We start from the raw sequence: 72,089 nt of genomic DNA, 5'->3' as shown, positions 1-72,089 counted from the left end.
GGTTAGGGTGCTGCTCTCTTCTTTCTAGATGAGATCAGGTTTTTTGTTTTTTCTCTCCAGGAAGCCTCCAAAGAGGCAACTCTTTCAAATGCCACACACACAGAATTAGAATTCTCAGAACAGTGCTCAGCACAGACAAGCAAAGTCATGTCTCACTGGCTTCCCCATCACTGGCTAGCTCATCTTTTATTCTTTTCAAATAAAACATGGGCAGGATCCAGAGGAATGAGGAGTAAAGGGAATTTAAACTAAGGCTGTTTCCAGAAATCCTCTTCTCTCCAAAGGATTAGTTATCAAACTTAAAAATATTTTCATATTTTGAATATAAAGATAAATATTTTTAAATACTCAGTTCTCCTTCAGCTTAACGGGGTTGATTCCTAATGGTTCACTTCCTTCCACTCCCATACATAGGACAAAAACAACATTTGCAGTTTCCATGCCCAATATCACTTGTAATTTCGCACTCCCTTCTCCTACCAATATTCAAAAATCTTTACTTAAAAGTTATAATGTCAAGTGGATTCAATTAATTCTCTCTCAACTTTGGAGTACTATGTATTTAAATTTTATTATGTTCCCTTGAGGTTTGCATAGTAAAGGTATGGCTACTAAACATAGTGAGCTCATTAATAAAGACACATTATTTGAAATCTATTGCAAACCATTCTGACATGATTGACTATGGGTTGTTCAGCTTTCCATACTGTACATGTCAGATAGCTTCTTAAATCATCTCAAGAGCTGGCTATGATTCCTTAATGAGTAAGAGCCTGATCTTCTGGGGCCAGGAATAATTGCTGCTTTACCTCTCAAATCTCCATGCTACAACAGGAGATTAAATTGAACTTTTGGGATAAGTGGTCCATAAAATGACTTAGCAGCAGCTTGAGCTTGATTTCTGGCTTTTTTCCCCTATACAACACAAGCTCATAGTTCTTATGTTAGTATGGCAATACATGATTAACAGTGTGAGTTGGCTACTAATCTAGTGTTTCTAATCTTTTTTCTCTCCTGGAAAGATTGCCTTAGCTATTGTACCCTTTTTTTTTGGCTTAGGTACTGAAGTTTGAGGAGTCACAATGGTAGAAAACATTCTTAAATGCTGTAAAATGCCAGAACCCATCCATGATATAATTGTAAACATTCATGGAGAATAGAGATAAGTGAGAGAGAACATCATCCTGCTATTCTATGCCTCATGATAGATTCACCATCTGCAAATAGACCCACAAAACATTCTAATTAACAACTTAAAGCACTTTACATTCACTCATTATTTAATCCAATCACCCCCCATGGAGAAGATTTAATAACATATGACCATAACATAAGAAGATTGTTCTGTTGAGCCCACCACACCTGCCTCCCCCAGTGTGTGCCATGAGCTGTTTGGCTAATAGCAGGGAGAGAGCTGATCGTCTCTTTCTCACCGTGGTCCCCTGTAACCAACACAAGCATCATCACTGGTTGATGAGAGAAAGGACCACAGACGGACAGCCTTAGGAAGGGAGACAATGCTATCAGTTTCATTAGCACTGGCTTAACTAATACCACAGAAGACAAGTGTGGATGTTTTTTGTAATAAGTAAAGCTATAAAATTAGCATCATACATTTAAAGGTCTGGTAAATAGTCATATGTCAGCAAATCTTAGCATCTCAAACTTTTCTAGCACTGATGCATGTGAAAAATTGTAACTGGCATAGAAGAAATCAATCCTTTGGCATCAGACTAAAGTTCACAGAGACTGGTTATATGGGTAGGTACATGCAGATGAGAGTGTAAAGGGAAGAAAGTCCCTCATGACAAGTAAAGGAGGGAGCAGTAGGAAAAAAACTCAAAGAAAGGGGTCAAAACTGCAAGAGTGGTAAGTGGTATATTGGTGGATTCAGTTAAATAAGAGGTAGGAGAAAATTATTTTAAGCTAGATATTATAAAAAATGGCTTAAACCTACAAAACCTTTCTATTGGTAGGATTTTCATATCACCTAAACTTTGAAAGTGAAAGGAGATGCTATCAATTATTAGGATACAACAAGCATTGCCAAATCTAATACCCTAACCAACCTGGACAAGTGGCTACACTTAAGGAGGCCTGAGCTGCTCTTGTGTGCTGGCAGAGGAGGAAGTTTGACACGGATTGGAGGGACACCTGGAACTCCTCATCTTCCTCCATCTGCCTGGCAGTAACTAGATGTTGACAGTGCTCAGTGCTCAAGAGTCTGGAAGATACTGGATCTGAGTGCACATTCAGGTGCTGCATCTTCCTCACCATGTGATAAGAGTAAGTGTTTTTTAATTCCTCAACTCCAATAAGCAAAATAGATATGATACTATTAGTTATTATTTTCTTGATAACTATAGGAATTACATTTAATGGTTCTTTTGAGGAAAGTATTGCCTGCTCTCTTTAAAAAGGCCAGCATCACTTACAGCAGTATATAAGATTCTACAAAGATTCCATGCACTAGGGTAACTTTCAGGTAAGTCTTGAAATCTAGAGGGCCCAGCCTCTCCTGGACATCTACTAGTTCCATTTCCCTACACTACATTATTGACAGCCCTTTCCAACATGAAAAATTTAGAATGGGCATAGCCCAAATAGCCCTAATGAGTTGGTTATAAGGTCAAAGATGATGGTGGAGTTATACGGAGAAGGTAGGGTTTAACAAATGAGTACGACTGCTTAATCATTATACTGATATTTCCTTGTCTCTAGTATCTTAGAGCTGCTAGAAGTAAACACCTAAAATTGTGGAACTGTAACCCACACCAAACTCTGAAATCTGTTCTACAACTAATTGTTGCCATGTGCTTTGAGAATTCATTGATTTTTTTGCATATATGTTATTTTTCACACCCACACAAAAAAAGTTCATTATGATGATAAAAAGGCCATTATCTCTGGATGAATGAGGGATAATGAAAGTTACAGAGCCCTTAGGAGTGCTTTAGTTTTCTACTAATTCTATTATAATAAAGAAGATAAAAGTATTGGTGTATATGGGTGTGTGAGAGAGGGTTGGATACAAAAGAGAAAATGACACTGAACACTATTGAGAGAGGAATAAGAATTTCACCTATTACTAATTTAAGTGATTTTCCCTGAAGCCAGTCCTCTTTCCCAAAACACTCTGTGGGCATCAAACACTGACTCACTGAGTTGAGTAAATGCCTCTTGCTAGAGTTAAGGGCAATGTTTCTTACCAAGGAACAAATAATCTTAATGGTGAACAGCTGATCCTTGGTGTTGGTGACTGGGATTCATTTACAAAGTTCTCCAACTGAGATGACCTCTCACTTTAATGAGCTAGTCAGTCCTCATCAAAAGGATGGAGCTATACTTTCTTCTCTAGGCCTGGAATTCAGTATTGTTTCAGGACATCCTTCCTTCTAGAGAACATTTTGATATTGATTATCATTGTATTTTATCATGTACCAGAAAGGAAGACAACCTTAAAATCAATTTGCACTATTTAGTTCTTAATAAAGATTTTTATTTACAGTAATATCTTTCAGATTTTTGGCACCCACACCCCTTTATTGAAAGGCGACTCTGAATCTATCATTTTATGACATAAGTGGTTTCATTTCCCTGAAGTGGAATGCTGCCTGCTTAAATGTAGGGTTGAACATACAAAATACTTAGAAAATTTAATTTAAAAGCCTTACATAAATGGTCTCTGTAATGAGCTATTTGTATACTGAACTGTCATTAAAGACAACCTGTCATAAGTTCATCCCATATTTCATTTTATATCATAAGTTACATTAAATTTTCATAAGAAAATGATAGACATTGCTAATGTCACTTCCTTTTAAACATGTACTTCAGCCACAAGAAAAGTTCTCGTCTGGAGAAGACTTGCTCCATGGCAGATTTCTGTAAGTGTCTATCATGGAGACAAGGCCTGTTTGTGAACCTAAATGCAATAACAGAAGAGTTATCCTACCAGGTAAAGACTTTGGTCCATCCCATTTAATATTCAGTCCCTACTATTGGAGCCGCCTTCCAGGTCATTCAGAAAGGTCAGGCCTGGCTGCCCTAAAAACACTCACAAGAGATATAAATTCAATGGGTTGCTCCCTGGGTCAATTTTTTACTTCCTTTTATTAGTCTTATACTCTGTTATCAGAGCTTCCAGGACTGCCTACAGTGCCAGCATGTAATTTAGCAAATGTGTCTATATTCCCCTCATTCAATTCCTTAATCATCCATGCCTATCATGGTTATATTTTAAAGTGAAATATTAAAAAATAAACTATTGATTTAAATTGAGCATTACTTGTACAACAAGCTCTTATGCTAATTATCATTTTAAAGAATATAAGGAAAATAATCCAAAGAAGGTATCACCTCTACCTTCCTATATCTGCTAACTTGAGATAAAAAATATAAATGGAGAAAAGCCATATAAACTTCCTCTAAAACCTGAGAGACTACAGTGTAGCCAATATCCCTAGTAATGATCTGCATATTGGAGGAAATCAAATCTGGGCATTTGATTCGGTTCCAAGAGAACTGCGAGCTACCTGTGGTTAAACAGAGAAGCAACTTCTCTAGCCACAGTTTGGCAAAAGGACCCAAGGCAGGGGGACTCACTGTTCATGCTCAAGAGGAAAGCATTTGAACTTTATGAAGACTAATTTCCGGGAAAATCTAAATCTTTAAGCAGTCTACCTACTTGGGAATTGGACCGTGCATTCTTTGCACTATCATAACTTTCTTAAAATTCTGAGTTGGGACATTTTCAAGATCTATCATGGGGGAAGGCTCTGCTTGGACAAGACATAAATGTTCCCAGGTGCATAAGAAGCCTAAGCTGGGCTTTTTATGGTAGCTACATATTTAAGAGAATATAGTAAAATAAAAGTATTTTTTGCCAAAAATATTAACGGGATAGAAATCATTTCATTTTCTTCAACCAATTTTTATTTTATTTTAAAATTTCTTACCTGGAAGTTTAAGTTAGAGGATGTGCTGGTTTAAAAGGATGTATATACCCTAGAAAAGCATGTTTTAATCAAAATCCCATTTTGTAGAGGCAGAATACTCCCTATTCAATACTGTATGTAATTAGATCATCTCCCTGGAGATATAACCTAATCAAGAGTGGTTGTTAAGGTGGATTAGGGGAGATGTGTCTCCACCCATTTGGGTGGGTCTTGATTGGTTTACTGGACTCCTATAAAAGAGGAAACATTTTGGACAATGAGAGATTCAGAGAGAATGCTGCAGCACCACGAAGCAGAGAGTCCACGAGCAAGCGACCTTTGGAGATGAAGAAGGAAAACACCTCCTGGGGAGTTTCATGAAACTGGAAGCCAGGAGAGAAAGCTAGCAGATGATGCAGCATTCTCCATGTGACCCTCCAGCTGAGAAAGAAGCCCTGACTGTGTTCGCCATGTGCCTTCTCACTTGAGAGAGAAACCCTGAACTTCATTGGCCTTCTTGAATCAAGGTATCTGTCCCTGGATGCCTTTGATTGGACATTCCTATAAACTTGTTTTAATTGGGACATTTTTCTCAGCCTTAGAACTGTAAACTAGTGTGGTGGTTTGAAAGAATGTATGTCCTCTAGAAAACCCATGTTTTGATCAAAATTTGAAATTGTAGTCAGATCATCTCCCTGGAGATATGATTTAATCAAGAGTGGTTGTTAAACTGGATTAGGTGACTACATGTCCCTACCCATTTGAATGGGTCCTTATAAATTTCTGGAGTCCTATAAAAGAGGAAACATTTTGGAGAATGAAAAAGAGATTCAGAGAGAGCAGAGAATGCTGCAGCACCATGAAGCAGAGAGTCCATCAGCCAGTGCTTTGGAGATGAAGAAGGAAAATGCCTCCTGGGGAATTTCATGAAACAGGAAGCCGGGAGAGAAAGCTATCACATGACGCTGTGCTCACCCTTCTAGCTGAGGGAGAAACCATGACTGTATTCACCATGTGCCTTCTCAGATGAGAGAGAAACCCTGAACTTCATCGGCCTTCTTGAACCAAGGTATCTTTCCCTGGATGCCTTTGATTGGACTTTTCTGTAGACTTCTTTCAATTGGGACATTTTCTCAGTCTTAGAACTGTAAACTAGCAACTCATTAAATTCCTCTTTTTTAAAAGCCATTCTGTTTCTGGTATATTGCATTCCTGCAGCTAGTAAACGAGAACAGAGGAGTTAAAGGAAGAGGGGGATATTAGAAAATGAGAAAAAGAAGGAATGAAATAAATGAGAAGCTTTGAAAAGAAAGGATAAAATCAAAGAAAGATAAAAGCAGTATGTCAGAACATTTACCACAGAAAACAGGAAATATCCTGTTTTCTTTCAAGAGACCTTGTTCTACTTCCAGATTGGAAATAATAGTAGTTAAGTGACAAAAATGACTTTCATTATTGTCAATTACAAAATGTAGAATTTGAATGAAATCTACTTCTAGAATGCCTCCACTTCAAATAATTGCTATGATTCTAAAGGTGAGAATATATTTATGTGTGTATGCATGTATCCATATAAAATTTATATATTATTTTTTAAAATTACTACGGTTAGACCCTTCATACTTGGAAACTTCAAAAATTTAACATAAAATCATAAAGAAAGGGAACATATAAGACATAAAGACTCCCAAAGGAAACAGGAATTGTATGATTTCAGTGACCACCAATTCCTCAACATCAACATTCAGGTGATTAATTTAAATACGAAAGAGATCTTAAAATGTGCTTACATATTACATAGAACATAATATTTCTGAGTTTTACTTGCCACCAGTTTGGATATAGAGTATACCTTTTCAAAGCATTTACATTTGTTTTCTCATTTTTCTTTTCAACTTTCTTTTCATCATTTTGGAAGATGAGGGAAAAAATTGTCTTATTTTATAAATGGGGAACTAAGACAGAAATTGATGTGATTTATCCAATCACAGTCAAAAAGCACAAGATAACAGACTTGTCTCCTAATTTATAGCTCAGTGCTCTGTTTTACAGATGGTAATAAAATTCTCTATGGATTATCATGCAGTTAAGTACATGTGATTCTTACAGCATAAGTTGAAATGTTTATTTGAAGTCTCTTGAGTAAGTTCACAAAACTCTTAAGAAGAAAAGACAGAATCTAAACCTAGATTTCATTCTGAGACTACTGTTCAACTATTCTAGGAAGTATTTTATCTCCATGGTTGAATTAGGCCTATTTCTCTTAGCTATTTTAAAAATACATCTCTCAGATTTTCTCACATGAGCTCACTATTGTACAACTAGAGATAGAATATGGCATAGTAGTTAAAAATGTGGACTCTGCAACCAGATGATGTCATTATCAGCACATGCCCTTTGTCTAATAACTTTATATATTTGTGCCTCAATTTTCTCATTTATAAAATGAGGATTATTGTAGTCGTAGTGTGACTAATAAAAATACAGTGTTTTATAATGGTTTCTGGCACCTATAAAATTATTGATAAATTGGTCACATCACGCCAATTTCTGTAGATAACACCAACAGTATACATGTCACATTCATTCAACCATTGCTTCCTGAGCACCTATTTTTTAGGTCCTGTGGTGGATGTGAGGTAACTATAGACTCTGCTTTCAAGAAGCAGTTCCTATCTTCCTTTCTTGCTATTTAATGAAGTCATCAACAGTTCAGCTTTCAGAGAAAAGTCTCAACACTTCCTGAAAATAAACTATATGCATAGCAACTAGAAGAATGTAGAAAATTCAGAAGTATACTGCATCCACATTTCTTCCAGGTCACAGAGTTTTGAAAACTTATGAGGAGTTATTGGTGATTCATTACTTAGGGCAATCAATTTGTATTCTGCCCTCTGTGATGGGTTGGTTAAGTTCAGAAGTGGCATCAAACAGCAAAAGCCTGCCCATCTGTTGAATGGCTTTGTGCTTTTTTTCCTCATAATCACACGTTATTCAGGAAATAAGAATGTTTAAGAAGAGCTATGTTGATGATAGCAAAGGACGAATTAATCAAATACTGAATTGATTCAGTAGTATTAAAGTCGTATGTGTGTTAGACCTTCATTACTGAAATAAATTGTTGCAAATCTTAAACTCTAGTTCATAACTGTAAGCCTCCTATTCCTTTGTCCCTTATGATTTCAATTATGAAATTTAATTTCACAAGTTTTCCTAAAACCATAATTATCAGGTTGTAGCAGAACAGCATGTATAGGATTAAAATGTAAGAGAGAGATGATAGATGCTTTGAAGGCATGAGAAAAACAGATGGACAAGTGGCCAGATTATTCTTGTCACATCTTAACTTTTTGTTAGGAAGGATGGAAGGAACGGAGGGAGGAGGAAATACAAGAGCTCCTCTCTTATTTTCTAATGCTAGTATACTTAATATTTAGCTTTTAATATTTCTACTTATTTGAAATACAGATAATAGAGTTGTGGTTGAAATAAATTATAGCAACACCATTAAGTAGAGTACTAGGCTTCATTAATATAATGGTTTTGGACTATATTTAAACTGTGGTCTAAAGTAATATTTTGTGTTATAGGAAAATACTCATGATAATGTTAAATGTAAAACAACATTTAAACCTATGTAGAGAGAGGATATAAGTTTTATGTAGCATATTGTTTCTTAAAAATATCCTACATATGCAGAGACAAGATAAGAAATAAATACGACAAAATTTTAACCTTGATTATCCCTAGGTGATGCTGTGATAGATTGTTTATTTGCTACTCATAATTTTCTAAAATAAATATCTTACTTTAATGAGAAAAAAATTTAATTATTAATTTTTAAAAAACATGTAGCAGGATCTACTAAATCAAAATGATTAGAAAAGTTTCCTGTACACGTAAAGGAAAAACATTATTTTTAAATTCCATTCTCCTTGAAAAAGGATGAACATATAAATAAAAACAACTAACCTTTCAATATGTTATTCTCATAAAAAAATTAATGCTCATACAATAAGCTTTGTTGTTTTAAATCATCAATAAGGTGATATTTAACAGAGTCCTTGCTATCGAGAGAGCAAAACCTAAGCAATTCAAGCATTTAAACCCTTGGTAAAAACGTCATTTTTATCGAGGTCTCCAAAATTTGTTCCAACGGCTTTATTTTCTTTTCCTTAAATTTGAAATTGTCAACACTTAAGAAATGTGATATGGGTTTATATATATATCACTCATATATATATGCATACACACAAAACACATTTTATGAATAAATATGTCACATTTATTCATATATACATATATGTACATATATACATATATGTGTGTGTGTGTGTGTGTGTATGTGTGTAAGAGTTTTATGGCGAGAGAACATGTAAAGAGAACCTGGTTGAGACTCACTCATACTGGTCCATGCCAACAGGGGCAAAATGAAAGGCTGCCATTGCACTGAAGTTAAATGCAAACCCCTGAGAAATGGAAATGTGCTCAACGCTAGTACTTCTACCCAGCATTGACTCTCTAACTTAAAGCAAACCACCATGACTATGAAATCTACTTTGCAGGGGACAGAAAAAACAAAAGATGTGGAATTTCAGGTATTCTATACTCTATGTTACAGAAATGCAAAGACTGTAATTCCTAGGGGATGGATGTATTTGGGAGTTCTGTTGGGTTTGCATGTTATTCTTAACTTGGGTTGCTCCCTTTTTATCTGCAATCCCTCACTCCCCACCACCAGGAGGTTTAATTTTTCAATTTCAGGCACTATTGATATAAAGCATGCCTCATTAGTTTGTGGGAGGTAGATAGTCTTCATTAATTTAGTTCTCACTTCATTTGCTTTGCACACAATCATAATTAGCTTCCAAATATCTTAGGTAACTTCAATAGATTTATGGTTACAATTTTACTCTATGTTTGCTTTTTTTAAACTCCATTTCTTCCTTTTCTGATATTCTATAGTAGTTAAAATTTAAAAGGACAAAACTACATTGGGGAAAAATTTGATGATAACATTTTTGACATTCAGATGACTTATATGATTAATGCATAGCAATTTTGGCATTTTACTAATTTTCTTACCTTAGAGACTGATAAAAAAGATAATTGATTTTTTAAAACCTGTTGAAAAATATTTTAAACTATAAAAAATTCAAAAAGAACATCCAACCCTCATGCCTTTTAGCATACTGTGGTTATTGCTTCAGCCCATATAGAAAGTGTTAATATATTTTTTAAATACTGCTTTCATTTTGTAGGAATTATACTACATCAACAAAAAGAAATCAAGGCTGTGAGTTAATATTGCTGTTGTGATAGAGTAAAAAAAATCACAATAGTTTTCAGCATGTAGCATGTAAATTTAGATCTCTTTCTCTATCTTCTGAATCTGGGCTTTCCCATGTGACTTCTTTGACCAAGGGTGACCATAAGAAATGTGACCCAAGTAGACACTTGAAGAATGGAACCTTATGAAGAAGTCTCGGCTAATTTGCTAGATTCCAGTGATATGCGACCCAATCATTACATCACTCAAGCCAACTGCCTAATTAGTAGGTGAAACTATCTGAGACCAACCAGCTCCCAACTGACCTGCCAGCTGACTGTAGCCACATAAGTGAGCTCAGATGAGACCATCAGAAAAACTGCCAACCAAAACTTAACTCAAATTGCCTAGTCAAAGAATCATGAGCTAATGGTCTTTGTTTTAAGTCACTAAGTTTCGAGATTCTTTGTAACACAACACGTTTTTGAAATATGGCATTTTTTAAAGCATCAAAATAAATCTGAAGTCCTCCCCTTAATAATAACTATATTAATTTTAGTGTCCAAGCAATCAGTAGAAACCTACTAAAATAACCAAAGGAGAATGTGGACACAGTCCTGTGAATATAATTTGAATGTTTTCAAATAAAGCTATTTAGATATATCTGTTAGACACCCACTAATGTTCAACATTATAGTAAATATAGTAAGAAATAGAGGATAAACAGCCAAATATGGTTGTGACCCTTGAAAAGTTTACACTGCAAAACCTCCTTTCCCCGGAGAGCAACCATCAAGAAATCTCACCTTGCTGCATCCGTAAAAAAAAAAATTAAGAAATAAGTTTGATAGCTTGCAGTTCAAACAATAAAGCTTCTACTCTTTACCCAAAGATGAATCCCTTAGGCCTTCACCAGAGCTCATTTACTCTAACCTTCTGCACAACTCTAACAAATTGGATTGTGATTTCCGAGTAAAAATTAGATGAAGTTAGAAAGAAGAAAATTACTTACAGACAATAGATTGATTCCAAATTGAAGAGAATGCTATAAACATAGGAAGTGGCAGGAATCATAAACAGTACACACACCAACTCAAGAAGCAAGGTATCTGAACCATGCCCCAATCAAGCTGGCAGAGTGAGATGCTGTCAGGCTCCATTCACAATAGAAGATTTAACAAAAAAATGAGAACTGGCAGAACCATCTTTCTCAGGCTCTGGACAATTAAAGTGTTACAGTAACAGGGAGGGCACTGAGTCAAAATAAAATCAACTTTAAAATGATAGGATCTGGTAGCTCCCTTGCCAGCCCCTCCTCCATCACCTCATTGGCTTGGTGCAGAGCCAGCCTACTCCCATTAAAGGACCTGATCCTGGTTCTGAGGAGAGCAGTGCAACCCTTCTGCACATACTAGAATGCATGCATGTCTGTGCAATCAGTCTGGTGGCAGCTTGAAAGACCGAATCAAGAAATATGTTGTAGGTCTGCCATCCCAGAACTTGCCTGAGGTATAGAAGTGGCTCACAGATTTCTATTAGAGAATGCTGTAGGAGAACAGCCAAATCATAGCTACCTGGGGCAAAGGATTGCCAGCTGTGTGACATACAGTACAGCACCCAAGACCTTAAGAAACTTCTGCTCCTTGTGGAGAGAAGATATTCAGATCCATGTAGATGGAGGAGTTTCCATGGCCAGGAGAAGACACCTGTACAGAAATACCAGGGACAATCCTACACCTTTGCCTCACACTGTTCCTTAAACACATTATTAGGGCAGCTAAGTTCTGGAGGAGACAACTCACAGAGGTTGACCTTCAAAAACTGGGAGGTGTTTTCTTTGTTGTTGTTGGTCATCATTGTTAGCTCCTGTCATTCAAGGAAATCTCTGTCATGATTAGCTAGATACAAGCTTAAGAGTCATATGGAAATTCTGTACTTTCTGCAAGATTTTTCTGTAAACCGTAACTCCTCTAATTTTTTTAAAAATGAAAAAAAAGGAGAAATAGAATATTGCACCAGACCAACAATAAGTAAAGAGATTGAATCTGTAATCAAAAGCCTCCCAAGAAGCTACAAGTCCAGGACAAGATGGCTTCACTGGTGAATTTTACCAACCATTCAAAGAATGAACACTCTTCATTCTTCAGCCCTTCCAAAAAATTGAAGAGGAGGTGAGAATTCTTAACTCACTCTATGAAGCTAGCACCAGATAGAAATATCAGAAGAAAAGAAAATTACAGCCCAACATCCCTTATGAATATAGATGCAAAAATCCTCAACAGAATACAGAACACTGAGTCCACATTAAAAAAAATTTATAAAAATTATAGGCATATAAGAAAGCCCACAGCTAATGTCATATTAAATAGTGAAAGACTGAACGTTTTCCCCCTAAAATCAGGAGCAAGACAAGGATGTTCACTATCACCATTGCTATTCAACACTGTACTGAAAGTTCTGACCACAGCAATTAGGTAAGAAAAAGAAATAATAGGTATGCAAACTGGAAAAGAAGAAATAAAACTACCCCTATTCACAGATGACATGATCCTATATATTAAAAATGCAGAAGAATCTACAAAATGCTACAAGAGCTAATAAATGTTTTAGCAAGATGGCAGGTTAGAAGAGCAATATTAAAAAGTCAGTAGTGTTTCTATACACCAGCAATGAACAATCCAAAAAGGAAATTGAAAAAATATTCCATTTACAATAGCAACTAAAATAATCAAATATGTGGGAATAAATTTAACCAAGGTTGTAAAGGACTTATATGTAAATGATTTCTGAAAGAAATTGAATAAGATCTGAATAAATGGAAACATATTCCTTGTTCACAGATTGGAAGCTTAATATCATTGGGATGTCAATACCATCCAAAGTGATTTACAGATTTAATGGAATCCCAGTCAAAATGCCAACAGCTTTCTTCACAGAAATGGAAAAGTTAATCATCAAAATTATACAGAAGAGCAAATAACCCATAATTTAAAAATCATCTTGAAAAAGAAGAACAAAGTTGGAGGACATACACTTCCCAACATCCAAAGTTATTACAAAGCCAAAAGAATCAAAGCAGTGTGGTACTGGCACAAAGGCAGACATATAGCTCAATGGAATAGAATGGAGAACTCAGAAATAAACACAGACATCAATGGCCAATTGATTTTTGACAAGGAAGCCAAGTCCACTAAATGGGGAAGGAATAATCTCAATAAATGATTCTAGGAAAACTGGATATCCATAAATAAAAGAATGAAAGTGGACCCTTTGGACCCCTACCTCAGGCTATATACACATATTAACTCATAGACACAAAGTGGATCAACAACCTAAATACAAGAGCAGAAACTATAAAACTCTTAGAAGAAAACATAGGGAAATATCTTTAGGATCTTGTAATAGACAATGGATTCTCAGACTTTATACCAAGAGCACAAACAAGAACACAATCAACAACAACAAAATAAATTGGACTTCATCAAAATTAGAAACTTTTTTTTAAAGGACATTATCAAGAAGGAGAAAAGACAACCACAGAATGGGAAAAAGTACTTGGAAACTATATACCTGATAAGGGTTTTATATCCAGAATATATAAAATGTTCCTACTACATAATAACAAAAAGCCAAACAACCCAATTTAAAAATGGGTCAAAGGACTTGATCAGACATTTCTACAATGAAGACAGATGAAGAAGGTACACAAAGAAATATAGAAAATCAATAAACACATAAAAAGATGCTCAACATCATTAGCCATTAGGGAAATGCAAATCAAAACCTCAATGAGATACCACCTAATACCCACTAGAATGGCTATTTAAAAAAACATAAAATAAGTGCTGGCAAAGGTATGGAAAAATGAGAAATTTAGTACATTGCTGGTGGGAATGTAAAATGATGCAGCTGCTATGGAAGTTTGGTGGTTCATGAAAAAGTCAAACAAATTACTACCATATGACCCAGCAATTCCACTTCTAGATATATACCCAAAATAAGTGAAAGCAGGGACTAGAACAGATAGTTCATAACAGCATTATTCACAATAGCCAAAATGTGGAAGCAACCCAAATGTCTAACAGCAGAAGAATGGATAAACAAAGTATGGTATATATTCAATGGAATATTCCTAAACTTTAAAAAGGAAAAAGTCCTGGTTCATGATGCAACATAGATAAAACTTGAATGAAATAAGTGAAACAAAGGGACATATATTGTATGATTTCACTTATATGAAAGAACTGGAATATGCAAATTCATAGAGACTCAATATTACTATTGAGTCACCACACCATAGTAGACCAATAATAGTGTTCCCCAATCTGAAGCATTTTTGTAGTTCTTGAGTGAAATAACATGGCTCCTGGTATACTGAAAATCAGCCTTCTTTGGCTAATGCATCTCCAACTTTCAGGAGAGCATACTAAAACAAAATATACTTTAGTTTAACACTGTGATCTACTATTAAGCAAATATAAATAGATTTGCAATCCTAGTTTTATTAGCAAAATTAATTACCAGATAGTTTAATAAGTCATTCATAAGTCTGAAACTGAGAATATAATCTTTCTGAATAAATACAGACATAATTTATAGGCTAAGTGTTATAAAAAGGTTGAGCAAGTGCTTCTGAACTACATTCTCCATTCATTCCGAGTCTATTACTAAACGCGTTAATATGCACAAAAGACAACTCAGAGTTGTATAATAAATCCAGACTGGAAACAATACTTTATCTTTATTAGTAAACATCATTCAGGAGTTTTGCTAATTTGATGTACCTTACTTTTAAAAAGTAAAATCACACTGATTTTTAAATTCTACAGGTAAAGATAACGTAGATTTCTTCAGACCTCACCATACTGTGGAAGAAAATAAGCTGCATTAAGAGCAGATATCCAAAATCCACTGTCCACTGTCCCTATCGACTCAGGACTCCAGTCCCCTGCCTGCCTATTTCAGGAATCCCTCAAATCTGCTATTTTACCCACATCTAACTTCTCCCTTCAGGGCATTGCCACCCTACAGGAAAAGCTAGTCACTGACACAGCTTTCTGTGCCCTTGTCAATGCCATGCCCATGTCATGGGGCTGCCTCTGTGTTCCCAAAGTGGCCAGACTTTGAGGAGTCCGAGTTATGCAGATTCCAGGCTGAGATTAGAAGGAACTCCCTCTCACTCACTCCATACCATGTTCTGTCACTGTCTTTGGAGCAGCCAGCTTGTGTCTGAAGTATCAGGGCATCTCACCTGAAAGCTGAGCCTCCAGCTTTTCCCTCTACCTCGTTCTATCAGGGCTCAAAAACCCAGAAGCTGGATAGCATTTTGCTCCCTCTCTTGTTCAGACGGCCCCACCTCACCCACAGGTGCTCCTGCTTAAGAACAACAAACCCAAGTCCTGCTTTAGCCTAAAACCAAAGCTCAGTGCATGCTAATAGATGCCCTTTTAGGTCATCGACACACTGGCTCAGCAAACAGCCCAGAGGCTTGCTCCCAATTTGAGCGCAGCTGGGATCCACTTTAAATGGTCATAGACTGAAATCATTTTTTATAATTTAAATGCAACAAAACAAACACATGAGCCATAAATAGAAACATAGTTATATAACATGCCGTTTACATGCCAGCATCAAGCGATTAAATATTAGCCAGAAATACTTCTATTTATCCATTCCTCTTACCTGGGAGAAAACTGCCCAGTGCCTGCAATCACCTGAAGGAGGGCCATTGGCTATTTCAAAAGCATAGTCTGTAAATTGATGAGCTAACATATTTTACTAAATCTTTTTTATTCTCTGAATTTGGAATTTACTCCCTGCTTGGTTATACAAATCCTCTTTTCTTTGGATTCATTTTCTGAGCAAATGCCTGCTACTTTGTTTGCAAAATCCTAAGGCTTTGGATGTGCTTTGGGCATAAAATATTAAAAAGTCATTATTTCCCCTATATCCTTTTTTAAAAGACCAAGGTAATTTGTTTTAACTAGAAAGAGGTATTTTTCTATGAGATAAATTGCCAAATTGCTGAGGTGTTATGATCTAAATATGCATATATACATATATAAACAGCCTTGTAAAAGCCTGAAATAAAAATGTATTAAAAACATTTGGTGGCTTCCTATATGTACATATATATATTTTTTCATACAAAAGCAATAAGAATTTTAAAACCATTCACTTGATTTTATCAAATTTGCCCACACATTTCATAGTTAATATTTAGGCATCTGTGCCTACGTGCACACAAAGTCACTTCTTTTCAAATTCATCAAGGATAGAAAAGGTATTCATGAGTGTGTTTTTCAACAATAGAAGTTGCACACGATTCCAAAAATTAAAGATTATAGTCACTTTTTTCCCTCATTTGGATTAATGATGGGCTCAACTTCAATAAATTCAAATATGCAGCATTTTTAACTAATGGGATCCAGGCAAATGTTTAAATACACATGTGCTACAAAAAGATTTCATATTTTCCTTCCAAATGAAAACCTTAGAAAAGAAAGTAGTAAAAAGTAACTAAATATTCTAGGAAACAATAGAGAAAGTTATTTTTAAAGAAAAAATTAACAGAATTCAGGATACTTAGAAGAGTAGATTATGGACCTATTTTATTTAAGATGAGTGTCAAAGAACTGGAAAAAAAATGATATAACATTTCAAGTCCAAATTTCTAGAAACAAAAGGAAATGAAACTGGTGGTGATGCACTAATGAAAACCGAATAAAATGCTATAGCAAAAAAAAAAAAGACAGCATTTCAATGAAATACTATATTTGCGAGTTATTTATTAGCAGTAGAAGCAAATGCACTGTTAAAGGCACCAGAATAGACATCAGATGACATACCACCTGTGGTTAACAACAACAAAAAAAATTAAAAATTAAAGATTTTTTAATGTGCAATTAAAAAAGTATAGATTCTCTTGAAAATCTTGTGCCAAAAGAGAGCGAAAAGGAGTTACGTTTAGAGAAAGCAACAGAAACGTCCTGTCTGTCCTCTCCCAGGAAAGAGAGATGACATTGTGGAACTATACTAGGAGAGAGGTGTTAAATAGATACAGGTCTTCCTGCCATGAACAACTTTCAGAATAGGGCACCAAATGTTCCCAGTCCATATGGAAAAACTAATTAAAGTATGCCCAAAGAAAGATTAATTAGATGTACGCTCAGTCTCCTGAGAACAGACCAAAGGAATGTGCTTTCTAAAGCACATCTCTTAAAAATTCTCTCCAGCCATACCCTTCCCGTGGACAGCACTAGATACCCGGAATGCTCGCTCTGTGCTTCCTTTTCCCATTCTCAGCTCCCAACCCTCCAAAGTCCCCCAACCTTTACTTAAGGCATTCTCACCACTTGACTCCTCAGCACTTCATGCCCATCCATCCTTACCCCGGGCCACCCTGTTTCCTTCCCTGAGTGACCACAGGGATTTCTGTTGTTTCACACTGGTCCAAAGTTACCCAGGAAACCTCCTCATCTCCGCCACCTTGTTAACCCTGGTTTCACAGGGAGGGAAGCACGCAGAGAAACCTAGGAGGAGGAGCTTTTCTCTTACAGTAACTAACTGCCTTCCTCATGAGAAAGTCTCATGAAGAATTTGTGCAAATTAAATTTCTCATCTCAGAATCAGACTTTTTACTGAACTTCTAAAGGGATGCTAGAAAGAAACCACTAACATTTGACTGCAAGGAACCCTTATGCTTCTCTCTTCCATCACCTTATATGCTCTCTGAAATCAACAGAGGGGAGTAGGGAGAAAGTCTTTCACTTGATAAATAAAGTTAAAATGCATGTGCTGGGTTTACTGACCCTGATTCAAATTCAGTCAGGCAACTATACATCTGTGATAGGCACTAGAACCTTCCCTACTGTTACAGGAAAGGTATGCCACAAGAAAGCCTGCCTATGTTGGGCATGAGCATATCTAAAAGGAAGAAATGTCTACTAAACTGGGAAAGGATTCAGTATATAGGTTACTGGAGAGCATGAAACAATCTTTGCAGGATTCATAACCCTGTCTAGGAAACTAGACATGTTACTTGGTATGTCCCTAGAGAAAAAGCTGTGTCAAGATGTCTCTTGTTATGTTCAGCTGGAGATGCACACAACTCTATTTGAATGATTTATAAAGATTTATTGTTGCTGCTTTTAAACACAGACTTTTTTTTATAAAAGAGCCTGTTTTTATCAGTCAAAATATCATCGTACTTACACACACACATGCGCACACTCTTTTTAATCAGCAGTCTTAATGTCTGTGAGCTGGAAGCCTGGGAGGTAGGTGTGTGGGATGTACAGAAGCAGATGAACGTATAATGACAAATTGGGATTGAGGAAGAGACAAATTGCCGTCATACAACCCATCCATAAATTTCACAGTGACTAAATGAACACAGATGTACCCTTCAGAATTACTCAATGAGCAGATGATATTCTTTAAAATTGTCAATACATTTGCTTGTTTTTCTTGTATTGCAAAGTTCAACTCTATCTTGTTTATGCAAAAAGTATAGTCCTTCATATACAGACTATTCCAATAAAACCCATTCAATGCTTCTAAATACAATGAATTTTTTTTCTGATTTCACCTCAATAAGTCCCATTTTTCTCTAGTACAGCAGTCCTCAATGTAGGTAATTTTGCCCCCCAGGAGACATTTGGCCTTGTCTGGGGACATTTTTGGTTGTGACAGCTTGCAGGATAGCCCTTGCACATCGCAGGTAGTGGTCAGGACTTCTTCTAAACATCCTGCAATGCAGAAGACAACTCCCCACAACAAAGAATTATCTAACCCAAAATTTCAATGGTGACAAGTTTGAGAAACCCAGTTTTAATACAATGATGGATGTATGCTTATTCGTGAGTAATCTGTCCTTTTGCCTCCACAATGTCCTATCTCCTTCTACAAATTCATTCCGTAGTCTTCATTCAGAATCTTATAAGGTAAAAACAAATGGTAAAAAATAAACAAAGAAACAAACCAAAAAAACCAATGACAATTAAAAACAGTTTTGAAGTCCTGACTCTGCTATTTCTCTAGCCTGACCTGGTACAAAATTCTTAATACTTTGACCCTCACTTCTACTTCACTTATCTCACAAAATTAAATAATTTATTGAATACTAATTTATATAGTTTCACATGCTACTTAATGTACCAAAGCTAAGGAGTTATTCCTAGTCATACGGCTGGTTTTGATTTAATCATTTGTTTAATGAATACTTATTGACACCTATTTCTCACACTCTGTGCAAAGGAGGAAACAATCAGGAAAAAATATGATTCCTGTCCTCACCAAATCTCCAATCTAGTGAGATGAAAAGCTATATATTATCACCTCCCTCTCAGGAGAACCAGCTATAGTGTCTCACCCTCCTTTCCCACTCCTCTCCATCCCCTATACCACTCTCTTCCCTCAAAAAACACCAGGAATACATGCTACTATACCATGGAGTATTAGTCCCTATGGCTTTCCTGGAAAATGCAGCAAATTATGCTTAAATTATATAGACCTATTTCATGCCTTAATCAGTCATAATCAAAGAATCAGAAGATAACAGACTAGAATATACACAGCAAACCATTCAAAGTACAGACAATCCTTATTTACAATGTTCCAGTATAGATAAATAACACCAATTCCTCAACAATATTGTTCAAATTGTAGTAAGCATGGTATACTAACGTAGAAACTGTGTAAAGTACTAGCTCTTCAGTTTGCTAATCACTATGTAAATCACAGCTGTGCACCCTGATTGGTGACTAATCATCTCACTGCTTTCAAAGCCTGTTGGTTATTGGTCACTGTACATCAGTTATTCAGTTCACCACAGACAGCAAAGCACGCAGTTGTGTTGCCCCCTTATCTCACGGTTTTTAACCCACATAACATTTTACAAAAATAGGTCATAGAAAGAGGGAGTTGGCCAATAAAAATGAAAGTGTAACAAAAAGTGATAATGGTTAAATGAATTCAAATAAAATATAGAAGAAATAGCTAACCACACTGCCACTATCCCAGAGTTCCTAGAAACGTGGCCAGAGGAGTGTAATGAAAGTGTACTGACCGACATAAATGAACAAAGTGATTTTGACGAAGAATGACTATGTCCCAGAGGAAATGTGGTCAGAAAAAAAGTTTCACGTTAAAGGAACGCATGGAATATTGAAAGCATGAACAATAACATGCTGTTAGTTGTTCCAAATTTAGAAGTGTAATTCACCAAAAGATCCTCAACTTTATTTCTTATGTTATAGCGTTATAGGATAAGAAGGGAGAGAAGCACTATTCAAACTACTCTTGATACACCTTTTTTTAAAACAAAGAAATAACACTTGAATTCTCAATGTTTCTAATGTTTTGAAATACAGTGTACTAAATAAATAATGTTTTCTCCTTTTCTTATACATTGATAACTGACATCAACAGTACAAATGTGTTGACAAAAATTCCTTAAGGTTACACAGCACGATTGTAATTTTTCCCATTGATTATTAGAATTGCGTTGCATGATTACAGCTTGCAAAGTATTTATGGTCTTGCAGCACTAATGCAAAGTGTGCACCACCTGTATTCACATTTCTGGCCATCTACATCAGCACTGATGAGTATCTGCTGTTCTGTGCAAAGAGTATCTGCAGAAACCAGTTGCTGCTCAAAGGCAGGCCATCAGCAACTGGCAGATTCACTTGCTAGAAAGTTGGTACTCAAGGAATAATGAAGTTGCTTTTAAAACATTGAGTTCAAGTAGGAGTAATCACAAGTGAATGCCTTTATTAACTCTTGTTTTTAAAAAGCAAGATTTGCAGAAAGTCCCTGGGAAAGAAGACCCAGAAAATAAATACGCATCTCATATTTTCAGCAAATACTTACTAAAGTATATTGCATTGCTTTGTTTTCTTTTCTGTCTTTCCATCTAAATCATAATGTTTAGGAACCACATAGTATTTGTGTTTGTAGCCCTGGTACCTAATATGGCGCAGGATACACCGAAGGCTCTCACAAACTGTTTAATGAATAGACAAGTTAGGACTGAATGGTGAGGAGGCAGAAAGTCTTGTTCTAATTGTATCACTACTTGGCTGCATGAGCTTGGGCGCTTGGGGTGCTTTGCCTGAGTTTCAGTTTCCTCAACTGAAAATCGCTGCATTCAATGAATGGTAGTGTTAGCAAGAAGGGCGGGATACCAGATGTGCATAGAAGTCAGTGTAGTGACACCAGGATTTTTTTTTTTTTTTCATGGGCAGGCATCAGGAATCGAACCTGGGTCTTAGGCATGGCAGGTGAGAACTCTGCCTGCTGACCCTCCGTGGCCCACCCAACACTAGGATTTTAAGAATAGTTTTCTTACAGGGTGACTAAGTAAGAAGACAGGAGGAAAAAGCTCAACTCTGACTCCCTGAGTCTAAAGAGCTTAGGATTTTTATGGGATAAAACAAAGAGAAGTGGAGATAGTGACATTGGCAATATTGATTGGTTATATTTCAGTTATGGTTAATAGGGGTATGCAAGGACCTGATAAGCCCTTAAACTCACAGAAGTCATCTGGGCTTATGTTATAATTACTCCATTAACCTAATATAACTAAGTAAAGGAATGGAAATAAGCTAAACAAGCTGGCTGTAACTGAGGGCCAAGGAAGGCATCTAGTTACAGCAATGTCATAAATTCCTCAGTTAACGTAAATTACAATAAAGTAAATCCATTGTAGTCAGCCATAACAATATCTCCACAAATCAGTTTTTCCTCCCATGGTTTCAGTATTTTTTAAAAAACATATCCATTCAGTGATTTAGAATTGGTAATTCTTTTGCTAGAAAAATAAAAAAACAAAATTTCTAATCTCTTTCCAGTTCTAAATTAGAATAGCATGCATCGATAAACAAAGTTCCACAGAAAATTTCACATGTAAAGTCAAATTACTTTTATAACAGGCATAAAAAAGGATGGGGTTACACTGAGAAGGTGAGAAAAATCCTGTGAAAGACTAGAGAAAGAAAAGAGCATTTTTATTAAGCTTTTATTTATTGCCAGGTAGTTTGCTGGGAAGTGAGAAAGCAGAATATGAGCACAGCATCATCTCCCTGCTGAGCCATATGCCCAGGCAAGCCAGAGGACAACTAAGAACATGGGGAACAGCTTTTCTGGATAACGGGGTAATTGAAGGGAGGAAGGACCCCCAGGGGCTTTGGACACACCTCACACCCCTCCTCCTCAGCCTGGTCCAGTGTAACAGGCACTCTGCGCCGAGGGCCACCACCTCATTAAGCCGCTCTCACTGAGAAGCCTAGACTATCCTCCCCAGGAACTTCAGGTTGGTCAAAAGACAGAGAATCATTACTAGATTGGGTTGAACAAAAGAACAGAGTGAGCAGTTGACTAAATTTTTAAATGACTTATTTTTCATTTAAAAAGATACCATTAGAAGCCAGTGGATATTTCTCAGCGCACTATAAATAGAATTCAAGACATATCACTGTGGAGGTTAGTAAAATATTTCTTTAAGACAATGGTTTTCAAACTTGGGTTAATATCAGAATGATCTGGAAAAGCCCAGACCTTGTCCTATTGCCATCAACTTTATTAGCTCTCCAGGTAAAAATTGATAGGTATCTGTGTTAAGTTTTCTAGGGTTGCCGTAACAAAGTACCATGAACAACAGAAATTTATTCACTAACAGTGCTGGAAACTAAATGTCTGAAATCAAGATGTTGGTGGGGCCATACTCCCACTGAAGTCTCTAGGGAAGAATCTGCTCCACACCTCTCCCTTGTCTCCTGGTGGTCCCAGGAGCTCCTTGGCCTGCGGGAGCATAATTCCTGTCACTGCCTCCTTCTTCCCACAGCCTTGTCTGTCTGTCTCTTTTTCCAAATTTCCCTCTTTTTCTAAGGACACCAGTCATATTAGATTAGGGTTCACCCTAATCCAGTTTGGCCTTAAATTTAATCTGTCTTCAAAGACCCTGTTTTCAAATAAGGTCACATTTATGGAATTGGGAATTAAGACTTGACCAGATCTTTTGAGGGGACACAATTCAATCTGTAACAGAAACCAAGCTTGTAAACCATTGCTCTGAAATATTTAGAAAATTCTCAGAACTGTCCCAAAACAAATTTAATGGAGTGTCCTCAAAAAACCGTGATCATTTTCAATTTGATTTTCACATGGTGTCATGAATTCTCTCCTTACTTTATGCATGAGAACAAATAAGGGTAATTCTCCTTTGGGACTGATAAAAAAAGCACTCAAATATCAGGTGACTGAATAAAATACTGGATACATGGGGATACACTAAAATATGTAGTCCTTGTTTTCTGAATTTCAAAATTAATTGGATGGCACGTATTTTTTATTTGCTAAATCTGGCAATGCCGCAACAGACTTGTGCTCTCCCTAACAGCACACAAAACATCCTAATTTAAAATCTTAAAGTCATTGCCGCAATATGTTCACAGAAAAAAATTTTTAATGAATTAACCACAATATGTTCACAGAACAGAATCTTTAAATGAATTGAGACAGACAGGAGTCTTAAACCTCTAAGTACAGTAACCTTTTAGGAATGGCCATTTCCTGAACATTCATTCTCCACAATTCAGGAGCCTCACAATGCAGCCTCTTGCTGTGCTTGCCTCTGGTGTCTCTCCCAACCACTATTTGAAAGGCAAACCTTTTTGCTGCCTGGGGGTGCCGTGATTTGTAGAAAGCACTTATTCTCTTTTTAAATGTTAGGAGCTCAGCGTGTCGAAATATAAACATTTTTTTCAACTAGGTTCAAGAAACATGGACAATCTACAAAGGACATAATCAAATGCCATTCAAATTGCTAAGCCACAGGTTTCAGACCCCCCCAGATTTGAATTTTGTGAATTTTTTATCAACCATTCAAACAACAGAGAAAGACTGACCCAGTTGGCTTTGTTATCAAAGGGATCTGTCGTTACCCTGCAATGACAAAAGTGGGACTGCAGGACAATTTAACAGCAAAAGCCATTTCTTTCAATTTTATCCTCTAAAAAACTGCCAGGTAATTAACTTCACAGCAGTTTTGTTGGCAAAGTAATACCACAGATAAAATGAAACATTCATTAATAATTGACCATGAAAGCTGTAGTTAAATACTGTTGAGCTAATATAATCACTAACAGAAGACAGAGCAGAATGACTAGGAGATAATGGAAAGTAGACACAACCGCATGGGGAGTTCCAGCTCCAAATGGCTGAAGAAGAAAGAAAGTGGGAAATCGAACCGGGAGGGAAACACATTATTTACAGTACTTGTATTTTAATATATTTATGGGCTAAACAGCTAGCTGTAGTGTTCAAATCCAACACTACTTCCCTTTTCAAATACACTTACTTAGGAGGGCCTTTCATTTGTGTGAAGATTCAACAGGCAAAAAAAGACACAAACATGGTAAATAGTAAAAGCCCATCACAGCACATGATATAATACTCGATTAAGCCATATAACCATATATCAAAGTAAACACTTAATTTCCACTTTAAGGCCTATCTCTTGTTCATTTTACTGTTTTTTAACTAAACACTATTGACCATGAGTCTACCCTCCAGATACAATGTGATTGCTGTTGTTGTTTCTCCCCTATAAAAAAAAACCTTCTAAATTCTTTTGGGCAAAAATGGTATGAATTCAAAGGAATCCCTCAGATAAATAAAAACTTTCATTTACAAAATATCAAAGGAATCCTTAGATAAATAAAACCTTTCATCTACAGAATATCTGCAATTCTTTTATGCAGAAAACAAAACAAAAAGACAAGGGAAATAATTTCCTCTCCCTCAAGTGCAGTCCCTTTGTATATCTCAGCTTTGGTATCTAGGTTACCCATGCATTCTGAGAAAAATAACAGAAAAGATGAAGGGAGGGAGATGGGGAGTGGACTAACCTCATACTAAAGATAATTCCTTTGCTTTTACTCTTGTATATTTAAAAGGACGCAGGTTTAAATTGCTTTGATCCAAGGATGACTAAATAGCATCAAGTCTTTTCTACTGATAATTAAGTATCTTTGAGGATAAATGGTAATTAAACTTCTATTTTTTTGCCATGGGGAAAGCCAGACATTGAACTTATTACCAACACACTATGGGCAAAGCTCAGAAATGGAATCTAGAATTTTCCTTTTGTGTTAACCTGTTTTAAGCAGCACACCGTATTATACCCTTAGGAAAATTATTCTTAATAACTTCTTTAAGAGGAAAAGCAATTATTTTACAGGGAAAAAAAGGATATAGGGTAAGCAACAGTCATAAACAAAAATCTCCATTGCAAAAGACTTCTGTTGCACCTAGGGTGACATTAGAATACCAACAATCTGTTTCGAACTGGTCTATAATTTCTGGTGCAATTCAGTAATAATTGCGAGCGTGCTTTTTAACTTGCAATTTTCAGAGCCATAAAACTTAAAATTCGCTCTGGAAGGATTGGGGCTCCATATTTAAAAATTTGAGAAAGTAAATGCCTGATGTCTTTTCTGTATGTTCTTGATCAAAGACAAGCAGCATACTGGATCTATAAGAGCCAGGCATGATTTGGTCCATTAAACAAAGAGCTGAGAAATTTAAAAACAAGCAAAGCAACTAGAGAATAGTATTTGGTTGCTACCCTTTTCAAACTAACACCCCCAAAATTATGCCTCTCAGATTCAAATGTTTTCATCACTCTAGACTTTTGGGTAACAAGAACAATACAGAATTGACCACATTTAATTAATGGAGTGTTATTCTATTGGGCAAACTTTTGGTTTTTTAAGTAAAATATAGCCCAGTCTATTTAGTCTTAAGGTGAGATAATCATCTCATTCTTTAAGCCAAAAACATAATTTTATCTATGAAGGAAGATTTCAGATGGATAATTTAATGTCCAAATCCTGGAAAATATTTTATTTGAATAGCTTGAGAGGTTCTATTTAAAAAAAAAAAACTCTTAGAATGTACATTATTGCACATTCTCTTTTGCATTAAATAAACTTGAAAGCCTTTTCACAAAGTTGAAACAATTTCTGGCTATGATCATGCCATTACACACATATGCCCGAAAAAAAAAATTTTAAGGCAGATACTGAAAGTAAACTGTTTTGCAAGTAACTTCATAGCCCATTTCCAGTCCAATCAGTTGTCTAAACTCAAATGGATTTATGGTAGCAAACTGCTTCATCGCTGACCTCATCCACAATTAAAATCCAGTTACCTCACCAGGGACTCGAGGCTCCTTCTCCTCCTAGTTATGATGTTCAAACTCTGGGTTGGCTTATGACTGACAGAGTACAGTGGAATGACCTTCCCATTTCCTATCCTCATACCACAGCCACACCATTGGGAACAGAGGAAACAAGTGATGAAATGTACCTCATGTTATAATAACCTTTTATCGGAGACACCCTCCTCCAAACACACACATAGGTCCTCATGGTTCTGTCCCAACAAAAGGAGGCACAGACACACTTCCCCAGCCCCTACCTATGAGCTTTTTGTACCTGAAGGAAAAAATATTGAGTTTTATGACTAGGCATCTTGAGTTAGAAAAAAGACCCCAAAAGTTCATGGTATCCCTACTAAGTCACTAATTTCTTATCAGCACAGATCAACACAAAAATTGGCTCCCCTAACAGATTCATTATTAACTAGACATTTATATGTACAAAGATTCGTGAAGATGCCCATGCCTTGAAGGGATCTGAAGAGTAAGGTCTCCATCTTAATCATTTGGAAGATATAAGAAACTCTGAAAACATTTATTTTGGGTTTGTAGGTTGTTTTCTTGAAAAATGTTTTATTTCTAAGTATGATTCTACTTTGGCTCATTTATCTACTTTGTTCCATCAAAGCTGAATAATGTCATTATTTTAATAGGTATTACTCCAATTATTTTGTTCCTGAAATAACTGAATAAGCTCCTTAACTTCAGTTAGATATTTCTCAGGTTATAGGTGAATCCATCAAATTAGTTTATATATAGAACATCTATTATACATGTTCGTAATTCTAAAGTTTAGCATTTCCCATAAATATATGAATATATACGATAATCTCAACTACTGTTTCCTCATAGTTTTTTAGGTAATTGTAATTTGATTATAGGTTTTGCTCTGGTTTCTAAAAAAAAGAGCTTACAAAAGATAAGTTTCTTGGACATTTTCATAGGATTAAAATAATTTATAAAACCAGGCTTTCTGTTCTACTGAATTAAAATTTGAGATGTGTTCTATAGCAAATCATCAAAATAAATAAATTTTGAGCTATTACGGGTTCCTATTGGCCAAGATCCTATATTAATATATTTGTTTCCCACTATAGTACTGTTTGACAGTAGGTTAAAAGTGCCTTTTAAAGTTACATATAATTTTATAAAACAAGGAAAGGAGCTATTCAATGTTCTTAGGGCCTTTGGATATTTTTTTACCTTTCCAGGGGAACAAACAACTAATTTTTGTGGCTGGATCAGGATAAAAGAATAAATATAAAAGGGAATAATTCCTATTTCCGTACCTGTCCAAAGTTCTGCATATTTTACCTTCATTTAGACTAATTGTAATCTCATGCCACCTCTGTAAAAGCTTAATTAAAATTAGAGTTCTACTCGTCCTTTATGATCTAAAACCATTGCAGACTTAAGAGAATGCTAAATATTTTAACTAGAATTATATGTTGTGTGTTTACAAACAAATTTTATGTGCACACTGAGAGCATGCTATATTTATTTTTGATCTACCATCCTTACAGTTTTTATGATGTAGCTGGTTACTCAATGGACGTATACTGAATTGAAATAGAAAATATATCAGGAATTAAGGGAACAGAAAGAATTAGAGGAGGAAAAGAGAACTATAATGGTGGATTATAAATACTTCTGCACTAAATCATCAAAATGTACATACAGAAATATATTTTTATGCACAAAAAGTGAAATATGTTCCTAAAGTTTCCCAAATGCCAATAAATACATATTTTTCAAACATTCACATGCAAGGCCTGTTTTAGGGAATAAATATAGCTTATCACACTCAAGAAGGAAGGTATAACGAGAAGCGGACAGAGCCAAGGGTGCTGATTTACTGCTCTCTTAGGTGCATTTCTTCGCTGATTTATGGCAGTGTCATGGAAATGCCTTTGGAAAACGCCTGTCCTCTTTTTCAGGGACTAGTTACTGTTCTGACACTCAACCATAAAGCACAGAGAACAAAAAAATATATAGAAATTAAGATAACCAAATAAAAAATTAATAAAATACATATATTTTCTCATACCTTATCAATTTTAAAAAATCATTAATATCTGGAGAGCAGCAGGTTATATGGAATTTTACTACAAATTTTCACCACCCAAAAATACTACCTGTCAATTTCTGTGATATTAGGTTCTGCTGTTATTCTAAATAAATTTTGGGTAATAAAATCCCACAAAACAGGCCTAATAATGAGAATAAAATTTTCAAGAGTTAAAATAGATCTACTTTTTGTTGTTAAGAGAAAAAACAGAATGTTTCTCAAAAAGCAGTCCATGATTCTAACACAAAATCTTTAAGACCTATTATGATTAACATGCAAAAAAGTGAAATGTAGGACTGTATGAAAAACCAGCACAGAGGGAATTCTGGGAAGGTGGGATCTCCTTTCGCCCTTCTCTACTACTTTCCTCACCTCCACCCACCCATTTGCCATAATACAGAGCAGCAGCTAGAGAGACACAAAACAGACATGCCACCTCGTGGAAGACAACCACCGGAGGAAAAGAACTAAATAGAACTAAAAAAGCACAAAGAAGAGGTACTAAGACTGAAATTCAGTGTGACAAAATACTTTCTGGAAATAAACAGCATGATTTTCAAATTTAAAATTCATTAAATTAGGAAAAAGATGTATAATTTTTATCATCTAGGCCACTAATTCAAAGCCAAAAGAACAAATAACTAAAAACAAATATCTTAAGAGATAAGGGGCTCCAAATGAAGATCCCAAAGGATAGCTGGTTGGGGGAGGGGATGAAATGTGGTAATTATACAATAGATAAAAAGCTATCTGAAAAAAACTTAGGTCCCCTTGTTGAAAACATAAGCCAAATTCCAAGAATGTTTGACACACAAGCATATCCTGGTAAAATTGCTGAATTTTAAGAATGAAGGAATAAGTCTAACAATCTCCTAGGCAGAGAGAATGTTACCTTATATTACATAGTAAACAATGTCCAAATCAAAACTGATACTTAAAGACAGAGAAAGATAAAAATAGAGGAAATAAGAAAAAAAGTTCATACAATATAATTAAATTAAGAGATAAATAATATTAAAGCACTAAAAGTACTAAACAGTCTCAATTAAATTTTGGAGTTAGGTTTCATACATGTGAACATATCCCTTTCCAAAATACATGGCAGGATGGTGTGAAATTTAACCACATTTATAAGCTGCAGGCAGCTCCCGATTGTTAAAGCCACTTCCTGTTACAGCAAGCAGGCCCCTTTTTACTTGGGCCATTTCCTCTTTGAAAAGTGTCCCAGGCCCGGAGGATGGTGAAAAGGACTCATCCTGCCTATATGCAGGCAGGATGAGAAGTCCCTGTGAAGCCTCTTCCCAGAACCGCTCACTAGCTTCTGTAAACTCAGCTTTGCAATCCTTCCCGTCTGACTGCCGGTACACAGCCAATCAACTCCCTCGAACATTGCCAGTTACCATATTGGGAAAAACCCTGTCCCAAAGGAGCCATTTTATCTATAAAATCTTGTATCAGCCCCTGTTTGGGGCTCACACTTTCAGAGGCTACTCAGCTGAGCCCTATGGCCATAGATGAATAAAACCTACTTCCTAAAACCTCAGAACCTCAACCCCAGTTTGTTCTGCTTCCATGTAACGTTCCTAGAGATTTGCAGCCTTGTTCCTGGTTTTGTGCAATGCATACAGTTATCATCATACTAATATAATCTGTCATTCTTCATTCAAGGTTGGGATCTTAATGTCAGGATATGCTAAGATGGATAGTCAATGAAAAAAAAACTAGCTCTGGTTTCTCTATAACCTCCGAGACTTAGAGATCTGTTCCCTTATCTCCAAGTAGATATCTTCCTTGTCTTGAACTTGCAATATCACTGTTATGCACATTGTATTATTATTATTGACCATATGGTGGCCCCAGATATCGTCTCATATTTAGAGACAAGAAATAGGAGGGCATATAAAAAGATTAGGTAACATAAAATAAAAAGATGAGCATGCTACAGGAAACAGAAATTTGCATCTGCTTTGTGTACTCAAAGTATTTTTTCTATAACTCAATAAAGAGAGAGAAGAGAGCAAAGATGAACTGATAAGACAGCAGACTAAGCTGAAAGTTGATCTTGCTGAGAGGCAGGAAGAAATGGATGAGATAAAGAAAAAAATTAAAGACACAAAAACATAGTGGCAGGATTTAAACCAGAGGTTTTAGAAGCAATGAAGAGCATAATCAACACTGCAGAAAAACTAGTTGAGGAAAAGCTTTAGCATTTTACCTATAATGAAGAGGTATAAATCATAAGAGAAAATAGCAGACATGCAGGAAAATAATTCACCATTCAGACAATTAGGGCTACTGAACAAAGAAAAGAATAAATGGAACTGAAATTGTAAAGAAAGATATAATTTCAAAAAAATTTTTCTGGAACTTAAAAATACATATGAGGGGTACACAGGTAGTTTAGTGGTTAGAATGCCTGCCTTCCATGCGGGAGACCTGGGTTAGATTCCCCAGGCCAGGCACCCCCTCCCCCAAAAATACATATGGCTCTACATATTTAAGAAAGGATTCATCATAATTTAAGTAAAAATAATTAAAATAGGACCAAACCTGGATATAGCTTGTTTGGTAAATATTTCAATTTTAAGGATAAATAAGGATTTACATGTATCCAATAAGGGAAAAGGACAGAGGATATATTTTTAAAAGTGAAAATCAACCTGTCTTAATTTCATAGTAAGATACAATAGAGCAATTGTGAGAAATTTTGAGTGAGAAAGGTTGAACCTAGAAAACCTGTGCTCAATCTTCTGGCATTCCTATGTGAAATCAACAAAAACATATTCTTCAGCCTTCCTGGGAATTCAGAAGGTATACTACCTACATTCACCAAAATCAATTTTCAATACTTTGATGGGTTGAATTATGTACTCCACATGGGACATGTTCTTAGTCTTGAGCCACATTCCTGTGGGTGTGAACGCATTGTAAATAGGATCTCTTGAAGATGTTAGTTTAGTAAGGTGTGGCCCAGCTGAATGAGGTTGGCTCTTAATCCAGATTACTGGAATCCTTTAGAAGAAGAAACTTAGATACAGTGAGAGAAAGCCACAGGCAGGAAGCAGAAGCCAGAAGTCAACAGAAACAGAAGAGAAAGGAGAGGACATCACCATGTAATAGGAAAGCCAAGGAATGCAAGGACTGCCAGACAGACAGAATGCTACTGACTTCTGAAGAAAGCAGCCTTCTAGCCTCTGAAACTATCAGTCAACAAATTCCTGTTGTTTAAACCAAAATCAATTTGTGAGAGTAGACTAGCAAAACCAAGATAAATATATTGAAAAGTAAAATGTGTAACAATGAAATTCGAAAGTACTAGAAGAAAATGGTCACTTTTAGGCTGATTTCTTGATGAAGACGATTTTAAGCATAAAAGCAAAGGCAGCAAATGAAGTAACAGATTTCACCTGCAAAGATGACCTTGTATACATAAAAAATAAAAATCCAAAAGCAAACTGGAAAAATTAAATCCAGATATAAAACAGGTGAAGGGCTATTATTCTTAATATACCAAAGATTTTACACAGCAGTATGAAGATGAATAGCCCAATAAAAAAAGACCGCTTAAGTCACCAAAAGGAAATCAAGAGTACATTGAACATGAAAAAAAGCCCTATCAGTCTTTCTTTTAAATAGAGAAATGTAAATTAAGACTAATGATTTTTTTAAATCAAAAATGTTAACTAGGGTGTGAAGAAACAGACATTTTTATACACTGTTTCATGGAGTATAACATGGCACAACTCTCCTGGAGTGTCGTGTTTTGGCAATTGTGCTGGTTTGAAAGTATTGTGTACCCCTGAAGAAACATGTTTCTTTTAATCCTGATTCAACATTGTAGGGTGGAAACATTGATTGGATTACTTCCATGGAGATGTGACATGCCCCATTGTGGGTTTTGATTAGTTTACTAGAGTCCTTGAAAAGAGGAAATATTTTGGAGAAAGCTCAGAGCTGATAAAGATGCTTAAAGAATAGTGGCTTAAGAGTAGACAGAGACACTTACAGTATAGTTGCTTGAGAGCTGACAGGGACACAGACATTTGGAGTCCTGATAGAGCAAATGCCCACACGTGGATGTTTGGAGACACAGAGCCCAGAAGGCATTGTCATGTGCCTTCCCATGAGATGCTGAGCAAGCTAGAACCCAAAGTCGTGTCCCGGAGGAGCTACGTGAAGGCCCACAGATGCCGAGAAAGGAAACCACTGGCATCAGAAACTGGAAACAATGGAACAGGCTGCAAGGACCAGCAAACTACAGCCACGTGCCTTTCCATATGACAGACATCAGCCTTTCTTGAGTCACAGTATCTTTCTCTGGATGCCTTAGTTTGGATGTTTTTATGGCCTTAGATCCATAAACTTTTAACTTAATAAATTCCCTTTTAAAAAGCCATTCCATTTCTGGTATATTGCATTCTGGTAACATTTAGCAAACTAACACAACAATATGTACCACTGTCTTCAAAATATGTATGCTCCTAACAGAGCAATGCCAATTCTTGGAAAGTACCCAGCATTGTTAATAGTAGCCCAAAATATGATGGCAGGACAAGACCAAAAGAACTGGATTTTTATTTAACAGATTGCCATACTTCCAGAAAACTGAATACCATGTAGCTCCTTAAATATAATAGAAGAATATTAAAACCCATGAGGATTTTCAAAAAATATTTAGTAAATTAATAAATATATGACTTGAATTAAGTGGGAAAAATAGAATACAGTATACCACGTTACTAATTTCAACTAAGTTGCCAATACACATATTTAATTTGAATACAAAAAGTAATTGAAAGATCTTTGCAAACATTTATCATGGACATCTTCAAGTGATGGACTTACTGGTGATTTTTAAGTTCTTCATTATATTTTCATGCATTTTCCAGAATTATTACATTAAATATACATTAACTGATGTAATAAGAAAGAGAACAAAGAATTTATATAAAGCGCATGGCACAAAGTAAGCAATCAATAAATTGTAGCTACTTGAAAGCATTAAATAAAATATGAAACTAAGCTTGCAAGTCTAAAGACAAAGCTAATATTGCAATGGATATTTACTGAATACCTACTTGGTATATCTTATAATAATACTATAGAATCTTTTCCCCTTTTATGGAATTTTTACATTATATATAATAATTATTAATCCCAAATTACTGAACACCTACTTGTTATATCTTATAATATTACTATAGAATCTTTTCCCCTTGTGCTCATTTGAAATGATGCGTGTACCCTAGAAAAGTCATGCTTTAGTCCTAATCCCATTTTGTAAAGGCAGCTCTTTCTTCTAATCCCTATTCAATACTGTATGTTTGAAACTTTAATTAGATCATCTCCCTGGAGATGTGGCTCAATCAAGAGTGGTTGTTAAACTGGATTAGGTGGAGACGTGTCTGCACCCATTCTAGGTGGGTCTTGATTAGTTTACTAGAATCTTATAAAAAAGGAAACATTTTGGAGAAGGAAGGAAATTCAGGGACAGCAGAGAATGCCACAGAACCACAAAGCAGAGTCCACGAGCCAGCTGTTTTGAGATGTAGAAGGAAAACCCCTCCCGGGGAGCTTCATGAAACAGAAAGCCAGGAGAGAAAGCTAGCCGTGTTTGCCATGTGCCTTTCCAGATGAGAGAGAGACTCTGACCATGTTTGCCATATGCCTTTCCACTTGAGAGAGAAACCCTGAACTTCATTGGCCTTCTTGAACCAAGGTATCTTTCCCTGGATGCCTTAGGTCAAACATTTATATAGACTTGTTTTAACTGGGACATTTTCTCAGCCTTAGAACTATAAACTAGCAACTTATTAAATTCCCCTTTTTAAAAGCTATTCCATTTCTGGTATATTGCATTCTGGAAGCTAGCAAACTAGAACAGATTTTGGCACCAGAGAGTGGGGTACTGCTGCAGTTTACAGATACCAAACATGTTGGAACAGCTTTTTAAATGGATAAGGGAAAGAATCTGGAAGAGTTGTGAGAAGCCTGATAGAGAAGGCTTAGAATCCTTTGAAGAGACTGTTGGTAGAAATGTGGACTCTAAAGCTACCTGTGATAAAGCTCTAGACAGAAATGAGGCATGTATTGTTGCAGTCTGGAAGGAAGGTGATCCTTGCTTTAAAATGGCAGATAATCTGGCAAAATTGGCTAGTGGCTTTGGCTAGAAGGCAGATTTCAAAAGCCATGAACTTGGATATTTAGCAGAAGAGATCTCCAAATTAAATGTTGAAAGTGCAGCCTGGTTTCTCCTCACAGCTTATAGTGAAATGCAACAGGAAAGAGATAATCTAAGAACTGAACTCTTGAATACAAAGAAACCAGAAATAGAAGCTCTAGAAAATTCTGGGCCTCCAGAAAGGGAGATCCCAGAGAGTAGTGCCCACATGAGGATTTAACCAAATGTGGAACCAGTCAGCCATTTCAGAGAAAGCCAGGATAGGACATAGGAGTTATCCAGGAAGGACTTGTGGAAATTCTTTATGTCTCATGGGCATGATCCAAGGCTACTGCATAGAATGCCAACAAGATTGTTGCGGGATCTGCTTAAAGAGAGCCGCTACCAGTCTGTACTGGGGGGCTCAGAGAAGGGACACATTGGAGGAAAAACAACTTCAGAGGCAAAGTCATGGAGGCTATGGTCTGAAGTCAAGAAGCCTCGAGCCAGGAGAGTGGACCCACCCAAGCACATGGAGAGGGTGAGTTTGCTCCAAAGGCAGAGGATGGGCTTTCCACCTCATTGCAGTGGAAGAGTCATGCTGCTTCAGGCCCTGGAAAGGGTGAAGCACACTCCTTGGGATTTAGGAAGACCCTGGCTGCCACCACATGGAAGGGTTGAGCATGGGCCCTGGAGATGGCAGAGAGCCTGGGTGCAGCCCCAGTGCTTGGAGAGGGTAGAGATGAGAAAAAGGTGGTCTCCCCAGAGTCCCCCAAGGCTGTGTTTGGAGAAGGCCTCTGTGTAGGCCCTTGGAAAGAGTGGGACTGCTGCTTTCAGAAGCTCCAAACATAAATGACTCTTGGACTCTGAAATCTTACGGACTTTGCCCTGTGGATTTTTGAAACTATATGGGCCCGGTGACCCCTGTGTTCCTTCCTCCCTATGGAAATGTGTATATGTATCCTATGACTGTTTCTTCTTTATATGTTGGCAACAGATAACTTGTTCTGTGTTTCACAGGTCCAGAGCCAGGGGATAATTTTGCCTTAGAACAGACCATGTAACTAACTTTGATAGGAGTTTTTACTGTTTCTAACCTTGTATTGTATTTGTAATGCCACTAAAATGGTTTAAGGATTTCTGTTTTGTGATGGAATGAATGTATTTTGTATACGGGAAAAAAGTGTCTTTTTTTTTAGGGTCCAGAGGGTGGAATGTGCTGGTTTGAAATGATGTATGTACTCTAGAAAAGCCATATTTTAGTCCAAATCCCATTTTGTAAAGGCAGCTGTTTCTTCTAATTCCTATTCGCTACTGTAGGTTTGAAACTGTTATCAGACCATCTCCCTGGAGATGTGATTTAATCAAGAGTGGTTTAAATGGGATTAGGTGCAGGCGTGTCTCCCCCCATTTGGGTTGGTCTTGATTAGTTTACTGGAATCCTATAAAAGAGGAAACATTTTGGAGAAGGAAAGAGATTCAGGAGAGCAGAGAATGCCACAGCACCACGAAGCAAAGTCCACCAGCCAGTGCTTTGGAGATGAAGAAGGAAAATGCGTCCCAGGTTGCTTCATGAAGCCAGGAAGCCAGGAGAAAAAGCCAGCTGTGTTCACTATGTGCTTTTCCAGATGAGAGAGAAACTCTGACCATGTTTGCCATATGCCTTTCCACTTGAGAGAGAAACCCTGAACTTCACTGGCCTTCTTGAACCAAGGTATATTTCCAATCCGGATGCCTCAGATTGGACATTTCTATAGACTTGTTTTAATTGGGACATTTTCTCGGCCTTAGAACTGTAAACTAGTAACTTATTAAATTCCCCTTTTTAAAAGCCATTCCGTTTCTGGTATATTGCATTCTGGAGCTAGCAAATTAAAACACCCCTTTTATGGAATTATTACATTATGTACAAGAATTATTAATCCCCAATATTTGAAACCACCATTCTAGAGTTTCTCAAAGGCTTGAATTCCTGTTAACTCATTGTGATATTTCCAGGGTGTGGCACAGTACCTCTGTGATTCTTAAAATAGATATTATTTTAACAAACTGATCTACTGAACTGAATCTACTGTAATACTATGATGATTCCAGAATTGCTTTTCATATAAATTATCACTCTCAACCAAGAGAGATGAAGTTTTTACCATAAGAAATTTTTAAAGCCATTAACCTGAAATTAGGAAAGGAAGGTGGGGAACAGGGGAGATAACTTCCCTGCTTTCTATGAAAAATTAAGCACTCTTAAAATTTATGCTTTCTGTGTGCTGCAACCATTTCCCCACTCTATAAAATATTTATTTTCTAAGAGAAAATCTGTGTTTCTATTAGTCACGGATGTTCTGGGAGGTTGTAATCCAAATTTCTAGGTAAAACTGGTATAAAAATACTTAGCATTACAGAGTAAGAAAGACCCAGAATTAAAATTATAGGTGGCTGGATGAGCCTTGAAGGCATCAATCATATTGAATGAAATGTCAGACCCAAAATGACAAATATTGTCTGATCAAACTAATGTGAAATAATTAGAATAATGAAATCCATAGAGTCAGAAACTAGAATATAGGATACCAGAACTTGGGAGGTGGCAGGGAATGGGGTTAATTTTTAAATTGTACAGCGTTTCTATTTGGGGTGATAGAAGAGTTTTCATAAAGGATGGTAGCACAATATTGTGAAGGTAATTAAAGCTCTGAACTATATATTTGAATGTGGTTAAAAGGTGGAACTTTATGTTGCATAGATGTGACTAGCATAAAAATTTAAAAACAAAATAAAACATAGGACTGTCCAACACAGAGAACCCAAATACAGACCATGGACTATAGTTAATAGTACTATTATGATAATATTCTTTTCAGTGTTTGTAACAAATGTAATACATCAGTGTAAGGGGAGTATATGGGAACTCTGCATTTTCTGCATAATTTTTCTGAAAATCCATAACTTTAATTAAAAAAAAAATTATAGGATGGTATTAATGTCCCTTCCTGATCAAGAGAGAAGAGTGAGAAGCTTCAGGCCTCCATCCTCCCATTGAAACCTTGAACAACCAGCAAGAACTGGCAGAAACATCTCTCTCAAAGCTTCTGAAAATACTTAAAAGATTGCAGTAACAGTGCTAATCCCAAATCAAGAGAAATGCTAGTTAAAAATGGTAGGATCCCTGGCTGGTCCATTCCACACCCCTCAGCAGCTCAGGCCGGGAACTCTCCCAGACCTGGTTCTGGTTCTGGTTCTGATTCTGGAGAGAGCAGTGTCGCCCTCATGCACATACTGGGAGCGTATATGTCTAGCCCAATCCGTCTGGTTGTGGCCTGATGTATTCCCTGTCTCAGAACTTAAACTCTATGTAGAAGGCAGTTCACAGAGCTCTCCTACAGAACTTTGTAGGAGAGCAGTTAATTGGGTGCCTGCGGCAAGGGGTTGCTGGCTGTGGGACATACAGGACAGTGTCCAGAACTGTGAGGAAACTGTGTCTTAAGGAAGAATGAATATTCAAATTCATGTAAATGGGAAATTCCTGCAGGTATACATGCCTGCCCAAGACAAAATGCCTGCACTAAAAGGATCAGGGAGGCCCCTATGCTTTGATCTGGAGTTATTCTCTAAGCTCACGGTGTGGATAAACTCCCAAGGAGAAAACTTGCACAGGTCAATCTGCAAACAAAGGGAAAGGTGTTTTCTTGTTGGTCTACTTTTATTTATTCATTTATTTGTTAGTTTATGGCATCCAAGGAAAGGTCAGTCCTAATATTAGATGGATACAAACTTAAGGAACAGTTGTTCCAGGGTCTAAATCAGGAAAATGATCGATGAACACAAAGAGAATATCAGTAGAGATTTGGAAATTATGAAACGGAACCAAACACAACTGAAGATCACAGCAACAGAAATTTAAAGCTCCCTAGAGGGGTTCAATAGCAGATTAGAGCTGGCAAAAGAAACCATGGAGGCAAGAAGGCAATAGGAAAACATATTTAAAATGCTGAATGCTGAACAATCAATAATTCTAATTCTGGCAAAACTGTCTTTCAGAAATGAGTTAGGGATTCAGAAATTCCCAATAAAAGCTGAGAAACTTCATCATCACTAGACCAACCTTACAAGAAATGCTAAAGGGAGTTCTGCAAGTTGAAAGGAAATGACATTAGAAAATTGACTGAAGCCACATGAAGAAATAAAGGTCTCCAATAAAGATAATGACATGGGTAAATATAAATACCAGTTCTATTGTATTTTTAATTTATAATTCCATTTTTTATTTCCTATAGGATCTAAAAGGCAAATTTATAAAACGTGATGATAAACCATGGTTTTGGACTCATAGGGTATAAATATGTAATTTCTGAGAATTACATAAAATTGGGGCAATGGAGGGATATGGGGAGATATGCATGTAAGCTATTGAAGTTAATTTGGTATCTAAGCAAATAAGATTGTTATAAACTTAGGCTATTAAATTTAAGCCTATGGTGGGTGGGCCATGGTGGCTCAGCAGGCAAGAATGCTCGCCTGCCATGCCAGAGGACCCGGGTTCGATTCCTACCCATGTAAAAAAATTAAAAATTAAATTTAAACCTATGGTAACCACAGAGAAAACATGAGAGAACATGCAAACTCATAGAGATAGAAAGTAGAGTACAAGTTACCAGGAGTTGGGGGGAAGGGGTAATGGAGAGTTAATGCAAAATTAGTGTTAGGTTTCTGTTCAGGGTGAAGGGAAAATTTTAGTAATGGATGCTGGAGAGGGTTCCACAATATAGTGAATGTGATTAATTCCATTGAATGGTACGCTTGGGAGGGGGTGGGATGGAGAGGGTTATGTTGCACATGATTCCACAATTTAAAAAAAAAGAGAATCTAAAGAGATAATGGCAAGTAAATGCAATGTATATACTGATAGGATCTATGAATGGAGGAGAAAAGGCTCAAAGACATTATTGGGACTTAAGAAAAAATTGGAATACAGAATGTAAGCTTTCTATCGATGTTAACATTTTTGAACTTGATAACTATATGAATTACACAAGTGAATAGCCTTGTTCATAGGAAATGTACGTGAAAGTATGATTATGATGTGTCCAACCTGCTCTCAAATGTTCAGAAAGTAGACTGACTGATAGTTAGACAGACAGACAGACAGAGGAGGGCAATGGGTGGACAGAGGATCGAAAGAATGATACAGCAAAGGTGGCAAAATGTTCAAATTGGTGGTTCTGGGATTTGGGGGTGGGTTGGGATATACTGAAGTCCTCTGAAGTGGTTTATATTGTTTTTGCAACTGTCCTGTAATTTTGAAATTATTTCAAGGCAAAAAGTTTTAAAAATTATATAGTGGCAATAACAATCATAATGGTCACAAAAGCAAGCATTCATCAGACCACAACATACAAGATAAAATCAGTCACTGCCATAAAAGATTTATCTAAACATCACAGACAAGATAAATGGAGGGAAATTGTAAAGAAAAAAAAGGGGAAATTGAATATCCATCAAGGAAAACGATCCAGAAATAGGTGTATGCGGTTAAAATAAGCAGATAATGGTCTTTCACTACCACAAAGCATCCCTTATCTTCCTCATTCGTGAGCTCATACTACTACATCAAAACTGATATAATCTGTCTTCGCCCATCCAAAGCTGATGTCTGTACACACTGTACTGTCAGCCCAGAGAGGCTGAGGAATTGAAGTATGTCACACAGGATGAATGTGTCTGTCAAGAAAGAAAGAAAGTTTCTCCCTATTCCCTGAGCTCTAAAGTAAGTATATTTCTTCATTAATCAGTGTTTGAGACATCATTAATATACAGATTGCATTGTCTTATAATGTGTGTGCTTACAGATAAAATGCATAGATGTGAAGACACGCTGAGCCAATGACACACAAACAACATATAACACTTTTAAAGTAAGAATCAAAGTGGCAATTTGTGTGGGTACATCATGTAAAATTAGAGAATATTTACACTCATTTCTCTATTAAAAATTATGAATCGTGATCCTTTTACTTGTATACTTAGGTATAAAATTTGCTAAAACCATATTTTTAAATAAAAACAAGTAACTTTAAAGTCATTTTGTTTTACTTACAATTAGAAATGTGATTTTATTAAATATAACTCAGGTATTACTACCCGTATGCATATGCCACTTAATTTTGAGATAAAAATTTAATAACACAGTAATATAATCTTGTTTGTATACCTTAAATGACCTATAGTTTCCCAAATTAAATACCCCTGGCTAACACAATAATGCTGACATTTTGGAAGAAATTTTTTTGCAATTACAGAAATTAAGTCAATCACAAGGTGTTGAGAAAATTAAGATTTGGACAATCTATTATAAAAATAAAATAATTAGTCATTTGATTAAAGATAGAAATGATTCTCCCCCAACTCCGGTAGGAGTACTAGAATTATAGTTGGTTTGTTTTCATTGCCAAACTTGGTTGGCTAGTCATCTTTTTGTTTTGTGAATAGCAACAGTAATAATAATTCAAGTGATTTGGGACTTAAAAAATAGGCAGAGTCCTCAATAGAATGATTGAGAAGAATTCCAAAATCCATCTGTCTTAAAACAAGGAAGATAAAATTTGATGTAGTATGTAACAATGTAGAAAACAGAAATAAGTGGAATAATTATTGAAAAGGTAAATCTTTATTTTGATGGTTTCAGAAGTTCTAACCTATGCAGCAAAACTTGAAGAAGACAAAATTATTGTTACTTTTGAAATATAAAAAAATGCCCAGGAACAAAACCAACAAAAAACCTACAGGAGGTATGTAAAGAAAATTTAAAAATTTCCTTGATAGACAAGAAATGAACAAATGGAAAGACATAACTATATTCCTGGATGAAAAAGTGAATATTTCAGAGATTTCAAATCTGCCTAAATTAATGTGTAAACTTGGAATTTAATAAAACGATTTTGAAGCGTGACGAAAAGATGAAACGACCCAGAAAAAAATCACCAAGAACAATTTGAAAACAAAAATAACTAGGGGGAATATAAACCACCAAATATTAAAATATATTGTCAAAGTTTCCCATCACTGAAAATATATAACTAAGAGATAAAAGAGAAAAGGTACAATAGATTTTTTTCTACTTAGCCATAAGCTTTTCTATATCATTTCAAAGTTCCCTTCAGCTCTAAAATTCTGTACCTCTATGCACTAACAACGATGAAACATCAGACATCTCTGAAATGCATTGTTTTGTAGTGAGATCTTCATATTTCACCTCAAATCATTATAGGTAGACACCTGCTGAGCCTGCCTGACTATAATTAGGTGTTCCTGAACATCGCACAAAATATGACCTACATATCTGCAGAAGGTTCCTCTGCCTGCTGGTAACAGCAAGAGGTCAAAAAGCCCAGTCTATACCCCTCTGAAAATCCCACCACCTCCAAGAAGAGCCCATAAATGTCTTAGGGAAGGGGTAAGAGTCCAGTCCCCCAAGTTCAGTCCATTCCTTCCTAATTGAATGGGCTGTGTATTAGTAAGGAACCTAGCAAATGCTGTCTGAAGCACAGAATCTGGGCATGTATAGTTGCTAAGATTCATAGTGAGCGAATCTTTGAGGGTAGCTTCCCAGATCTTGTCTGTAATAGTTCATTTCATGCTCTGTCAACTAACAGGTGTGAGGCTGCAGCAGCAGTGGCTGCAGTCAAAGATGTAGGCTTTGTGGAGGTGACAAAGGGCTACTGAGGGTTGGGCCCAGCACATAATAGCAGAGGCTGCATTACCTGCTCTGAAGCCACATTGGCCAGAGTCCACAAGCAGCCCTTGAGGCAAAGGTACATCCCCAGTGTGGTTCTCAGAAACAGTGTCCATCACCTGAACAAGCTGAAACACCTCCAGTGTTAGCCTTTCATTTCACCCCCAGACATATCTGGGGATGCAACCCAGCTTCTAGATGCAAGCCACCTTGGTGCAGACACCCTCTGGGACCTTCCACCTCAGATCTCCAAATCCTCACTTCCTCTTCACTCCAAAGAGTCTTGCAACTCTTCTCTCCCAGAATGTAGTAGTGAGGTTCAGATGTCAACTTGACCAGGTGATGGTGCCCAGCTGTTCTGTTGCTGTGAACTTAAATCATCAGCATGTGAACTTTATCTATGGCTGATTACACCTGCAGTGGCTAAGGGAAGTACCTTCCGCAATGAGTGGCATTTAATTTGATTAGCTGGAGGCTTAAAAGGAGAGTCAGAGGAGAGAGGAGGAGCTCAGCAGCAGCTCAGCATGGCCCAAAACTCTCAGCTCAGAGCTCAGAGTTGACACAGATTCAGACATTTGGAGATGCAGACAGGACACTCCCCATGGAAAGCCATTTGAACCCAGAAGACAGGAGAGAAGGCCAGCAGATGTCACTGTGTGCCTTCCCATGTGACAGAGAAACCCAGAGGAAAGCCAGCTGCCTTTTCTCCAAGGAACTGTTAATTTGCAACTAAATAAATTCCCTTTATAAAAGCCAATCCATCTCTGGTGAATTGCATACCAGCAGCCTTAGTGAGCTAAAACACAGGCAATCAGAGTTCCTTCCCCCTATTACATTGTAAGGTGTCCTCCACTCATCCTCTAAAAGAGATAACTCTCTCCGTGAACTAGAGGGATTTCAGGTTCCCAACTTCACTGGGTTGTAGAGGCGAATTTTCTCAACAAAGAAAGTAAACATGCAAATTTAATCTCTGAGAGAATCGCCCTCTGCTAGAGGCACCTTGCTTTCCGCCCATTCCTACCAAATCCCACCATCACATATTATGCCCAAGGGCTTCATTGCAATTTCAGATCCTTGAACCCTAAGCCACATCTACTGATTCAGGCTCTCTGGAGATGGAGTCCAGGGAGAAGCTGCGGTTTTGGGATTTGTTTCGTTTTAAACAAGCCACAAGCTCCCAATGGGACACTTAGATATTACAGTTTGAGAATTACCTCTCTAGGCCTTAATCACTATTGTCTCTTTTCCCATTTCATCAGCATAAAACAATACTGCAAAATCTTAATTATACTTTCTATTTCCATGGCTTTAAGCAAGCCTTGTAATGCTAATAAACAGATACATTTGTTGGTAGTGCTTTGGAAGAAACATATATTCTAGTCATACTCAACACTAAACATGAGAAATGGTTGAATTTTAAATAGGATTCCATCCTTGACCTCCCAGACCTCATGTTATATATATGGTCATGAGCTGGGGAACAGCCAACTCTTCCCTTCTGAGCCCAGTTCGTCTGCATCCCTCATCTGTCTGCTCACTCTCCCCAACCCCCTCCTACCTAGCCAATAGGCTCTATAAGGACAGAGACCCTGTCAACCCACACCCATTGCTGCTCCCCCAGCACCATGCCCAGTGCCTGGCATACAGGAGGTACTCAATAAATACTGTCAGACGGTTAAATAAATAATTTTGGAAAAGAACATTTAACTGGGAGATTTATCACAAATGTTTTCATCTTTAAAAAGACAATAGTAAAGAGGAAATTAGAACAGTGTTTGCCCAAGAGCCATCATCAGGGAATATTTGATGTTACCAGTCGTTTGAACAATCCACATAGTAGACACAGAAAACAAATAAAAGAATTAAGTGAAGATGAAATCAGGACATGGAGACAGAAAAAAAAATTGAAGAAACTTCTGAAGAAGAACAAAAACAAACAACAGCAATGCTCAGAACCCAAATGCAGAAGAAGAGGGGTAGAGAACAGGATGAATATATTTTACCTTTAACTTTTGAAAAGAAGGAAAGCAAAAATACCTAAAGTCTTTGTTTAGAATTTTGATTCTATCAGAAAATAAAACATATCTCTGGAAGGATATGAAGCTGATGGACAGCCCCTGGTAGGTCTCTTTACTTCTGATAACTCTCAAGCACTGCTGGATTGCCAAACAAACTCTGGCAAGGAGGTTCTGAGAAAGTGCTTTGAAACAACAGAAGTTAACATGTTCTGTTCAAAAACACAGCCAGAAACAGACACTAGAGATATGTGAGAGCGGCAGTTGGGAAGAAACTCTCAGGGAAGGGAGAGGTGTACACTTCTTCTCCATTAGCTGATGATGTATGGACATAGCAGGAGAAGAGAACCTGTCTGTGTTGGTGAGCTTTGTGGATGAATCTTATAACTTGAGAGAGGAATTGTGGGCTTCCTGCCTGTACTGGTTTGAAAGGATGTATGGACCCTAGAAAAGCCATGTTTTAATAAAAATCCCACTTTGTAAAGGCAGAATAATAAACTGTAATCAGATCATCTCCCTGGAGATGTGATTTAATTGAGAGTGGTTGTTAAGCTGGATTAGGTGATGACATGTCTCCACCCATATGAGTGGGTCTTGATAAGTTTCTCACATCCTATAAAAGAGGAAACAGGGCGGGCCACGGTGGCTCAGCAGGTAAGAGTGCTTGCCTGCCATGCTCGAGGACCTGGGTTCGATTCCCGGTGCCTGCCCATGTAAAAAAAAAAAAAAAGAGGAAACATTTTGGAGAATGAAGGATATTCAGAGAGAACAGAACAGAATGACATAGTCATGAGAAGCAGAGTCCACCAGCCAGTGACCTTTGGAGATGAAGAAGGAACATGCCTCCTGGGGAGCTTCATGAAACAGGAAGCCAGGAGAAGAAGCTAGCAGATGATGCCAAGCTTGCCATGTGCCCTTCCAGATGACAGAGGAACCCTGACCGTGTTCACCATGAGCCTTTCCAGATGAGAGAGAAACTCTGGCTGTGTTCACCATGTGCCCTTCAACTTGAGAAAGAAACCCAGAACTTCATCGGCCTTCTTGAACCAAGGTATCTTTCCCTGGATGCCTTTGATTGGACATTTCTATAGACTTGTTTTAATTGGAACATTTTCTCAGCCTTAGAATTTAACTAGCAACTTGTTAAATTCCCCTTTTTAAAAGTCGTTCCGTTTCTGGTATATTGCATTCCAGCAGCTAACAAACTAGAACACTGCCTTATGAAATGGATGCAGAAATTTGGCCTGTGAAATTTCACACTACAATAACTGAGAAATAGGGACTAAACATGGAGTACTGTCATGGACAGGCTTACATTGTGTCCAGTGTATTTTCTTCCAAAATAAAAATTGTTGGTTCCAGAGTTCTAAAGAAATATCACCCACAAGCAGTCTACACGCTGTGCTCTTCCTGTGCCTTAAATATGTGGTTAGCAAAATCAGTGCCTGTTATGGGAGTATCTGTCGCAGTGGGAACGATTGAGGAAGTTTCTTTTTTCCATCAATCACCACAACTACTTTTAGAACTTGACAATGTAATTTTGGTCCTTTTTCAGAGCAATGAAGAAAGGGGTAATGAACTGAAGGAAATGTGCCATTCTCAATGGACAGGCAGGCATGATGCTTTTGCAATTTTAATGGAACTCCTGCAAGCAGTTGTTTTATGTTTAGATGGTATAAATAGTGACACAAATATTAGACGGAATAACTGTATAGCTGACCAAGCATTTGTACTCTGTAGTGTAGTAACAGATTTAGTTTTATTGTTATCCTCGTTGTTTTTAAGAACAACCTATCTTTAACAAGACCCTTTGGGAAAAATCTCCAGGGGCAAACCTCTGATGCCTTCTTTGTAGCCAACAGCTTGACTGCTGTGCTGCATTCACTAAATGAAGTAATGGAAAATATTGACATTTATTGTGAATTTTGGTTTGAGGAAGCCACAAATTTGGCCACCAAATTTGACATTCACCTGAAACTCCCTGGCAAATTCTGCAGGACTCAGCAAGATAACTTGGAATTTCAATTAACCTCTGAGAGTTACTATAAAGAAATGCTAAGTTTTCCAACAGTGGAGCACATTATTCAGGAACTTAAAGATATATTCTCAGAACAGTACCTGAAAGCTCTTAAATGTTTTTCTCCGGTACCCTCTATCATCGGGCAGCTCAAATTCAATACATTGGAGTAACCCCATGCTGACATGTACAGAAGTGACTTACCCAATCCTGACACACTCTCAGCAGAGCTTCGTTGTTGGAGAATCAAGTGGAAACACTGAGGGAAAAATCTAGAGCTTCCACCCACCATTCATGAAGCCCACTATTTGCCTGACATCAAGTTTTTTCTAATGTTTATGCTTTGCTAAAGGTCTTATGTATTCTTCTTGAGAAGAAGGTTGAAAAATGAAAGCCATGAAACCGGACTAATGCATCCCAAAGCATGCTTGAGCAACATTTTGACAGACCAAAGATCAAGTAACTTGGCTTTGCTTATCATAAGTTTTAATATAAAACATAATCTAGGTTTAATGGTGGACACATATATTAAACTCTATACAACTAAGACAAAGCTTCCTACAGGTAATTCAGAAACCATTGAAAATACTTAAAGTTTTAAAATATGTTTCCCTCTTGCATTTGGTGGAGAAGCTGTGAGCTGTATGTAAGCTGCCTGGTCACTGACTATCTTTGCCTGTAGATCGCCGATTGAATACATTAGTCATTAATAATCTACTATTTAAAGGGGCCCTGTTTTAACTCTCATGCTTTGGAGGCCCATCCATTCTCCCAGAAGATAGCACTGAAAATCCCAAGGTTCATTTCTGCATGATCTCTATTAGTGGCATTCTATAATTTCTTAATTAAGTCATTATAGACATTACATTAATCAAAACTGTGAATCCAACTGTCTGGTTATCAGTCCAGTTATGAGTACTTTGAAGAAACAAAATTTGAAAAGGTGTGGAAGGAAGGAATGCATTTTGTAAAATGGTAAAATGAGACTCACACCTGGCCTTAGTAGGAGTTTTAAGTATGTTTTTTAAAATTTACATTGTAAGCAAATTATCAGAGAATGAGAGAAACTGAGCTTGCCAAGCAAGGATTTCAGTGTCTATCTTGTCTTTATCAGATGAACCAAAACGAAAAGCCATAGTTCAAGTTTGAATGCCTTTTTCTATGTCTGGCTTTGTGTACAGCCTTTTGCTGAGCCTCTGCCTTCAGAAGCTTTTTAGCATGTATGTGTTGGACACCTTATGTTCCGTGGTGAAGAGAGGACCAGAGGCCGTGGGTACTGACAACTGATTTGCCTGTTTCCCTCTGTCTATTTCCATGACTGTATCTACTGCCTCACCTTGATTTATAAGCAAAACCTGGACAGCCTACAAAAATGAGTGTTTTGTAAATTATCTAGGAATAATACAGAAAAATATTGTTGTTATTTTTGGTCAAGAAAATCAGTTCTGTATGTTTTATTTCAATCTAAATAAAATGTGAATTTGGTTTTAAAAAGCAGTATTGCTGCTTTTTGCAAAATTTTGTATTGAAGCATATAATATTTGAGTAGGTTTAAATGACCCTATTATTTTTCAGCAACAATCCCTGTGGTTATGAGTCATGCATATTATATATTCCAGAGAATGAGGTCACAGTCAGTGGTTTTAGGCTTCACTTATGATCAAAACTCTGTGGCTGGAAGCCATAATTGAATGAATATTAGATAAAATCATTTGAGAATTATTTTTATTTTATTTTCCTATTGTTTTTGTTCCTTCCAATCTTTTATTTTCATTTTTCAGCTATTCTCCTCCAAATCCTTATACGATTCACTTTCTCCTCTTTGCCCAAATACCTAAAAAATAATAAAACTATGGTGTACTTTTAACTTGTTATACACTAGACAGTAGACATAAATAGGATAAATTTTCAATATTTATACAAGTTAAGAATAACTGCATGACACATACAAAGTTTGAAAGGAAGGGAAGGAACAGAAAGACAAACAGCAGAAATGATGACAGTAGTGGCAGAAATAGCTATCAGAAACAGAAACAGTGAAAGACTTCCTAGCAAAAATGGAAAGTGAGCAGCAAGGAGAAAATGGCTCCATAAAAGTGCAGAGTAAGGCAAACCAGCATCTTGCAGATTAATCTCTTCGTCTGTGCAAGCACAGAGAAAAACTTTGTATCTCCTCCTCCCAATTTCACTCACACTCTCTTCACTAATTTATCCACTTAGAAGGTTATGGCAAGCACTGTTTCAAATTCTGGGTATTCAATAGTGAACAAAGCAGTCACTATCATCATGGAACTCACTGCCTAGTAGGGGAGATAAGCATTACACAAGCAAACACTAAATTTTAAAGTTCAGTAAGTTCTATAAGGGAAAAGTGCAGGTACAATGAGATAGAAATAATGGGGAAGAATAAGAAAAGTGGTATTCTGTGAGGAAGTGACATTTGGACAAATTTAATAGATTGGAGTGAGCTAGGTAGAGAGTACAGGGACAGGGCCTCAGAGTGTTGAGGATGAGCTGCAAGCAGAAAGAAGAGCAAGTACAAAGGTCCTGAGGTAGAAGTGAGATTAGTGCAGTCGTGTCTGAGAGATGAACAGAGTAGTTGGAGAAAACGATCAAGGGGAAAGAGGAAGAGAGATGATGTTGAAGAGATCCTCAGAGAATAAATCAAGAAAGGCCTTAGGCCTTTACCAAGCTTGGAGGCTTTATTTTAAGTACCATGGGAAGTCACTGAAAGGTTTTAAACTGAAGAAGTTAATCCTTTTTTTTTTTCAAAGATCACTCCAATTGCTGTACAGAAAATGGACGAACGCAGCCAAGAGAATAAATAAGGTGAGAGTTCCTGGCAAGAGCTGATGATGCTTGTATAGGGTTGTTTTCATTGTGAGCAGCTGGGAGGGGAATGGTAACAATTACCAGATAAAAATACTGAGGGAAGAACAAATATAGGGAATAGAAGCTCAGACCTGAATACATTAAATTTGAAATGCTTGTGTGACATTTGAAAAATGTTGGCTGTGGAATAGAGGACTCGGGAGCATAGAATCGAAAGTTGAGCTAGAGATGTGAATTAGGGTGATTTGCCTAAAAGTGGTACTGAAAGGTGTAGGAGTATATGAGATCACCAAAGGAGAGGAGGCATCTAAAGAAAACTAAGATGGAGCCCTTGGCAATTTCAGCATCACATGTCTTTGAATAAATATTATGTCTATCTAAATAATCCCAAAGAATTTACAGAGGATGAGAACAAAAGCCGCTATTGCTGGACAAACCCTTTAGCTGCTGGTCCCATACTACTGATAGACACATTTACAGCACTATGTACATCACAGCCCAATAAATCTTGTTCAACAGAAAGAGTTGCCAGTAATTGACCGGTGATCATGTACTAGACATCATACTAGCTATGCATGTATTTGGACTGTCACTGGGCTTCAGAGAACAATGGCTTAGCGCAAGATGCAAAGTTTTAAAAAGATCTAGAACCGAGGTCCCAGGCAGCAGCCCTCTGTCAGTGAAAAACAATGCCAACAGGGATGCGTCAGACTCCAGATCTCTCTGCTCAGAGTTTAGAAGAAAATTGACTCCTCCCACACCCCTCCGTTTTAACCCAAATAAGATTCAGTGTTCTTTGCGAGTTTTCTCTTTTTTTGTGGGGGAGGCATCTCAAGATGCTAGGTTTCACCTAAAAGAACAGGGGTATTCAAATGAGATATGATCATAAATGTACCCAAAGCTGGCAGAGTGAGTAATATGGGTAAATATATGTAACTAGTCCATGTAACAGGCTGACTCAGTAGGGTACACCCTGCCCTACTGCATCTCCCATCCCAGTTAGTGGTGGGTTGCAGTGGGAGTAAACTCCTACTTCATAAATACTGGGGCAAGAGTGTTTAATGACTAGGGCTGACAGGCAGGGGGTGCCGGCAGAGCCTTCTCAAAAGGATCCTGTTCTTAAAAAACTGCTTTTAGGGATGAGGCCAAAGCATCAGGGGGAAGCTGTAACGGATGTACTATCTGAAACAGAACACTGGGATAATGGTTTCTGAGATAACACATGTCTTCAAATAAGTCCTCTTTGTGATCAGTCTAACTGGCAGATCTCTTATATATGACTTTAGGTCTCAGGACAGTATTGCCCATTTCTTATAAAATCCTTCCGTTCAGAATTTTTGAGATCTTGACAAACCTTTGTAATAGAAGATATTATCCCCATTTTCTAAAACTGAGAAAACTGAGGCTCCTAAGGGGTAAACAACTTGCTCAAGGCACAAATCTGATAAGTGGCAGAGTGGGATTTACGCAGAGCTTTGGGAAACCCTAAGTTATTTCAATTGTACTGCAGTGATCTGTATACAAGAGTGAGTATAATTTACAAATTTCCCACCAAATTAATCAATCAATTTGCATTTAAGAGATTAAAGCAGTGATTTTATCTTTCCAACCAGGGGTATACATCAGATTCACTTCTTACAATGATAAATATGCAACCCCCAAATCCCAGAATTCCAATTTAATAGTCTGAGACAGGGGCTATTAATCTATATTTTAATTTTTAATGTGGAAGCTCCTAGTTAAGCATTCAACTTTATTATAGTATGTTATTTGAAGATCCTCTTGAAGTCAGCTATGACTTTTAATGAATAAACCTGTTAAGAAATCTACAAACCTAGGAATGAAAGCAGATAAAGGATATTTGTTTAAGGTGAAAATGGGTGAAAAGAAATTATACTGTTGGAGTATACATCAGCAGGCACACAAAGAATAAGGAACACTTTTTCGGTAAGCAGATTTCAAAACCAGCACTGAAGCAGGCTAAAGCAGTGATTAGGGACTTTAATTAACCTGACATCTGTGTGAATTCTGTCTGAACTTGACCAAAGTATAGCATAGATAAATTCCTCATTCATCTTGCTCACAATTTCTGCTGGGCATTAAGATGATAATAATGACCTGTAATTCCAAAGACACTGTAAACAAATTGAGTAAAACATGTTTATGTTACAAGTGATACCTAGACATTTGTGTTGGGATATGCTATGGACTTATTTGATGCCTACCAGAGAGATTTTCCTTTGATAAATAATGATAACATTACGGACCAGACCCCTGAGGGATAAATCCCAGTGCAGACACCACTTTGGTGAGCATCAGGTAGAGGCAGGCTGACACCCGTTCACTCTGGCTCTTGGCTCCAATAGCTGTGCTGTGCTGAGGCTTGCTGTGGACCTCACTTCTGCCTGCTTTGGGCCCTCTACCATTGGGTCTAACCCAGCTCCCAAGAACTCACATTAAAGGCTCCCTCCTGCCTTCTGTCAACCCTTGGGCCAGCAGACGTTAGACTGTGATATTTTCCACCTTTAAATGTGTTATATGCCCTTCACCTGGTTATTGCATATTGGTTGGGTTGGCAGCTTATGATTAAGCAAGCAAATACATTGCATTGAGCATTCAAATTGTTGTCATGTGGAACTGCTTTCAAGGGCTGAATTTACTTTTACTTCAATCCGCTTTCAATTTCTTACGAAAATTACATTTATATGATAATATGCATATTCAGCAGGATCCCAATACCAATAGGAATACCGTGTTATAGCACTCCAATAATATTTTATCTAAATTCTAAAAATAAACAAATAAAAACCAACCAAACAAAAAAATCTTTTGGAGGGTAAGAATTAGACTCCCAACCATTGGGAAATACTGGTCCCAAGTCATGCCCACAAGGATGCCACAAGGGCACATACCAGTCTAAAGAAGGATCTTGCAAAAGGAAAAACCAGTCCCAAGCTGGACAAAGATACTGTTAGAATGTCTGCCAGTATAAAGAAGAATCTAGTGAAAGGTACATACAAAAGAATCCTACTTGGATTAATCAATAGGATATAGACTTCTTATTTGGACAAATTCTCCTAGTTTGGAATTTTATTGTTCTTATTTTAATTAGCCCTTACTTTTGGGAGAAAAACCCAAGAAAAAAGAATGTGAAAAAAATTTTTAAACAACTGAAAAGGGAAAACCATGGGTTAAAAATTGAGAATCGTTGGAAGCCAATGCGGGACCTCATAAAGCAAAAATTTAGGCTTAGAAACATTTTGGATGTTGGCCGGATCATCTGACCAGAAGAGGTATATCCTATAATTAGAAGATCAAATAAGGACTAAGTATCTTCTTTATTACCGGAAGTAATAAGCAACATAGGCAAAGGTAGAAATAAAGGGAAAATTCTGGCCAGGGGGATTGTGCCTAAAAGACCAATCCCAAATCCTAAACCATTTGCTCCAGATGGTGACCCAGATCCCTTGCCGGCTGCCGAGGACCATCTGAATAATCCATACAACACAGATGGATGGACAAAAAGACCACGACTGCAGTTAAAACTATTAAGGACAATAATGATAATGAGCCTATTGCAGTAACAAAACAATGGGCATTTGCTAAATGAGAAATCATATGATTAAGGGCAAGAATTCTCACAAAATTGAGAAACAACTGAAACGGCAGTGGCTATTAGCGCTATAGTCCAAAGGAGAACATAATTGGCCATTAACAGGCCACAAATTAATACAATAGGGGAACATTTCTAATGATTTTAAATGGAATCAAATACTTAAATTTTGGAAAAAGGCATCCAGTTCTGATGGCCAGCTAGTGCCCAGAAATTACTATGGTCCTTACTGAGACTAATGGTGGTAAAAACAGGGACTAGGCCCTCTGCTTGGGATGGCACTAATACATTGATGAACCTGGGCTATTTACTATAATTCACGATAGTTGTACCAATAGTTCATTAGAAGCAGACTCAACTGACCAAATTAAGAAAATTATACTAAGATCAGCACCAAGTCATGAGAGACTGGCTGTATTTCATAGGTGCTGACTCAATTGGTAAATTTATTGATACACTTAAAACAGACAAAGAATTAAGTCAGGATAAAAATATGCATTCAGATCACTGTTCAGATTTGAAAAACCACTGTTGAAGTTTGAAAACCCAATGAGAACAACCCCATTTAATCCAGAATGAAAAAAAAAACTATAAAAATAGGGAAAATGTGGAAACAAAATGGGATGGAATCCTTTAGGATTTAGGCCAATAAGAAAACTATTTATTCGATTCCTGGTCCAGGCACTTCCCAAACTAAACCAACAAAAAAACTAACAACAACAACAACAACAAAAAATTCAACAAATGATGCTGCAATAACAGGATACTCACATGGAAAAAGAATGAAATGTGACTCTGCCATACAGCATACAAAAATAAATAAATAAAACCATTTAGAAACAATGTCAATGACAGAACAAGACCACTTAGGGTCCCTTACATAACTAGGACAATAGGGATGAAATGCAAGGTAAACCAAACCAAAACAAAAAGAAGGATGGAGACACCTTGAGACCTTATCTTGCCATGGGAACTTGGCAGTCCATATTTCCTGACCAAAGTTTGGATACAATCACCCATACATAAGGATAGCCATTTCTAAGGATAATTGTAAATATGAAAAACATCTAATGGTAGTAGATACTGGATCCAAATTACAGTGATTGAAAACCAGATTAGCAAAGATGAAAAAAAGGTTATATTAAAGGTCAGTGAGGCAAAATTAATACAGGAACTTAGACTAATATATTATAATAGAAGAAATGGAACACATTTCCTGTAGTGTTACCTGATATAAATAGATAAATTCATACCTTACAATTATAATTTAAAGTAGGATTCCAGGATATTGCTAAAAAGATACAAGAGCTTTTGAAGGATAGCATAACAATCCCTATCATCTCACTTTATATAAATCCTATATGGCCAAATACAAAACCAGATAGATCTTGCAGATTCACTACAGACTTTAAGAATCTCAATAAGGGCAGGCCACAGTGGCTCGGCAGGCAGAGTTCTCGCCTGCCATGCTGGAGACCCGGGTTCAATTCCTGGTGCTTGCCCATGCAAACAAACAAACAAACGAATCTCAATAAGACTATTAAACTTGAAAGAGCACTGTTCCAGTTTGAAAACTGCCAGAATGTGATGTACCAGAAACAAAATGGCTTTTGAAAAAGGGAAATTTATTAAGTTTATTAATAAGTTTATAACATTTCCAAGGCCATGAAAATGTCCAAATTAAGGTACCAATAAGAGGTTACGCTTACTTAAGGCCAATGAAGTTCAGGGTTTCTCTTTAAGCTGGAGCTGAAACAGTGTATGCTGAAGTCTGCTAGTTTTTTCTCCAGGCATCTTCAATTGCTTTCCCAAGGCTCTGTTTTGTTGGCTCTGTCGGTTCTGGTGGTTCTAAAGCCTTTTCCAAAATGGTTCCTTCTTAAAGGGCTCCAGGAAGCAACCCCACCTTGAATGGGTGGAGACACATCTCCATGGAAACCATCTAATCAAAAGATACCACCCACAATTGGTATCTTTTGTTGGGTGGGTCACATCTCCAAGGAAACAATCAAAAAGCTCCCATCCAGCAATATCGAATGAGGATTTAAGAACTTGGCTTCTCTGGAGTACATAACAGATTTAAACCAGCACAAGCACTCTCAGATATTGGTACACTAATTGATAAAATTCTCACAGGTAAAGGTACATAATTTATGACCATAGATTTTAAAGACTTATTCTTTGTAATAATACCTATTGCTTGTCAAAGCCAACTAATACAGCATTCTCATGGGAAGAAAGGCAATATATATTCACTAGATTCACAAGGAAATATTAAAGGACCACTAATAGTACAAAATCTGTTAAGCAAGAGTTACATACATTTTATAACACATATCCACACCAGGATACTATCTTTTCTTACACTGATGACATCATTATAATTGGAACAGACAAAAGAGAACAAGAAAACACTAAAATACAAATAATTTCCTCTCTAGTGGAAAGAGGCTGGACTGTAAATCCTGGTAAGATACAAGGACTAGATACTACTATAAAATTTTTCGGAATATACTAGTCCTCAGAAGGATGAGCTATACCACATCTAATCAAAAACCAGTTATAACCACTCAATACAAAGGAAAAGGCATAAAAATTGAGAAGTTTGTTTTGGTTATTGGAAAGAGTATATACCCAATATAAGTATATTGTTGAGACTATTATGTAAAACAACAAAGAAAAGCAAAATATATACTTGGGGAGAAAGACAGAAATTAGCATTACAGTAACTTAATAATGCAGTTACAACCTATCAGAGATTAGCACTGATCATACCAGACCCTAAGTGTAAAGTAGACTATATATTCATACAAGGCTTAACCACATGGTCATTATGGACAAGGCACCAAAAGACTAAGTTCTGTCCAGTAGGTTTCTGGACCAAAAGTTGTCTGTGAATTGAGACCAGATATCCTCCATTAGACAAGAATGGTTGGGTGTTACATGAAGCACTACAACATACAGAGCCACTAACAGAGAAACAAAAAGCATAATGCTACGATTCCCACAACCCATACTGGCATGGGCTAGGCAAACACCAAACAAGCACAAAGGGATTGTGTCAAATCAATTTGTTTTCACTTGGAAATGAATATTTCCAAGTACGGCATTAAGATGAATGGCAACCCTCTATATTAACAGGAAATCTCAGGCATTGCCAACTATGGGCTTGCCAGAATTTCCAAGGGGTGAGTCAATTCAAGCACAAGCAGTTGGACTATGCATACTGCCCTGGTCTGAGGTATACGAAAATGCCTGTTTTACAGAGGTGGAGCCACCACAACCTCCTCTGGAATATGCTGAAAGGCTGTGGCTTTGAGACCCAAAGAGACAAGAACCCTAACTAATGAGGGGACAGGGCATTCAGTGCGATATGCAGAATAAGTAGCAATGTGGCTGGTAATTGAACAAATGCTAAAAAAAGAAAAAGAAGAGACTATATATATATATATATTTACAGATTCATGGGCAGTAGTTAATGGAGTAGCAATACGATCTAGATCATGGGAATTGAATAATTAGCAAAATAATCGCAGTAACATTTAGAGCAAAGAAATATGTGATAAAATAGCTGATTCAAAAATAGACATCATGGTAACACATTATCAGCACATCAAAAGGACAAACTTAGGACGATGAAACATAACAATGCTGTGAGCAAGTTAACCAGAGTAGAAAAATGACATAGAGCAACTATACTTAAGATAATAATAAATAAATAAAAAGGAGAACAGAAAATACAGAAAGATGATGTAATATCACACCATGGAGGAAAATATATGAATGGGCACATGAATAGACAGAACACTAGGAATTACATGATACAATTAGATGGATACAATAGAAGAATTTGCCCAAATGCAAGTGGGTCCAATGTCACAAACAGAAAATAAAGCTTGCTCTTGTGAAGTAGTAAGCACATGCTTAGCAGTCGGAATGCCTGCTCCACATAAAAATATGGATCAGAAATCAACTTATAAAGCTCTTGAAATACAGATGGCATGTTATGGAAACCCTCTAATAATAGAATCAGATCAAGGTACTCATTTTACAGGAAAAGTACAAAAATGGGCAGAGAATGAAGGAATATGCTGAAATTTTCCTTTCACATACAACCACTCAGCAATAGGAAATATAGATTTAATAGGTAATCAAGAGAAAAATTGAGAATGTTAACAAACAATGCAGACCTGAAAGTTGTTCTAAACAAGTTTGGAATGCCACTGAAACCTTCAATCATAGGGAAAGGTTGAAATTACCTACCCCAATAAACATGATTAGAAACAGCCTACTGAAATAATTGCAGAAAGACAGACTTAAAGAGGAACAAAGGGGCGGGCCACACTGACTCAGCAGGCAGAGTTCTTGCCTGCCATGCTAGAGACCCGGGTTCGTTTCCCAGTGCCTGCTTGTGCAGAAAAAAAAAAGATTAAAGGGAAAAGTGTTAGAAGTATGGATGGAGCTATGGAGATTGAAGAATTACAGCACCAGCTTCAAGCAAGACTGGCTTGTCTAACCCTAGGAAAAGGACATCTAGCACAGATTAAACATACTAATTTCAGGCCTGTCTAATTTACAGATGTTGTTGCAGGGTGCTAACAGCAACAGTCCTGATTAGGCTATTCAGTTTTTGATCTTCAACCCTGTTGGAAGCCACACTCACTTTAAGAATGGACAAGAAACCAGCAGCAATAGTTTCACCCTCCCTATCTACACCACCACCATCTGTCACACCGTCAAATAATTTTACCTCTATTGAAACAGAAGTTACACCCATGCCTCCTACTGCACCACCGTACACCACAGTCATTTCGGCACATTTAAGCAGTGGAGTTAACCATGAGTGTGAGCAGCAGTGATGAGGTACTCCAGGACCTTGAATGGGGCACCTGGAATTGTCCAGCATCAACCTGGGTCACTGGGGACTTTCATAATCCTGCTACTGAAGTTACTGATACTGTCTTTCCTGAACAATATCTGATTAAGCTCAAAGCAGTTTTAGGCACTATTGAAGATCTGAGTGAGTAACAGATTCAGTACCTTACTTGCTTTCTGTAATTGCCTATAATAGTTTAAGAGCAGGTGCCTATTACACACAAGGGCTGTTGATAATCTAGAACCCATAGACCTGCCAACAGAGACAGCTTAAAGAGTACTAAAAAGACTGTTTGCTGCCAGAGTAGCTCCCATTTAGGGAAACTAGTAATACATCCATGGGGAATACTAGCTAATGGCTCTAAATGGCTATCTAACTTATAATTATTTAATGTTATGTTTGTTATGTTTTTGCTGAGTGTTACCTGCAACAATTATTAAACTCCACAAAAGAATAGCCTAAGATTGTAGTGAAATTACTTCCATTACCTTACAATGCGATAATGAGAATATAGCCATGGAACTAAGATATGACAAATGATACTCATAACTCTTAGGGTCACAGAATAGCCAAATATGTTCCAATATGGAAATGCGACTATACATGGAACTACATTAGCCATAATAAAAGCTGAATTATTTTGCTGCTTATGAAGAATTAGATTGGTGACTCAGGATATTTCCCTTAGTGTTACCCATAGTCATTTTTGTGGATAATACTTCTCTAACTTTACAACAGAATTTACAAATTGACCATACCCAATAGATATTCACTGATGATTCTTTAAAAATTATCTGCCATTAATGCAGAAAAAATGCATAACATATACCTACACTTTAAGAAATTGTAAACTAAGCACAGAAAGCAGAGCATTGAAGAAGACATGTCCCATGGGCTCTTCCACAGTAGTAAATATTGGCAACTGGATATGAAATAACTGTGTGAAACTACATACTGGGAAATAGCAACAGCTAACATCTTTACAAAAAGACTCAATGGGAGCTTCATACCATTTTTGAAGGACCATAAATATATAGGTATTCCCTACAAGAAGACTCACATTAATATCACAATGCTGACAAATCAAATGCCCTATGAACAAATCTACAATTAAAAAGCCAGTAAGGCCTGCATAGCGGTTAGGAATCCAGCAACAGGATGTACCACTCTTAATTACATCCATAGAACTTTGACCAATGTAACCAAGGGAGTTACTTGCAGACTTTGCAAAAATAATGCAATGAAACAAAAGAGAAAAATTCAAAAAGGATAACCAATAATACATGCTACAGTGGTATTACTAATATACTGTGCAGTAAGTGGTAACATCAAACCAATTCAACACAACTAGACAATTGGAAGAATGTTATATGTAATATATCTATTATATTTGATTATATATAATAATCAAAGTGATTATTTAGACCTCTGGAAACCCAAACAAATGCCTGGTATAGTTAAACCAGTAAAGTCAGCATTGATGACACTGACAGCTGCAGTAAGTACCCTGTCTTTTAGGGTTGAGTTTTCAGACTAGACCATTAAGAAAAAGATCTTGAAAAATGTTAAAGCTGAAAATTCCATAACCTCATTTAACTTGAAAACCTTACACCCTACTCCAAAGATACATATATATGGACACAGTTCACAATGGGGACACAGACCAAATTAGATTGGAAGCATGATACAATGTTATTCTTATAACCTTGCAAAACTTCTGCACAAGAATCCATGGACTTTATTTCCTAACTTTGTGATAACAGATGAACCATATAAGGTGTATAGAGAAATAAGAAAAAGGATTATTATGTAGAACATTACCCCCTGGTGGTAGACTGCAGATTATCAGATGACACCAGTTATTTCAACTCCAGGAATTTGGTAATCTAAATACTTTTAAAAGTTATGTCATAGTTGACCCTATCCTAGTAGCATACACCTTACAATTTTATAGAAGAAGTATAGCTACTGTGAGAGCACCAGTGTGGAATAAATACTGTCAAAAGCCATACAGCTTAGCATTTATTGATTTATCATGTAAGCAGAACTACAGAAACAGGAAACTTTGCAATTCCTTTGGGGATTGGTAGAAAGACTGCTAGAACTTTGCTATCATAGTACCGAAAGAGGAAATGGATATAAAACTGGGAGATTTTGAAAGAACACAACAGAATTTCAATGTCCATACCTTGACAACTCTTCCACTGGATAAGGACTTCAAATCAAAAATATATATGAAATCAGGGATCATGATCTGTAACTAAAAACAGCAATAAGTCAGATCGATTATAATACTCAAAAGATAAAGAAAACTATTGACAAGACACAAATAGAAAACCACTGTAATGCACTGCAACATAAGCTAAAAGATAGATGGGATATTTTAAGACTAGCACTCACAACAGGTAGATACTGGCCATCAAGTATTACTGAAAATCTGAGTAGATTCAAATTAGATATGACATGTATAACAATGAATGTGATTACTTGGGCCATGTGAAATGCACTATTAGCCTTAAAAAGAGGAATTTTGAAATTGGATTAGCACACTATGGCAATCCCTCAATTTCAAAGAGGAATGTGGATACTTAGTACCGTTCAAATATCCACAGAAATAGAAGGTACACAGACACCAGCACAGAATATGGAAGAGTTGACGTTGGAGACTTACCTATTCTCTAGCTTTACAAAGACATCAGAAATAAATATGCCTATGACTTTAGCTAAAATGCCAGAGAAACCACTGGTTTATAATCTAGGTAACTGGACTATAATAACATGTTCAAAAAATGAAATAAATATAACTTATTGGAATAGGGAAGGAATATGGACCTTCTTCTCCAAGGTTGTATCAAATTTCTACAAATTACAAACATTAAAAATGACAGAAGGGTGGTGCGAAGGTAGCTCAGCAGGCAGAATTCTCTCCTGCCATGCTGGAGACCCAGTTTGATTCCGGGTGCCTGCCCATGCCAAAAAAAAATGACAGAAATATTCATTATACCCAGAACACAAAGGATGAAGGAACTGTGAGGTTGAACAATGACTTATTTCATGGGGCTAATAAGGAATTAATTCTAATTAATGTAAATAAAATATTAGCAAAATATGATCAAGTGAAATGACACTCGGAGGAAGAAATGAAACAGGCCCAATCTTTATTCATGAGATATATAGTTTTCCAAAAATAATAGCCACACTAAATACCTCTTATATGCCAAAATAAAAGTTTACAGCATGCTGTGACCTCTTGCATGCCTGTTAGTGTTAAAAAAATTATTAGTTGAAAGAAGAATTGTCAAGGTAACATATTTAGATGGCAGAAAATTAAACTTTTGGAAATTTGGAAAATGGAGGTGTTTGAGCATGTTAGAAATTATAGCAGCTATCATGTTGATTGTTTTAGGAATTATGTGTTAGAAATGCTTATAAAAAGAATATACGCAAAGATATTGTGGTCCAAGATCAAAGAATGGATTGCTGTGTGCCAAAATAATATTAATGATCTTGAATCTCAAAACATTGTAAACATGTTGAGCGCAATTAGAAGGTAAACAAACTGAGACAAACATATTTTTGTAACAAGTGATAACCAGACATTTGTGCAAGGATATGATATGGACTCACTTAATGCCTGCTAGAGGCATTCTCCCTTGATAAGGACATTACCAACCAGAGACATGAAGTAGAGGTAAGGCTGGCACCCTGCTATCTTGACTCCCAGCTCCAATGCCTGTGCGATGCTCTGAGACTCACTGTCAACCTCACCTCTGCATGGGTGATCAGCATCCCATGCATTGGCATTGGACCTTTTACTGATGCCATGTTGGACATGGCCTCCAAGACCCCTAGATAAGGGTACCTGTCTGCCTTCTATCAACCCTCAAGCCAATGGACTTTAGAGACCAGTATCCACCTTTACTCATACTGTGTGCCCATGACCTGGTTATTGCATAATAGTTGTGTTGGCAGCTTGTGTTCAAGCAAGCAAATAAATTGCATTGAGTTTTCAAATTATTATCCTGTTGAATCTGCCTTCAAGTACTGACCTTACTACCTTTGAGTCATTTGTTTTCAGTTTGTTACAACAATTACATTTACATGACAACTTCAACTCTTCAGAAACAAGGGAACAACCAGCAGGACTTCTGATTTTAAATGGTACCCATTAATATCCCCTAGTGTTGCCTTGCCTATCTTTTCAGTAAAGTACTTAAAAAGACACAAGAAAAGATGAAAATACACCACCACTCAAAACTAAGACTAACAGATAACTTAGAGCAAAAGTCTGCAGGGGGTGCAAAGGTAATTCAGTGGTAGAATTCTCACCTACCATGCAGGAGACATGGGTTTGAGTCCTGGTCCATGAACTTCCCCCAAAACAAACAAACAAACAAAAATTCATCAAATGGTGCTGCAATAACAGGATACTCTCATGGAAAAATAATGAAATGTGACCCCATCATACAGCATACAAAAAAAAAAAATCTGCAAAGAATCTCTTCTAAGTACAGAAGAAATGAATTCAGTTTTTGCTCTAGTGAAACCTGAGCACATTTTTTTCCTCAACCTCACCTCCAGGTATAAATCTGAAAAGTGGATTCAGCCATGACTCAAATAGACACAGAGAGTAAAAAAGAATCCAGCAACTTGTCTATTTAAACTTAAAGTCTTTCAAAGATAAGGAGAAAAACAGCCAACACGAAATCTATAAAATATTTCTTAGTAAATTTACTTAAGGTTATATATTTTGTTTAAACACCATTTTATTTGTATTCCACAAGTTTTAATATGTACTTTTATTATTGTTCAATTCTAAAATATTTTTGTAACTTGTTAATGCTTTGGGAATTTATTTTTAGGTTTCCAAACATATGTATTTTTATGCCATTTTCCCTTTATTAATTTCCAATTAAATTATTTTAGATAAAAGAAAATTCTCCCCATCTATTTTTTAACATTTGTTAAGGCTATTGGTAAATCTGTACATGGCTGATGTGTTCTTAAAGAATCTGTTTTATCTTGGGTTCATGATCTTTATGAATTATCTTTTAGATCAATTTTATTGATTTAGAGTGAGTCCAGAGATGACAAACCAGAAAAATTGCACAATCCCCTATTACTAAGAGCTGAACAGGTAAATTAGACTACAGACCAGGTAAACTTTGTCTTCCAGAAATTAAATGACCCTTTATTTTGCTGCTGGTATACAGCAGAAGACCAATCTTTGTGATCTGCAGAATCCGCCAGATGCTCCCAATGACTAAAATCCTCCTTTGCAACCCATTTAGATGAGATTCTAAAGGTAAAAACTCCACTATATTATCTCATCTAACAGATGTTAATATTTCATGTCTGGGAAAAAGCCAAAATATTTTTAAATGGTCTCAACCTATGCCTAGCGAGAAGCAAATGTCCTATCAGCCAGCACAAACTTTGATGTTAATCAATACTAGATGGAAATTAAATAATAATATTAGACTACTGATGAGATTTGCTTCCTAAAAGCATGAAGAAATACTTCCAATTTTGATATATTTGTAGTGACTGCTATTTCTTCGTTTCTATACCAGTCATTGCCAGCAGGCAGCCCCACTCTGGGCTAAATTCATTTGGAAATAATACGCTTGGGCTTTTGAGTCTGAGATGTTCACAGATATTTCTCAATTATCTCTTAGAGAGAACTTTAAAAATGCAGGGAAATTCAGAATAATATTTTTTAATGAAAAGTGGATAAAGATCTAGTTAGAAATACTGAATAATATCAGGAAAAATTGGAAAATATTTATTTTTATTATGGTTAATGTTTATTAATGAAGGAACTTGAGTCAACCCAGAACTAACCCTCTCTAGTTCCTAAATGACCTTACTAGACAAAGTTAGCATGTAATCCATTTGAACTTATATCCAGTGCTTAGGCTGAGAAGTAAAAAAATGCTTGAGAGGACTAATTTGGCATTTAAAAATTCCTAAATTAAGTATTGTAGAATGAAAATTTAGTAAGCAGCTAGACTTTGTCTAATATATTCCTGTCCTTCATGCTCTCAGAAATCCCTAATTATGTATTCAGTATATTTGTGCCTTACTAAATTTTGAATTATCTAATAAGCATGAAGACAACAAATACCACAAATAAAACACTAAAATAAATAAACCACATAAACCCTGAAGAAGGTTAGCCAAGATTTTCTATTGGATAGCAAGTCTCTGATTTATTTTGGTCTACCCAATAATGAGATTGGGGAAGGATAATTGCCAGTGTGGAAGACCTCGGCAATCATTCTTTCAAAGAAACAAAATACAGTTTGGAAAAATGAAATAACTATTATAACAAACTGAGCAATAACATTCCTTTTTTTTTTTGTATGCTGTATGGCAGGGGTCACCCTTCACTATTTTTCCATGTGAGTACCCTGTTACTGCAGCACCATTTCTTGAATTTTTGTTTGTTTGTTTTTTGTTTGCTTGTTTTGCTTGTTTGTTTGTTTTGTGCATGGGCTGGGAATTAAACCCGGGTCTCCTGCATGGCAGGCGAGAATTCTACCACTGAACTACCCTTGCACCCCCTAACATTCTTTTTTAGTAATACATAAAACATGACTTCATTAAACCTTGTTATAATAGCATTCAAGGTTATGGATTGCCCATTATGAGCTCAACAGCTTTTTAAAACACATAATTACATTTGCTCATAATACATATAAGAATAAAGTTCAAATGTTATCAGTTTAAAGAGTCATCCCCAGGGAACCTCTTTTATTTCTCAGATGTGGCCTCTTGGTACATCACAAGCCAACGTGGCAGGTGAACTCACTGCCCTCCCCACTACATAGGACATGATTCCCGGCGATGAACCTGGCCCTGGCACCATGGGATCAACAATGCCTTCCTGAGCAAAAGGGGGAAAGAATTATAACAAATAGGGTATCAGTGGCTGAGAGAGTTTAAACAGAGTTAAGAGGCTATTCTGGAGACTACTCTTACACAAGCTTCACCTAGATATTTCTGTGTATCATGGTTTGCTAACCCCCCAAAGAAACATTCCTGCCACCCCTAAAGAACACCTAGGACTTTATCTGAGACTCTACAAAGGTTCCATGCACTATGATTACTTTCCAGAAACCTACAACCTCCAGATGGGTTCCTAAGCCAGGTAAGTCCTGAAACCCTTAGAGGCCAGCCTCTCCAGAACATCAACTAGTTCCATCCCCCTATCCCATATTATCAACAGCCCTTTCCAACATGAAAAGGTTAGAATGGGCATAATCCAAATACCCCTAAAGATTGGGAGAAAGACCAGAGGAGAAGGTGGAGTTGTAACAAAGAAGATAGTATTTAACAAATGAGTATGACTGCAGAATCATTATATTTGTGTTTATTTTATTTTATTATTATTATTTTTGTCTCCACTGTCTTGGAGCAACTAGAAGGAAAAACCTAAAATTGTGGCACTATAACCCATACCAATCTCTGAAATCTGTTCTATAACTAATTATTACAGTATGCTTTGAAATTCATTCTTTGTTTGTATATATGCTATCTTTCACAATAAAAAAAAGCAGCTTGTCTCCCCACTATGTGGGACATAACATCCAGGAGTGAAAGTCTCCCTGGCAATGTGGGAGTAGACTCCCAGGGGTGAATCCAGACCTGGCACCATGGGATCAACAATTCCATCCTGACCAAAAAGGGGAAAAGAAGTATAATCAATAAAGTATCAGTGGCAGAGAGAGTTTAAACTGAGTCGAGAGGTTACTCTGGAGGTTGCTCTTATGCAAGCTTCAGGTAGACCTTGCTACCTGGCATAACCTGCCAACCCCCAACCAGGACCATTCCAGCCAATCCTAAAGAACACCTAGGGCAATATATAAGATTCCACAAGGATTCTAGGCACTAGAGTAACTTTCCAGAAACCTGCAACCTCCCGATGGGCCCCTGGTCCAGATAAATCCTGAAACCTAGCCCATCCTCTCTAGAACATCAGATAGTTCCATCTCCCTACCTCATATTAGTGTCAGACCCTTCCAATAGCAAAAATTTAGAATTGCCATAGCCCAAACAACCCCATAGAGAGGTATGGAAAGATCAAAGGTGATGGTGGAATTATACATAAAAGATAGAACTTAACAAATGAATATGAATGCTGAATCATTTCATTGATATCTCTTTTAGTCTTCAGTATTTTAGAGCAGCTAGAAGTAAAAACCTAAAATTTTAGAATTGTAACCCATGTCAAACTCTGAAATATGTTCTACAACCGATTGTGGTGCTGTGCTTTGAAATGTATAGCTTTGTTGCATATATGTTATTTTTCACAAAAAAGAAGGAAAAAAGTCAGTCGTGATGATAAAAAATATATATTTAAGCCCTCTAGCCTCCTATATTCTGGAGCAGCTAGAAGGAAAAATGTGAGAGGATCATATGGTAGCCCATGGCAAGCTCTGGGATCTATCCTGTAACCACTTTTTGAAGAGTGCTTTGAAAACTATTGCTTTTTATTTCTTTGCTTTATATATGTTATACTATACAATAAAAAAAAGTAAAAAAAGAGAAAAAAGCAGCTTGTTGGAATTTTGATTGGTATTACATTGAATCCATAGACCAATTTGCATAGAATTAACATCTTAACCACATTTAACCTTCCTATCCATGAATAGGGACTCGCTTTCCACCTATTAAGATCTTCTTTGATTTCTTTTTGCAACATTTTGTAGTTTTCCGTGTACAGGTCCTTTATATCCCTGGTTAAGTTTATTCCTAGACACTTGATTCTTTTAGTGACTGTTTTGAATGGATTGTTTTCCTTAATGTCTCTTCACTTAAGTCATTGCTTGTTTATAGAAACATTAGTAATTTCTGCACACTAATCTTATATCCTGCCACTTGGCTGAATTTGTTTAAGATGCTTTGTCATAGATTTCTCAGAATTTTCCAAGTATAATATTTATAATATTATTGTCATCTACAAATAATGAAAGTTTTACTTCTTCCTTCCTAATTTGGATGCCTTTTATTTCTTTTTCCTGCCTGATTGAACTAGCTAGAATTTCTAATACAATGTTGAATAATAGTGATGACAGAGGGCATACTTGTCTCATCTTAGGGGAAATGCTTCCAGTTTCTCACCTTTAAGTATGATATATAGTGAAGAGTTTTTCATGTATGCCCTTTATCATATCAAGGAAGTTTCCTTTATTCAAGCTGTATTAATTTTCAAGCTGCTGGAATGCAATATACCAGAAATGGAATTTGGCTTTTATAAAGGGGAATTTAATAAGGTACAGGTTTACAGTTCTGAGGAAGTAACAGTGTCCAAATTAAGGCACTATCAAGAGGTTACCTTCACTCAAGAAAGGCCATGGGTTTATAACAGCTCTGTCAGCTGGGAAGTCATGTGGCGGGCATCTGCTGGTCCCTCACTCCTAGACTCCATTGCTTTCAGCCTCTGTCCCTGTGGGGGTTCCACACTTTACTTCTCTGGGACTGGCTTTCATATTGGCTTCCCTTGGCTCTCTCTAAGTTCTGGCTTGCTTACCATCTCACAGTAATGTCTGCTGGGCTCCAGGAATCTCCAAATATCTGTGTCTCTGTTTTCCACATGTCCATATCTGTTTCAGCTCTGCTGTGAAGTTTCTGTCAGCTCTGAGGCTTCTATCATTTCTTCTAGTCTCTGTCATTTCTGGTGTTTCTCCAAAATGTCTTCCTTTTTAAAGACTCTAGTAATCTAATCAAGATCCACCTGGACTGGGTGGAATCATAGCTCCATCTAATCAAATGTTAATACCTATAGTTGGGCACATCACATCTCCATGGAGGTAATCTAATCAGATGATGCCAACCTATATTATTAAATCTGGATTAAAAGGAATGGCTGCCTTCACAAGATAGAATGAGGATTGAAACATGTCTTTTCTGGAGTACATAATCTTTTCAAACTGGCACACCTTTGAGTCCTACCTTTTGAAGTGTTTTTATTAGGAAAGGGTACTGAATTTTGTCAAATGCTTTTTCAGCATCAATCTAGATGATCATGTGAATTTTTCCTTTTGATTTGTTAATGTGCTGTGTTACAATGATTGATTTTTTTGCGTTGAACCACCCTTGCATTCCTGGTATAAAGCCCACTTGGTTGTGATATTTAATAATCTTAATGTGTCATTGGATTGGATTTGCTAGTATTTTACTGAGAATTTTTGCATTTATATTCATTAAGTAGATTGGCCTGTAGCTTTCCTTTCTTGGTATCATCTTTACCTGGTTTTGGTATTACAGTGATGTTAGCTTCATAAAATGAGTTAGATAGTGTTTCTTTTTTTCAGTTTTTTGGAACAGTTTGAGGAGGATTTGTATTGTTCTTTTTGGAATGTTTGACAAAATTCCATGAAGCAATCTGCCCTGGGCTTTTCTTTGTAAGATTTTTGGTGACTGACTGAATCTCTTTACTAGCGATTGGTTTGTTGAGATCTTTTATTTCTTCATGAGTCCATGTAGCTTGTTTGTGTTTCTAGGAATTTGCCCTTTTCATCTTATGTTCTCCATCATTTCCCTAAGATCCAATTCAAAATTTTCCACCTTTTATGCCATTTTTATTTTATGCTTTCGAATTCAATTGTCCTGTCCTCTAGTTTGCTTATTCTTTCTTCTGCCTCTTCAGAACTGCTGTTGTGTGTCTATAGTATGTTTTTTAATTTGGTCTACACTATCTTTCATCTCCGTGATAACTATTTTTGCATTTATTCTTTCAAATTATTCTTTATGCTCTTCCAGTATCTTCTTGATCTCTTTTATGTCCTTAGCCAACCCACTGAATTTATTCAGGAAATTTGTATAAACATCTTTATCAGTTCTTCCAAAGTCTGTGAGACTCCTTGTGTTTTAATTTGGTCATTTGGCTGGGCCATATCTGCCTGCATCATCAAAAGTTTGTGATTTTCTGTTGACTTGAAGGCATTTGATTATCTTGATAGGGTTATTTTGAAAGTTGATTTCCCACAGTCATCTAAAGTTTTGTATCTTCTTGTTTTGCATTGAAGGTCACCTTTTGTGCTTGTTTTGTCAGCAATTCCCTGCCAAACCAAGCCCAGACTTCATGTAGGATTTGTCTGAAGCTATACAGTTTGCCAGACTGCATTTTCCATTTCTTCCCAGCAGAGAGCACTCTAGGTCCCTCTCTTCCCCCTCAGGCTTGCCACCCCCTTATTGTGGCAGCTGGCTGAGCTGGATGGAGACCTGGTGCAATTCCAGCCAGGTTCACTTGTCCTGGTATGCACTGAAAGCTGCCAGCCCTGAGATAGAGGGGGTGGGCAGTGTACACCTTACTGGAGATTCTGCCTGTGAGCCCAATGGGTTTAGAATATCATTTGAATCATCTTGCAGGGGATTCCACTAGTGAAATCTGAGAAAGTAGAGAAGAACCACATGGGAATAGCTTAAACAGTGAAGGTTTTGTGCTAGGTGGACTTGGCCAAAGTAGCTCCAGAGCTGTGGGTGCCTCTTCCATGGGTCTCACAGTAATTTTCTTTTGTCTTTTGAGTGACAGGGGCAACTTTTCCATTTTCAAATGAAAAATTTTCAAAATGGTGCATTTCATTCTTTAAATTAATTCATAAAACTTAAAACCTATCATAATACAAAAGTGAGGAAAAGTGTCATGTAATCATGAATTATGTGAAATCAGTTGTGTTCCTAGTTTTGGCATTTCATGCGAACTCTGCTATGGAAACATATGGCCCCATTTTTTCTAAAGGTAAATGACATATTTAAGAAAAAATTAATTTTTTTAAGAAAACACATTGTATAAACTGTTTTTGAAAAGAATTTGAGTTTTACAAGTGGGCACTCTTGCAACAACATATGAAAATTATCGTGAGTTATAAAAATTTAAGATTAATAACGCTTCTGCATAAAAATGAGTCATGAGTAAGAATAGCTATTGAGAATTCTAAGTCTAAAAATGGAATTGCTTTCATGGAATATATAAATTAAGATTTTTAATAGTAAAAACAAATTCAAGTCCATCTGTAATACATATGTATGATCAAAAACTCAATCTGATAATCTATATGTGTAATTGACATAGAACTGGTCTCTGATCAAATTTTAATAAAATTTCAAACTCTAGTATTTTTAATTTAAATTTAAATGAAAAATGTTATTTAAATAACAATAGTAAATGTAATAACATGCAACTATCAGATGTCTATTATGATTTTCATCTGGTTTTATTTATGCAGCTTGATGAAACCAATCACTTAATGCTTCTAAGTTATTTGAGTTTGTGGCACCTTTGAATCTCACCACAAAAATCCTAGCACTCAATATTAGTACTTAGAATTAATTCTAGTATTGAACACTCAATAGGGACATACAGTTCTATCATATCACTTCTATAGCAAAAGATTGTCTCAGTACATTTAAATACATCTGCCACACCATTCACTGATTGCCAACCGTTATTGCAGGATACTCCTTTGAAGTGATTTCAGCCCTGACTGGAGTTTCTCATGTATCCCATCAGGAAAAGTTTTGGAGCAACGTAATCTATTAGCCATCCTCCTTGCCACCACTAAGCCCCTCAACTCTTTGTGACTCACACAACACCAAGAATGGATATCTCCTTCAACACAATAGTACATGGCCTGATCAGTGTTTTCCATCTCATGGGGCATCACCTAAAGTATCTGTGCTCAGATGCAACAGAAATGGTTCTTCCTCACTGGTCAACATTTGGAGGCAAGCCTATGAAGAGATCACAGTGAATCATTCTGTGCATTGTGCAGCAACACAATGTCAAGAAGTATGATATTCTATGAATTAGTGTAATTTAACTTAAAATTTCAGTCTTGCAAAGTTTTGATGCCTGCTCATCATTTTGGCCTTCTTATAGGTATTTCTCTCCCATTCATCCAAGACTGCAAACTTCTCAAAATAGGAATCTCATTCATCTGAGACTGTAAACTCCTCAAAATAGGAATCTCTGTTCATCTCCATATCTTCCCAGAACTGAAAAGTGTAATGAAAATGGGGCACTGGGTGAGAGAGACTTTAATCAAATCATAGAAGATGGGGAAAAAATTCTGTACAGAAACAGACAGATCAAGATTCCCAGAGAAGGAATAGAGGAAAGAAAGCTTTCTCCTGAAAGGGAAACAATTGCACACAAAAGGGCAATCTCATCCAGGGCAATATACAGGACAAGTATCAGAGGCAGAAGAGCCCAGAAAACCTGAACAGGTAAACACTGGCTAAGATAAGCTGGACCAAATATCAGAGAAGAGCTTTAACACAAAATCAATCAACGAAATCCTGGGCAAGAGTGAGAAACTGATCTTCAGAGTTAGCACATCAAAATAATCAGATGTCCAGACACCAGTAAAAATGGACAAGCCATAGGAAGATATGGTCCAGTCAAGAATATAAATTAAAACTTCAGGTAAATTAAAACTTCTGGGGAAACAAAGAATTTGGAATAGCTAGTCAAAAATGTTCAAACAATTTACAGATTCAATGCAATACCAATCAAAATCCCTACAACTTATTTTTCAGAAATAGAAAAACCAATAAGCAAATTTATCTGGAAGGGCAGGGTGCCCCGAATTGCTAAAAACATCTTGAGGAAAAAAAACGAAGCTGGAGGTCTAGCAATGCCGGACTTTAAGGCATATTATGAAGCCACAGTGGTCAAAACAGCATGGTATTGGCATAAAGATAGATATATCGACCAATGGAATCGAATAGAATGCTCAGTTATAGACCCTCTCATCTATGGACATTTGATCTTTGATAAGGCAGTCAAGCCAACTCACCTGGGACAGAACAGTCTCTTCAATAAATGGTGCCTAGAGAACTAGATATCCATATGCAAAAGAATGAAAGAAGACCCATCTCTCACACCCTATACAAAAGTTAACTCAAAATGGATCAAAGATCTAAACATTAGGTCTAAGACCATAAAACAGTTAGAGGAAAATGTTGGGAGATATCTTATGGATCTTACAACTGGAGGCAGTTTTATGGACCTTAAACCTAAAGCAAGAACACTGAAGAAGGAAATAAACAAATGGGAGCTCCTCAAAATTAAACACTTTTGTGCATCAAAGAACTTCATCAAGAAAATAGAAAGACAGCCTACACAATGGGAGACAATATTTGGAAATGATATATCAGATAAAGGTCTAGTATCCAGAATTTATAAAGAGATTGTTCATCTCAACAACAAAAAGACAGTCAACCCAATTACAAAATGGGAAAAAGACTTGAACAGACACCTACCAGAAGAGGAAATACAAATGGCCAAAAGGCACATGAAGAGATGCTCAATGTCCCTGGCCATTAGAGAAATGCAACTCAAA

At 36.8% G+C, this 72,089-nt stretch overlaps 2 pseudogenes; both read left to right on the top strand.

The window, feature by feature from the left end:
* Positions 1–21,182: 21,182 nt before the first annotated feature.
* Positions 21,183–47,013, top strand: LOC143683302 (52 kDa repressor of the inhibitor of the protein kinase-like; annotated as a pseudogene).
* A 10,688-nt stretch (positions 47,014–57,701) lies between these two features.
* LOC143683301 (small integral membrane protein 14 pseudogene) overlaps positions 57,702–72,089 on the top strand; it is a 21,978-nt pseudogene continuing 7,590 nt past the window's right edge.

This window comes from Tamandua tetradactyla, chromosome 5 (genome assembly GCF_023851605.1).
Source record: "Tamandua tetradactyla isolate mTamTet1 chromosome 5, mTamTet1.pri, whole genome shotgun sequence".
Taxonomy (NCBI): domain Eukaryota; kingdom Metazoa; phylum Chordata; class Mammalia; order Pilosa; family Myrmecophagidae; genus Tamandua; species Tamandua tetradactyla.
The sequence above is the reverse complement of the archived record's forward strand: the minus strand, read 5'-3'. Positions and strand labels throughout refer to the sequence as shown.